Source organism: Zalophus californianus, chromosome 3 (assembly GCF_009762305.2).
Source record: "Zalophus californianus isolate mZalCal1 chromosome 3, mZalCal1.pri.v2, whole genome shotgun sequence".
In the NCBI taxonomy this organism is placed as follows: domain Eukaryota; kingdom Metazoa; phylum Chordata; class Mammalia; order Carnivora; family Otariidae; genus Zalophus; species Zalophus californianus.
Genome location: NC_045597.1, coordinates 44,622,886 through 44,694,974, shown reverse-complemented (window position 1 = coordinate 44,694,974; position 72,089 = coordinate 44,622,886). Strand labels below are relative to the sequence as shown.

The window sequence follows — 72,089 nt, the reverse complement described above, 5'->3', positions numbered from 1 at the left end:
GAACCAGTAAAGGACTAATTGCTATCAGGACTACTGTGGCTTCTCCATTCAGGTGAATTAATAAATGACATGCTATAATATTTGTTAAATATTACAAATATCAGTCAGTCAGTTGTATAGCAAAAGCTATGACGAAAAAGCCTGATAGTTTCAATCATAGTATAGGGATAAATGGAATTGATGGTAAAGAGCATGTTAGTGAGACTATAGTTTTGTGGCAGAAGCCAGTAATTATTGTTCTTGCTTATAATGGAATTGCTTTTCCTAATTTTATTGAAAGTTCCTTTGCTTTAACCAATGATATTGGTTCATATTGAGGGTCCTTCAGTATTTTTGAGTGCCTGCTATGGGCCAGGCACTAGGTCGGTCATACTGTGGATGCAATGATGGGTAAGCTGACATGGTATTTATCTTAAGCTGAAAGCTTCTAAAACAGATAACCTTCTCTCTCTCTTTAAGTAGGCTCCGTTCCCAACATGGGGCTTGAACTCATGACCTTAAGTTCAAGAGTCACATGCTCCAACTGAGCCATTCAGGTACCCTGAAAACAAACAACCTCTTTTATTTTATTTTTTTTTAAGATTTTATTTATAAGAGAGAGCATGAGTGGGGTGGAGTGGCAGGCAGAGGGTGAAGCAGACTCCCTGCTGCGCAGGGAGCCCAACGTTGGGCTCGATCTCAGGACCCTGGGATCATGACCTGAGCCAAACAAAGTCAGGCATGTAACTTACTGAGCTACCCAGGCACCCTAACAAACAACCTTCTATTTTTTTAAAATTTTTTTTAAAATTTTATTTATTTTTGAGAGAGAGAGAATGACAGAGAGAGAGAGAATGAGAGGGGTGAGGGTCAGAGGGAGAAGCAGACTCCCTGCTAAGCAGGGAGCACAATGTGGGACTCGATCCCAGGACTCCAGGATCATGACCTGAGCCGAAGGCAGTCGCTTAACCAACTGAGCCACCCAGGTGCCCAACAAACAACCTTCTAAAAAGCAACAACAACATACATGATCCTGCCTCACGTAATGCGGCTGTTCTTCATATATATGAAGTCCTTTCCCCAAAAGGTAAGACTTCAAGTCCCATTAGTCACTATACCATGTCAGTGACCTTTATTCCTCTTCTAGTTTAGTCACAATCCTATATTGATATATTTAACCTGAGGATTAGATTGTAAGTTCAACATCAGCAAAAATTTATATAAAATGTTATATAGGGGAAAAAGAGAGAAGGAAGAGAGAACATAGTTAAAAATATAATACAAATAATACATATGAGATATTGTATATATAAAGAGCAAAGAAGAAAAATATATAGCTTTTATAGTCTTTTTCTGCAATTGGCCACGAGGATATAATTGATATTTATATCTTATAATTTAATTTTATTATTTATATTTATTTGTATTTATTTATATTTATATATTATATTATACTATATATAATATTATATTTATATAAAATATATTAAATATATCTGTATTAAATATATATAAATATATTTATATTTATATTTATATATATTATTTATTATTATATATTTAATAATATATCTTATAACATATATTTCATCTTTTCTTTTTTCCAAAGCCAGCACCTAAGTTTTTGTTTTGTTTTGTTTTGTTTTGTTTTGTTGAGACAGAAGAGTGGGAGAGAGAATCTTAAGCAGGCTCTACACCCAGTGCAGAGCCCAACACGGGGCTCAATCTCATGACCCTGAGATCATGACCCAAGCCAAAATCAACAGTCGGACACTTAACTGGCTGGGCCACCCAGGTGCCCCACTAAGTTTGGTTTTAATTTTTATTCTGTTTTATTTTTTAAACCTTGGTTAGTTGAGATGACTCCAAACCTAAGTCCTGAGGCACTGGAGACCTCGGTAGCCCTCTTTGTACTGGATTGTTCTATCTTCCGTGAACTTTTATCGGTAGACAGGGCATTACCAGAAAAGGGATGTACTTCCCCACTTACTTTGTGTAGAATAAAATATTCCTCCTTAATAATCAAGAGCAATTACTTCAAACACCACAAAAACCTTCCTCTTCTTTTTTCTGTTTGTCTCATGACTTAAGCTGCTTAAAATGCTTATAAGGGCCATATGACTGCCTGAACTTCAAGTTCGGTGGAACCAGTAATTTGGTCCCCACTGGAAGCATTCTTTCCGTGTGTACTAAGATAAACCAGTAAAACCTAAACTTATGTGTTGTGAAGCAAAACTTTTGTTTTGCAATTACATCTAACAAGTGCCGCCCCCACCAGACACATGAATGCTATCTCTAGAAGAAACTACCATATAATGATTGCTGATTCAAAGCATATACCATATTCAATTCTCCAGTAGGAGAACACCCCTACTTTGCAAGGTGTTGCCTAGAAGCTGATGCTATAATTGAGTCTTCAAGAAGCAAGTATGTTCTGTGAAGTCACCTGTTGTTGTATGATGATACATGAAAATATCATAGGTGTCAGCTGATTACCTCACTGTTATTGGTCATAAAATGCAGTGTTTGGTCAAGAAGCAGAGCTGCTTGGGATACCATCAACAGTAGAGTAACAATAATGGCATTGCAATAAAGGTTTCGTAAGCCCATGGATATTGTTGCTGACAGAACAGTGGTCTTTGTTGCAAGGTAGACAAGGGCTCTCTATGATGACAGTTGACTAATTATCATGCAGGCAGATGGCTGGATAGTTGTTATGGAATCTGTGGTTGCAAATAGGGCACACAGCAGTTAAGAGTACCAGATGAACAATGGTGATAAGAAAACTATGTTGTTGATTCCATCTATTGCATCCACTCATATGACCAAGGCCAGTTTTACATGGTCCCACTGATTAAATACTGGGGTGGCACTGAAAATGTGCTAACTGGCATCTGCAGAATGGCTCACCCTGTTTACTTGCTTTGTTTTTGACCTCTGGTGAATATCTGCATACACCCAAATACAACATAAGAATTTTCACACTTTGTGTCCTTTCTGTGAAGTCCATTCCATCCCTCTTCCCCAGGCCTTTTTGTCAGTAATCTTCTATTCTTATTTTTTCTAAGATCCTTGTCACTCAGCCAGCTTCTGCTCATCAGCCACTGTGGATCCATACTTTATCTCTCAATCCACAAGAACTGGAAAATTGGCCATAACCCTCAAAAGTTCTTTCCATTCTGATGGTTGCCCTTCACACTGTCTTTCAAAGCCACCAAGAGTGTTGGATTTACATCTACATGGCTTTTATTCACATTGCCATTGTTTCTGCAGCCTGTTAGTTTGGTAACTATTGTAATTTGTTGTTTGTTTTAGATTTTCCTGTTGTTACTATGGTGGTTGAATAAGGAGGAGTAGATGTTTTCACTTTGCTGTATTCCTACAAATTGTTATGTGTATATGCAACATTAAGCATTTTTTTTTTGGTATTCATTGTAGTGTAAAAGAAAGGTGAAATACATTTATTTCATTTCAGAATCCATTGCACTCTCCTTACTTAAAGAAGAATTTCAGGAAAATTAAATTTTCTATTTTGAAAGGCTTACAAAATGGGATTCCATTTTAGAATATCTCATAAAATGTCAACAGAATAAGCCCAGCAAAATGCCCTCCATTTTCTTCAATATAAGTCATATGTCAGGTAAAATGTCTGAGCATATGACAATGTGTTGCAGGAAGATTTTGACCTCCAGTGTGTGTAGTATCCCTTGTAGTCACAGGGATACATTCTAGTGGTATGATTTTTTTATTTGTCAACTATATGACAGCTCCAATTGTAAAACACATCAGTTAGACTCCATTTTTAGTATGTGGTATTACATGGAAGATACTGGGCTCATAAATTGCGTTAAAATGGTGTCTTTTATTCTGTAATACAGATAATCTTATTCTGATAGTTTTTGTTTTATGTTTATTGAGTTGTGTGTATGGCCTTCAGAAAACAACCACTGAACTTTTATTTTTTATTTATTTTTTTTAGAATCAAAAAACAACTTATTATATATTTGTAGAAAATCTCCGTTCCCAGAGTAACCAAAAAACAAGCTATTTAAAAGTATCAAACTTTTAAACAGAAGTTCTCTTTCCATTCTGATAAAAAAAAAAGTTACAAAATCACCACACTCCATTCATGTACCTTAGATGCCTTTTAGGACAAAGCCTCAAAAATAGTTAACCCAAGTAAGTCTCCAAACCCCTCTCAAGTCCAATAAACACACTTTAAAAAACCCATTTAAAAGATTTGACAATAGAACAAGTATACATAATCAGAACACATAATTTATATATTTAGTTATGTATTGGCTTTTCTATTTGTAATTTAGAATTTATTGGCAGAAATAAAACATACATGCAAGCACGCATACACACATACAATTGAAAAACGTAAAATTTAGGAAACAGAAATGCAAACCTACAGGGTAAACTGATTTATTTTAAAAATCAATTTACCAAATTTCATCTTATCTGCCATTTTTGGATTTTCGTTATTTAGAAAATTGAAATTGCTGAAAGTTCATTTCCTGCTTCTTGAGTAGGTTTAATTTTTACAGAGTTTCCAGTTGTGCCAGTAACTTCCTTGAGGTCATTTTCCACTTTATCTTCTGTCACCAGATCTCTTGCATAAGATATTTATCTTTGAGTTTTAAAAGCCTAAATAAAAAGCTTCATTTTTGACCTTTTTTTTTTTTTTAAAGATTTTATTTATTTATTTGAGAGAGAGAGAATGAGAGACAGAGAGCACGAGAGGGAAGAGGGTCAGAGGGAGAAGCAGACTCCCCGCCGAGCAGGGAGCCCGATGCGGGCCTCGATCCCGGGACTCCAGGATCATGACCTGAGCCGAAGGCAGTCGCTTAACCAACTGAGCCACCCAGGCGCCCATTTTTGACCTTTTAATTTATAAACTCCGCTAAGAAAAGAAATCCATCTAATATTTAGGCAAGTCCGCAAAAATATTTTCTTTCTTAATCAAACACTTTTATTGAAATAAAGATCCTTCAGAGTTTTTAACTCTTCTATTAGAGTTTTGTTTTGATTTTCCAAGACTGCAACTCGATTTTCCAGGCATTTCACATACTCTTTCTTCTTTCTGCGACATTGAGCAGCTTCTCTTATTCTTGTCTGGAATATTTTGGCTGTTCTTGCCCCTCTACTCTTCTATAAATTTTTGTATCACTTGTTAAGTTCTTCAAACAACCTGTTTGGGTTTTGCTTGGAACTGCATTGAATCTGTTTTTCATCAGCCTTATTTCTCTTTTCAGCTGGGGGTCACCTGTCGTAGCTGTTTGAGACATGAGAGTCACAGGGGTCGCCATTACCACAGTCTGGGGCAGCGAAGGAGCTGATGGTGTGGTACAGATCTGGTATGTCTGCATATCTCCTGATGCAGTTTGTACAACCACCTGGTTGCTGGGCACAAGTATTTGCTGTCCATCAGAGGTCTGGGCATACTGGAGAATTGTTGTACCTTGCTGAGTACTGCCTGAATTTGTCATGGTTAATGTCTGAAGTCCCTGTACTCCATCTGTGCCTGGACTGGCCAGTTGTAAGGCTCCATCTGGGGCAATGGCAATGTACTGTCCACTGCTAGTTTGATAGATGGGAGTTGGAACAGACATAGAAGTGACAGCAGAAACTCCAGGGTTTTCTCTGTCTCCTTTTCTGCCCCGTGTATCTTCAGAAGATCTTTCAAATTTTTTTTGTAAGATGGGTGCCGTGCTAGAATCCTGTGGGCTTTCTGTGAGGAGCCTGTACTGTCTGACGTGTCCTGAGACTCCTCACTTTCTGATAAAGATGATACCTGTTGAGCAATATGAGAAATACGAGCTCCCTGAACTGTTGAACCAGGCTGCAGCTCTGCCTCTAAAGTGTGACTCTTGTGGGAATCTTCCATGAGGAAATGTGGCTGCCGCCTCACGGCTTTCTGGGGCGGGAACTTCCACTTCCCCCTCCCAGGTGGATCCGAATTCTCTACCCACTTCCCCACCCCCTCACGCGGTGGGGGACGTGCCTCTGTCTCCGGTCAGGAGGAGTGGGGAGAATCTGTGTCACTTAACAGCCAACTGTCCTAGGCTACGGTTTCCTCGGCAGTCAGGGCCGCCACTGGCGGCATGATCTACATCAGGCCAACCACTGAACTTTAAAGGGGAAAAAAAACGTCTTAATGATGTCTTCTCTTTTGATAAAGAATTTCTACTTGGCTATCAATTATGAAACATCTTAATAAGCAAGATGGGTTTACAATTGTTTGAATATCCATTTTTTTGATTGTACAAATAATAATAAGATGAGATACACTTTCAATAGTGAAATAAAATTTCAGTGATGAAATAAGCTTGACAATTCCATTCAACTCAGAAATACAGTAAATGAACAGAAAACATTTTTTTTTTTCTGCTGAAATGCATGTTTCTCTAATCTGGATTAGCTCATATACATTTGGTAAATAGGGTGGTGATGTCAGCATAACATGGAATGTACACTATGTTATGTCCCAGCCTGTCAGTTTTATAGCTGTCAGATGTGAACTTTTTCACAGTTGAGAAGAAAGTCTTAACAATTAGGAAGCTTTAAAAAAAAAAAGCTGAAAAATACTGCAGAAGTGACTTCCTTTCCTGCAAGAAAGTGCCTTTCTGGTTTAGTAGCTTCAGGAAATGGGATGATCTCCACTGTAAAGCTGTCTGGGGAAGCTGCAAATGCAGAAGCAGTGGATGAGAATACATTTCTCCAATGTTGAAAAAATTAATGAAGAAGAATGTACCTGGAACGAACTTTTAATTTTCACATAGTTGGCCTCTATTAGAAATGAATTCTGCAAGGGTCTACACCTCAAAGTAGAAGCACATGACGAGGGGTATAAGATTCAAAGAATGTATGGAGGATGATTTTAGGTGAAAATGCCAGTGGAGGCTTACCTGTGCTAGTGGATTTGTCAGGATTGGGATTGGTTTTGTTTGTTTTTTGGCTACAGAGTCCTGTGGGTTTTGACTGGTCTATCACAATCCTGTTTCTCTTATAAGAATGTGAGGTTTTTCAGAAAGGCATAGTTGGCCATAGAGCAGAAATGCCTCTCCTTTGCCTGGGAAGATTGGAATAAAACTCTCTTAGTGCAAGGGACAGCGATTTCTAAAATGGCAAAGCACTATAACCAGTTCATCTTATAAGCTATTATGTAGATAAAATGAGATTACATATATGATTTATAACTTTTAAATCATTTTATTTTCTTGTTAGGAAATCTCTCAAGAGTAAGAGTCTCTATTAACCCTGCTTTGTCATTTTTTCTATTCAACAAATCTCTAGAAAGTACTACCTCTGTGTAAAGCACCGTGCTAGGTACTATGGATAAAGGTAGCAAAATTGCCATGGTCCTGCCCTTGCGGAGCTTACCTGGGTTGGGGGGAGATGGAGTTAAATAGGATAATCACAGAAATGATTGTTTAGTCAAAAGCTATGAAGGAAATGAACATAGAATATACTGAGTATGTAGTAAAGCATCTTGATCTTGACTAGGGCATTGAGGTGGGCTCCTCTGAGGAAGAACTAATCATGAATTGGATTAGCCTGAAAAGGAGTTAATTAGGTGAGTGTGGGTGCACACATGTGCAAGCCCATTTCAGACAAGAGCCCAGGTTTATTGGAGACAGGGAAGCAGTGTGTACAGAGGACCTATGGTAGAGAAGAGGATAGACACTGGAGAGAAGGCTCATGTTCCTTCGGTCCCTGAAAAAGAAGGGTATGACAGGTAGGGTCCAGACCTGGCAAAGCCTTGTGGTTTATGGTAATGATTTTGAGCTTAAAACCAAAGAACAGTGGAACTCACTGAAGAATTTTAAGCCATAAAATCAGATTTGTATTCTGAAAAGGTATTTCTTGCTGTTGAGAAGGACAGATGATGAAGATGCAAGAAAGATCTTGTGGAGTCTAGTTAGAGGCTATTGTAGTAGTCCAGAAACTTTTCTTCAAGAGCGCCATGCTATCCCTGTCATTTTGGAACAGGATGGTGGCAGTAGAAGTGCAGAGATGTAGGAATTTAAGATCTGAAATCAACTGGAAAAGCTATATTGGATATAAGGGGGTAAGGGGAAGACAATAAAGATTACATCTACGTTTCTACCTTGAGAAATTGAATTATAGTGATGTAGTTCATGGAATTGAACACTGGATTTCTGGGAAAAAATAGTGAATTTGGTCTTGGACATGTGTCTGAGGTACCTTGGACATTTCCAAGTGAAGATGTTGAGCAGCAAGTTGGATATATAGATCTGAAGTTCAAGGAAGGGTTTTACCTGGGTTGGAGTATGAATTTATGAACACTTGAGTTGATTGCTCAGTGAATCCATGTGCCCTAATGAGATTGCTGATGGAGAGAGTACAGACTGAAAAAAATAAGAAGGCTCATCTTCAAGATACCACCAAGAACTAGGTAGAGGAAGATGAACCAGCAGAGAATTTGAATGAATAGAGAAATAGGAGGAATGTACGGCATGACTAGAGGCAAGCAAAGTGAGGATTTCAGGAGCCTTGTTCTCTTTTCATGCTGATGGGAATAAATGTTTCAAGTAAGAGGGACAGAGAAAAGAATTTATAGTGTAGGTTTCCTGTGTATTAGTCTCTGTGGATAGAAATTGGCAATGATTTAAGTTGTATGACCTGGTTTCTGACATACATAGGAAGTCTACATTTTAACACTTCTGTGAGAATTACTTTCAATAGGATGGCTTTCTGATAAATAAGATAACTCTTTCAGGAGTTTTATATATAGCAGGGCTGCATTCTAGCTGTATGCCTCTCTAGCTGATGCTTATTGCTATCTTGGTTAGTTATAATTCCCATTTGATATTTTGTAACTTAAAAATGGAATTATAAGGCTAACCACTATGAACACACATAATATTAGACACAGAAAGAGGAAAACCAGTTAATAAATATAGATATATTCAGAAATCAAGGAAGAAAATATGTATAGCCACTTTGTCTGTGTCTAGTGCTGGTCATGTGGCTGTACTTGGTATTTATGAATTCTTTCTTCCAATAGCCATTCCATGTTCTTTTTTTTTTATATATTGGTATCTCAGCTGATTAGATTTCTGTACTTGGTTGAGTGACTCAAAACCTTAATTCCTGAAGGGTCAGGGAATTAGTAGTCCTTCGTGCTTTGGGTTACTAGTGTGTCCTATTAACTTTTACTCATTGGACTTGCACTTTCTGATTCCATATATACTTCCCCTTTTCTCCATTGTAAGAAGCAACACAATTTCCCTCTTAATACTAGGGGTCAATTACCCTAGAAACATCAGAAACCTCATTTTTGTCAGTTAAGTGGCATGAAGAATCAAATGTGGCTGGGTAGCCATCCCACCCTCTAGTTAAAAGGAAGTCTTGTTTCCTGGTGGAAGTATTCCTTTTTTGGGAACTAAGACATCAAAAATAGCAGAGCACAAAGATTTTGGGACATGGGAAGCAAACCCTTAGCAAGAATCACTGCCACTTCCACCATCTAATTCTCAGAAACCACGTGTTGTTTGCTGGTTAAGAGCATGCATTGTATTTTTAGGACAGCGCTTATGGTGGATGTTGTAAGGCATTACCCAGACTCTCCCTTGAAGAACAAAATGCCCATTTCCTCAGCTGCTGGGGGCGTTATTGGCAGAGAGCCCTTAGCTTTTAGCCCCTTTTGGAATTACCTCAACTAAAGAGGGCTACTTCTCCCAAGGTCTCATCCCTTCGTAGGGCCTAGTGCACTGAATGACTGGTTAACATGGGAGTATAAAGGCTTAGTCCTCTTGCTCCAGCTCTGGACAGTTTCATCTTCAGTACTCTACACAGAGTTAGCTGAGGCTTCTGTTGGGCCTATATTGCAACTCAACTTCTGTCTCTGTTCAATCCTACTTCCTTCCATGTCTTCCATAGGCACTGATTCCAAGACTTCCTATGTGCTGATCAGATTGTCAGAGTCAGCTTAAGTCCTCAGGCTAAGGAACCCGACCTGCAAGAGACTGTAGCCCACAAGATAACACAGTTAACCATGTAACCCGAGTTTTCAATGGGCCAGTCCACTATTCCATCAGGCCACCTGTTTGGATATTCAGGGTAAGACCAGTGAATCCTGCGGATGTGAGTTTATTTCCTTTCTCCTTTTGCTGAAGAATGTGTTCCCTTGTCAGAAGGAATGGCATGTAGAGTAACATGAGGGGAATGAAATACTCCTTTAGTTTATATTTGTTGTTGCTGACAAAAGCATTATAGGCAAAGTAGGTACAGTCATACACTGAATAGGCATACCTTTCACTAAGGGTAAATCAGTGCTCCCTCCATAATGGAAGAGGTCCAATGTAAGCAACCTGCTACCAAGGGGCTGACTGGTTTCCCTAGGGAATAGTAGTGCCCATTGAGGGCTCTGTATCTCATGGGAAAGATATACAGTGTATTCCAGTTAAACCCATGTTGTTCAAAATATGTTCAAAATGTTTATTTGGAATTATCAGAACTCTTAGGCTCTTACGGGCAAATATATATATATATATATTTATGTGTATTTATATATATGGGTATTCTATATATATATATATGTATTCTACATATATATATAGAACCTACATATAGATATTACATATAGTACCTTCTGTATCTTTGATATAAATATTCTTCTTGGTTTTATATTATTTTGTCACTTAGCTACAATAATCTCCAGTGATTACCATCCACTTTTGGACATTCCTTAATTTTGATTGATGTCCATGTGATTAGAATGATCTTAAAAAAAACCAAACTATGCACTGCCAAAATAAGGAAATACATAAAAATTGAGTTTGAATAGTAGATCTGTGAGATTTCCCCCTTCTTTTTACTTTCCTGAATTTTTGAATCTCTCTTAGGAGAACGTAGCTCCTTTATAGTGGGAACCAGAGGATTGATTCTTTCCCCCAAACAAAACTGTTCTTCTCCCCACCCCCATATAGGAGTATATGATGTTCTAAAACATTTAAATGATACTTTAAGAAGATGGTTTTCCTTTTTCTTTTTTTCAACCCATGCTCCTGGTGGCAATTTACCATCTGTGTATGCAGGTGTGGTTGAGAATTGCACAGGAACAACACTTCTTTCCATATTCTGCTGTAGTGACATTTGAATTTTTTTGCAAGTTTTTATTATGTTGCTGGCTATTCCTGTCGGTTGCTAGAAAGTGAAATGCTTTCATTGTATTATTAATTACCTAGGCAATGATTTAAGAATATATTTATACCTTTTTCATTCTTTCATGAAATTTTATAAAAATTTTATCTTGCTCTAGCACAAAGCAATTATCTTGTTACTTTGTTACCACAATTACTGAAATTAATATTCATCTCCTTTATAATTTAATAAATAAAAAGGACTACATACAGCATCTACGATACATACCTTGGAAGGGATATGTAATTTCAATATGACATCTCTCCTTTTACTCATATGGTTTTGTATCAGTCAGTCATTAACAAATGTTCATCAGGAAGCATTCCTAGGGAAGTGGCAGGTTGAACTTTTCATAAATCTCAGTTTTATGTGACTAAAGCATAAGTTAAATGAATCTGCTGCAGTCTGAAGCTTGGAGCATGGGCAAAGTATCCATTGCTTGTGGCTTAAGACTGAATAGGCAAGGGGCTCCCTACAAAATATCACTGGATTCTGAATAGTTTCACCAGTTAATGAAGGCAGATTTCTTTGCTTGATCTTTTAGAGTGGTTTAAATAACATAGGTAGTTCATTAAGAGTATCCTATCTTTTTTTTTAACTCCATTAGTTTTATGTTCACTGACCTCAAGTAATTGAGAAGATTTAGGGAGATTTCTTCCATCTTCCAAATGTCATAATTTAGGAACTTTTGGTTGCCAACACAGTCTTGCTATGAAATCAAAGATTACCCTATGGTTACAAAGGATAAGATCTTTTTGATCTATTCAATGCAGGGTACTTGATCTCTTTAAATGTTTGGTGTGGAATGTAGCTACCCGGTTATGTGTTTAAAAGACACATTGGCTAAATCCTTGTTGTAGCAATTGTATTTTCCATTTGAAAGTACTGAATCAAAAAAAAAAAAAAAGTACTGAATCTTCTGGAACTCGATAAACTTCTGTAACTAAAAATTAAATGACTCCCCCAGCCTGAGATTCCCCTTATAAAAAGTGGAAGTTCATGAATTCCCCCTTTTCTGTTGAGGTCCACTTGGCACAAAGGCACCTGAATCCCATTATCCAGCTGAAATAAGCATTTTTGTCCTTGCCTGGGGTAATGGGGTTGATGAACTGTTTGGCTTCCAGAAAGGAGGAGAACTCCTTTGGTAAGCTGGTGCATAGGAACACACAGTGCCCTGAAACATTTCTGTGGGTGGGAAGGATTTATGCCCAGTTCTTTTTTATTTCTTTAAAGATTTTATTTTTATTTATTTGACAGAGAGAGACAACCAGAGAGGGAACACAAGCAGGGGGAGTGGGAGAGGGAGAAGCAGGCCTCCCGCAGAGCAGGGAGCCCGACGCGGGGCTCGATCCCAGGACCCTGGGATCATGAGCCGAGCCGAAGGCAGACTCTCAACGACTGAGCCACTTTGGCGTCCCTATGCCCAGTTCTAAAAGAGACTCGAATCTGTTATTAACCTACCTTCTTCCTGAGGCCTTTAATCAAACTATACCAAGTCTGAAGCAGGAATTTTAAGCACTTTGCTTTTGAATGGATGTAAAAGCTTTTAAATGCTGGATCAAGTAAGAATTAGACTCAGGATAGGCTGTTCCCGATTTTTACCCAAATAGAACTCTTGGCATCAGCTTCACTGGCTTAAATTGTGCTTCTGTTGGAAATGAAAAGCAAATCAGAAGACATCAAATGGGAGTCCCATTTTTGGATATACCAACCCTCTGTTGCTCTGCTATAGCAACCTGAGAGTCTGAAGAAAGTAAAAGTTAAAGGAGAGAAAATGTAATTATGTCTCTGTGGGCTCGTGAGCCTGTTAATGAAATTTTGCTTTTCTAAAGTAAGCCTTCCTATGAGGCAGCTTTTAGAAATCCTCACTCTAGAATATTGCCAGCACAGTTCTGTTCTTGTGAAAAATTATATCACTGCATTCTTCTCTCCCTCTTTAAAGGAAAGATTTTTCTTCAATTGGCTATGCAGACACAGGAATTTCAGCTAGCATCAGACTTCATGTCTTTAAAATACTGAACAATATCTCTTATCGCAAGGTTATGAATGGTGGGAAAGCATTTATATTGAGTAATTCACTGACAATGTGCTAATAAATGTTGGTATTCCAAAAATGTAAAATAATAAGGAGGCTTATTTTAGGGCATACACGTTTGAGAAGGTAGTATGCTGCATAGTATGTGCTAATTACAGGGGTCAATCCAACTAGACAACCACTGAGTTGCAAACATTTCTGCAAAGAATTTAACTCTGACTGTTGCTCCCAAACATGAACCACCACAGTGATGTGGGTGCGGGGACACTGGGAGGTTTCTTTGAGGAGTGTGCGAAGTCATAAAGAAACCCAACAAGAGCTATTAACTTTCAAAATGGCTTTAAACATGCCATATAGTTCAACCTTGCTTCATACTGATAGATATCACACAAAGAATACCTTAAAACAATTTGCATAGGTAAACAAAAAAAGGCGGAGGGGGGGGAGTAAGATGCAAAGAAAATGAGAAGTAGTGTGAAAGTGTCCAAATGAGATTAGAAAAAAAAAGAATGAAGAAGCTGGCAGAAGGAGCCTATCCACTGCAAAGCTTTGAGCTGACTTTTCACTATGGCTACAGAAAGGTTTTGAATCTTGCACTGAAGAGGTTAACAAGGGGAAGCCACCCAGAAAGGCATGATGGCACCATTGGCCACATCACCCTGACTGATTGACATTTGTGGAAATCTTAGCAGGTTTCATAAAGGCAGCCCCAAATCAATCTGAATGTTATGTGAGGATTTCAAAAGGCTGTCCTGAGGAAATGAAAATAGTTGAATAGATGGAATTGAAGATTATTTCCAAAGTCATTTACAATGTCATTTATGCAAACACAGGAAAGATATAAGAAAAGAAATATCGCCAAGCAAATCAGATAACACACCCACATACACACATACATATTTTTAAACTCACATTCCTTTTAATAATTTCACTATGGTTTTGGTTCTGGTAATCACTGTATTAATTTAAGTTTTGGAATAGAATTAGGCAAGCCTGTCCTTGGGTAAGAATGAAACTTAGTGGAGATTTTTGCTCTCTAGGTTCCTTTTCTGGTCACTTATTTTTTACTCTGACTCTTGATTTTAAGCGCGCAGTATCCTCATGGTATCTAGGCTAGGTCTACTTCTCACTTGTAGAGCTTATGTGTCTTCCCACCCAACTTATATTCAGGCCTGTCTTTCTCTTTCATTCATTCATTCAGTACTTTCACACATAACGTGACTGCTTCCTTTTATTTTGCTCATGTTCAGGTGTGCCAGTGTTGTTTTTTTTTCTTTTCCTTTTGCTTCACGGCAATTGGATGGTCTAATTTACCAAAAGGCATTATTGCATGTTGATGGATTAATGTTTTATACCTTCCAGGGAATTCTTGAAGATATGACCTTATTCTCCAATGCCAACATGTTAATCCCCACTTTAATAAAGGAGCAGGGACACACATAATAATCACTTCAAATCACCTGTGTGACAGCCAGTCCTACCCAAATGTGAAATAGTCTTAAGTTAGAGAAGATTGTTATGGGAGTCTGGATCTTGGAACTTTTTCACTGATTTTTTTTTCTCTCTTTCTGTTGGATGTAGCCGAGGTGGTCCCAAAGGTTCTTTTATGGTTGTAGGATATACCATGGTCCTCTTCACTGGAAGTTACGTGGTTACAGTTTGAGCCATGCTTTTTATTTTTTATTTTTATTTTATTTATTTGTTTATTTTAGAGAAAGAGAGAGTGTGAGCAGAGGGGGGAGGGGCAGGGGAGAGGGAGAGAATCTTAAGCAGCCTCCACACCCAGCACAGAGCCCAATGCAGGGTTCCATTTCATGATCCTGATATCATGACCTGAGCCAAAAATCAAGAGTTGGACGCTTAACCCACTGAGCTACCTAGGCACCCCATGCTTTTAAGCATGAGAATTTCAGAAATCTGAATAAAGAGCTCTGAGAAACATTACATGGAAAAAACAATCATATAGGACATGATAAGTGGGATGGCATGGTGGGTGGAATGTCAGATGTCAAGAAACGTGAGTTGTGGCTCTGGCTCATGTATGGCAAATCTAGTCTATCCCTTAATCTCTCTGAGTGAGATTCCTCAATTGTAAAATGAGGTGGTCATTGATGCTTCTCTCTTGGTCCCCTGAAGCTCCATCAAATAACTTAAACCCACTGGATTAGATGACCTCCTAGACTTTTTCCAGCTGTTCCAAACCTCATAAGTTTTGATATTTTCCTATTAGAAATGAAAACTGAGGTTCAATGGGATAATTTTGCCTTATCAGTAAGAGATACTTGTGGATCACAGGAACCCTTGTTTACTCTGACACATCCTTTACTCAGAATCCTATGGTTGAGCTCCTGCCAGGGTTTCTGGAATTTAAAATCCTTCAAGCTATTAATAAATACTTGGTATTTTGTCTCTCCAGGGCACAAACTCCTTTCTCCCTGAATGGACATGAACAAGAGAAACTAATATTCCTATTTGCCTGAGGAGTGATCTGTAGAAAGTGAGATTGGGGCTTTCAGGAATCAAGGCCTTCCTTAGCTGAAAGCCTTGTCTCACACCTTTCTCAGACAGTACTGGCTGGGCCAAGTGGGCGTTTCTTGACTGTAACAAGAGACAAAGAAGGACACTATATCTTTGCAGTTTGTCTTTATTTGGGTACAGCTTCTGATATTTTGGGTTTGCCATTTCTTCAAACTGCCTCACTTTTTCAGGTTCTTCCTCTGTTTCTTGTGAGTCTCCCAGCTCTTGAAACCCTCTCTCATTCCTTGTAACTTTTCCAGAGGTCAGTTTGTAGCAAGGCCACATCCTCTAAGATAACCTGCTTTTCTTTCTTTCTTTTTTTTCCCCGTAGCTCTTTCAGGCTCTGGTTCTTCTAAGTATCAGCTCTTTTAAGGACACTGTTCAGTTCTCTAGATTAGCTTTGGGGAAGCAAATCTGTATAAATACTCGCCATAATTTTAACTGCCCCCTCAGCAACTTTCTATTTTTCTCTGAGGTGGAGAAATGGTCTGTTGATTTCTCCTTTGGCTCAGAGTATATTCTCAGATACCCAAAGGATTCTAGAATGCTACAATTCTCTCTTTGTGGTGGATAATTCAGGAACCTAGGGAGCTTGGCATAACTCTCCAATTTATATTTACTTCCTTGGGCAAAGCAACACATAACGAATCAAGACTCAGAAACAGCTCTGGGCTTATCATAGTTCCCTGAGGTAGTTATACAAAGTAAACTCTAATAAAGATCATGGGTTATACACCTAAGAGCAGCTTAAATTCATGCTTCATTTAAGCTCATTGTGATGAGTGGATATTGGTTGTTGTTGCCTTTTCCCTGTGGACCAAAAGATTAGCATTCATTTCAGAGTAGTGTAAATTGTTCTTCAAGACATTTAAAAGATGAAGAAAATCACATCCTTAGGGATGACAGGTGACTTGGACCTTGGACTTTCTGAGTGAGTGTGTTTATAGTTTTTGTTGTCTAATCATTCAAAGCTGAGAGGTGGGAGGGATTCTAATTAGGGACATTTCTTTGGATATGGAGCATGTATCGTAGGGATAGATGTCTCCTCCGTGTCTGGTGCATTGCTGGGACTTTTTCTGAGGTCATTAGACCACTACCTAATTTTCCTTGAAAGAAAGAATAATTCAGTCATAGCCCTGGTGAAAAGATTAGGAAATTATCTTGGTCAATTTGGGCTACTACAACAAAGTACCATGGACTGGGTGGCTTGTATAACAACAGAAATTTATTCCTCACAGTTCTGGGGGCTGAAGTCTAAGATCAAAACATGAGCAGATCTGATGTCTTGTGAGCACCCATTTCCTGGTTGATGGATGGAGGTCTTTTACTGCAACCACAAATGGTGAAAAGGGCAAAGGAGCTCTGTGGGTTCCCTTTTATAAGGGCACTGATCCCATTTATGATGACTTTGCCCTCATGGCCAAAACAACTCCCAAAGGCCATACTTCTACACCATTACTTTGCAGGTTAGGATTTCAACATATGAATTTTGGGAGACATACACATTCATTTAGTGCACTGCAGAAATACAGTTTGATGTAGTTTTGCTGATTTTGTGGGCAGATTAACTGCATTATTAAAGGACTTCAAATTCTTGTCTTTGAAGGCCCATTAATGTCAGGCGTTGTCTTCCTAATTCTATTCATTTTCAGGCCTTCCTGTCTGTGTGGTACAGGTCAGTTCTATCCAGGCCCCATGTTAATCATCAGTAAGACAGGAATTGAGTATTAGAAGCCTTATCCACTAGCAGGTGGAGTCTGGAACCCTTCCATATATACGTGGCAGTGTGGAAAAGACTTAGCTTCTGACATGCTGCAAAACAGCTCTGAACTGTGACATCTGATTGGCACCCACCCCCTAATCTCTTCCAGGTGTCAGGCAATATCAATTAAAGATCTGGGTTTTTTTATTCTAATACTTCAGAGATTTGAAACTCATTATCATTTCTGATAGCCAACCTTATGGTTTAAAAAAAAAACAGCGATATTGATGATGGCTCAGTTTTATTTAGCACATTCACTTAGCACTATGTGGAATGAAATTTTTCAATCATTTTGTGTGGATTATCTCATTGCATTCTCACAATAATCCAGTGAAATATTCTATCCTTACTTTACAGTTCAGAAAATGTAAGCTTTGAAAGGTTAGTTAACTTGCCTGATTTTACGTAGCCAGTAAGTTGCAGAGCCAGTATTTGGAAACAGATTTCCTGACTCTTGAGCATACAGTAAATTTAATTAATTAATTAATTATACAAAACATCTTTTAACAGGTGTTCTTAAATCTTTTTGTTATTGAAGTATAATTGACATACAATGTTATATTAGCTTTAAGTGTACAGCATATTGATTTGACAATCCTATACATTATTCAGTGCTCGCTATGGTAAGTGATGCCACCATCTATCACCATAGAAGTTACTACAGTATTATTGACTGTATTCCCTGTGCTATACTTTTAATCTCCATGACTTATTTTATAACTAGAAGTTTATACCTCTTATCTCCTTTATCTCTTTTACCCATCCCCCTACCTACCCTCCTCTATGGCAACAACCAGTTTATTTATTTATTTTTTATTTTTATTTTTTATTTTTTAAAGATTTTGTTTATTGAGACAGAGAGAGAGAGAGAGAGAACATGAGTGGGGTGAGGGGCAGAGGGAGAAGTAGACTCCCCACTCAGCAGGGGGGAGCTCAGTGTGGGGCTCAGTCCTGGGATTCTGGAATCATGACCTGAGCTGAAGGCAGATGCTTAACTGACTGAGCCACCCAGGCATCCCCAACAACCAGTTTATATTTGGGAGAGTTTGGCTGGCTGGCTGGTTGGTTGGTTGATTTGATTGTTGTTTAGATTCCACATATAACTGAAATGATACGGTATTGGTCTTTCTCTATCTGACTTATTTCACTTAGCCTAATACTCTCTAGGTCCATATGTTGTTGCAAATGGCAAGATTTTATTCATTTTTATGACTGAGTAGTAGTCCATATCTATCTATCTATCTGTCGTCTCATATATTCATCAGTTCATCTGTCAATGGACACTGAGGTTGCTCCCATATCTTGACTGTTACAAATAATGCTGCAGTAAGCATAGGGGTGCATATATCTTTTCAAATTAGTGTTTTTGTTTTCTTTGGGTAAATACCCATTTATATACTGGATCATATGGTATTTCTATTTTTAGTTTTTTGAGGAACTTCCATACTATTGTCCACGATGGCTGTACCAATTTATATCCCCAATAGTGCACGAGGATTCCCTTTTTTCCACATCCTCAACAATGTTTGTTATTTCTTGTGTTTTCAATAGTAGCCATTCTGACAGGTGTGAGATGATATCTCATTGTGATTTTGATTTGCATTTCCCTGATGATGGTTATGTTGAGCATCTTTTCATGTGCCTGTTGGACATCTGTATTTCTTCTTTGGAAAAATTTTTATTCAGGTTCTCTGCCCATTTTAAAGTCAGATTGTCTGGGGATTCTTTTTGGTTTTGAATTGTTTTGGATAATAACCTCTTACTAGATATATCATTTGCAAATATCTTCTCCCATTCAGTAGGTTGCCTTTTTGTTTTGTTGATGGTTTCCTTTGCTGTGCAAAATCTCTTTGTTTTGGTGTAGTCCCAATAGTTTATTTTTGCTTTTAATTTTCTTGCCTGAGGAGACATTTCTATAAATATGTTGTTAAGGGTGATGTCCAAGAGATTAGTGCCTAGTTGTTTTTTTAGGAGTTTTATGTTTCAGATCTCACATTTAGGTCTTTAATCCATTTTGAAATTATTTTTGGATTTGGTTTAAAAGAATGGTCCAGTTTTATTCTTCTGCATGTAGCTGTCCATTTTCCCCAGCACCATTTATTGAAAAGACTGTCTTTTCCCCATGGTATATTCTTGCCTCCTTTGTTGTAGATTAATTGACCATATAGGTGTGGGTTTATTTCTGGGCTGTCTGTCCTGTTCCATTGATCTGTATGTCCGTTTTTGTGCCAGTACCATACTATTTTGATTCCTATAGCTTTGTAGTACATCTTGAAATCTGGAATTGTAATACCTTCAGCTTTATAGAACATGCATTTTAACCAATCCTCCAATTGTCCATTACATCATAGGCTTCCCTTTATAAGGACCCAGGTGAGAAACTCTTAAAACCAGATAAATCTTATTCCTGTATCTGGTTTGTTTATATCTGATGAAAACATTACCAACCTTAGGTGCATATTTTTGTGTGCTAACATTAAATTTTGGCTTTATACGTTTTCTCTTTGCCCCATTTTTTTTCATTTACTAATATTCATTGTGTGTTATGTATTTCAGTGTTTTGATTAGAGTAGTACTTGCAGCTGCTAAATCTTTCACTGGTTTTACACAGTAGAAGTTCATATTTTGTTCACATAATTCTCATTGCTGGTGTTACTGACTGGTGGGCTTCCTTCCTCATGGTGATTTAGGGACCTATGCTTCCTTATCATGTGACTCAGCTGCATAGTCCTCTGTCAAATGGAGAATGAGAGGATGGAATAGGCACATTTGCTTCCTAAGCAGCATGGCTGGAAGTGACATGTATCAGTCTGCTTGGCAAGAACCATTCACATGACACCATTTGAGGCAAGAGGACTAAGGAATGTGATCCTTGGCTTGGCATCTACTTCTTGGCGATAACTATATGCTGTGAATGGGTGATAGCATGCAGATGTCTGTAAAATGGTTGGGTATAAGTAAATGGTAAAGTTTTTGGAACTAGCTTGGCAGCTGCAAACCTGAAACCAGTATGACTGCATGAATCCTAGAAAGCTTTGTGCTTATTAGGCCAAAGTCTCCGGCTGCATTTGTACAGTTTATGTAACTGGGCTTTTGTTTTGATATGTGATTAAGTTCATCCTTTGAGGTCCTACAAGACAATCTGTCACTTGATGCCTCATATCTAGGGTGCCAGATGACCATGTCTGTCCTTACATCTGCTGGCTAGGCTCCTCCTCCAAAGCTGATAGAGCACCCAGAACTATAAAGTTGACACTCACCTGACTTTGAGCATAGCCAATTCCTAGAGACTTGATGCCAGAAATTTCTTCTGTTGATTCCTGGGATGGGGTTTCTTTTGGTAGTCCTTAGTTTCCATTAAGTTCTTACTAGTTGGTTTTCTAAGGCCCTGGCTCCAACTCACAGCAGAGAGATGACCTTCCTCATATCTCAAACTGATTAGGAGGTTGCTGTGTGCATCTGGTTTAGCAACTTTATTTCCTATACTCTTCTTCCTCTCCTCAGACTAATCTGATCTAGATCAGCCTCACTGAGTGTTTGATCCCAAACAGAATTTATATAAACCTGATTTGGTCATTTCCATTTCATGTGCTGTTTCCCCCTCTTAATACTTGGTTAGATTCCCTATACGCCCAGCTGATTATAAACTTAAATTTGTCACCTCAGTAACTCCAGGGCTGTTCCATTCCTTGTGAGTGTTGATATTTACCAGCCTTTTATTCCCATCTTACTCAAATCCTGGAATATACTGATAGATCCCGGAATGTGCTGATACATAGGGACACACACATCTTAAGTCAGACCACCTAATACAGGGAGGTGGTGCAGGTCCATTTGAGGAATGTGGCTTAAATTTTCACTTCTGATTACAACTCAGTATTCCCAACAATCACAGATAGTAGATGAATCAAGTTCACTTAACTTTTTCACATATCTAAACTCCCCAGTTAGGTGGCATTAACAGTCATGTATGGCTGGACATATGAGTTCTATTTCTCTCACCTTGCAAGTAAGGAGACAAAAATGAATGAGAGTACCTAAACCATCTCATACAAATTTCTTTTAGACAGAATGTTTGAATCAACAAACAAAAAGTTTGTGCTTTAATTAAAGAGCATAAAGGAAATATTCACTAAAGAGAACTTCACCTTTGAATTCTCATCCTGAAGTGCGGGGCACAGCTTGGGAGATACTCTTGCCTCTGGGTAGGGGACAAGTTGGTAAAGGCTTATCCTTTGTTACTGATTGTGCTTCATTTTTTTACTATTTTGCCCTTTTTACTTTACATGCAGTGCAGTGTCACAAAAGGAAATGGTTATTACTCAAAGAAGTAGGACTTTGCTTTAGGGTTCAATGTATTATACATTTGTGTGGACCCTGAATACCTTTCTTTACCATCTGGGCTTGAGTTTCTTCAACAATTAAAAATAGTGGTAACAGGGGCACCTGGGTGTCTCAGTCGTTAAACGTCTGCCTTCGGCTCAGGTCATGACCCCAGGGTCCTGGGATTGAGCCCCTCATCGGGCTCCCTGCCCAGCGGGAAGCCTGCTTCTCCCTCTCCCACTCCCCCTGCTTATGTCCCTTCTTCACTCTGTCTCTCTTTGTCAAATAAATAAATAAAATCTTTAAAAAAAATAGTGGTAACAATGATGACACCAGTAGACCAGCATGGGTTATGCTACCTGTTTAGGAACCTTTAGGATTTGTCTGTACTAAAGAAGAGCTTCTGTGGAGAAGAAATTTATTTTCCATAAGCACTTCATCAATTTTAGCAGGATTGCCATGCAGACTGAATGTTACCTTTACAGTGATTTATTTGACCAATACAGTAGTCTTTAATGTTTGGAATGTGTATGGTGTTAGGGTTATGTTTTCTGGTTTATCACAGTCCTCACCATTTCATAGAGCCATTCCACATTTTTCTAGGACTTAGAGACATTTTATTTTGTAATCTTTCATGTAAGGGGTTTGAGTAAAATTTCCTTGAACACTATGCTTTATAATAACTTGAGGTGTCATTTAAAGAGGGGAGGAGATAATAGAATTAACATTTATTAGGCAGCTGCTTTCTGCCAGACACTTTATTTGTATATTATTTTAATTAATACTCACAGAAACTTTTTGAGGAAGGCAGTACCTTCCATTTTACAAATGAATAGGCTAATAATGTATAAATAACCCCTGTACACTTAGTAGAACAGTGTATGGAGGACAGGCTCTGAATTCCATTTCTAGAACTTTTCTTCCTTTCATTCTTAGGCTCCTGAGGATTATAAAGACTACAGGCAGGAACATGCCTTTGCTTGTTAAACAAAATCCAGCAATAAATATTAGTAATGTGAGGAACAAAAAATTCATTTGCAAACTATGGCACAATTATGTGCCTTTTATTTTTTCTTTGAACAAAACACCCACTGATTCCAAGGGCACTTTTGTGTCAAATAAAAAATCTTGAAGTAATCTACTAGTCCTTGATTACTAGTTAGGTATATATATGAAATCATATTTTCTATTTTTCATATGCCCGCAGTGTAGTAGAGGTAGGTGGTAATTTTGCTGTTTTAATATGATCATGTTTATGCAATACATAGGAATACATGCGGAGTTTTGCAGTTGAAAACAAGTAAGGCTGACATAAACACTAGAAATACGGATATTTACCTGTTATTGCACTACCCACACTGCCATTTCCATCTTGCACAAAAAAGATGTGTATATATATATATACTTTTATACCTGAAATATATTCCACCCATCACTTCTACTTTTAAGAATCTGTGGAAGCAGTAATACCACACAATAGAACCACTGTCACTGTAAGATATAAAAAAGCAGCAGGAGATAAATGGCCTTATTATTGACTGAAGTAAGGTAGATTGACCCTATGATTCAAATCTGATTGACTTAATGACTTCATTGTATATGGGCAGTGTCAGAAGGCCATCATGAAGCAATCATTTGCCTTAAGAATGTTGCTGCTTTTTGAAAACATGACTCCAAGCTTATCAGAATGTCAGAGGAGCAGTCCTGGCAACTGCCTTTGTTAACTGGCAGGAAACCCATCTGTAAGCCAGTGATAGGGGGATCTGGCATCTGTGGAATGTGATTTTGTTTTCCTGAGAATAAAGAAGCTATATCCTTGGAAATGATGAGTGCTGAATTTGTCTGTTAGAAGATTGTGACTGTTGTGCCTTTTCTCTTAATCAGTTTCTATCAGAACTAAGAAAGGGCCTAACCTGTTCCCTGTAATTCAGATGAAGAGAGTTGGGAGCGAGGATCTGACAAAAACATTCAAAACAGGATTCTCAACCTTTTTGATACCAGAGACCCCTTTGAAGGAAATTGAAGCTTGTGGATGTCTTCTCATATGTTTTAAAGGCATAACATAAAACATTTACGTTTATAAGGGAAATCAATTACACTGAAATACAATTGTGAAAATATATAAAAAATAAATTTGTGCTGAACAAATATACATGCTTTTTGATTAGTGAAGCGGTGATAAGTATAAACCACTGTTTTAAAATCTGTAAGAACAGTAAAATGGAAATACAAGTGATTTCTCTTAGTGACAAACTCAAAAGTAATGCTAATATTACTGTGGTTTGTCACCTAAGTTCATAATTGAGAGGAATTCTAAATTTCAGTTAAATGTTTTGAAAAATCTGCTTTTTTCTTACATATTCACAAACTCCTGATTTCTATTTTTTCTTTTTAAAGATTTTATTTATTTATTTATTAGTCAGAGAGAGCACGATAAGGGAGAATGGCAGGCAGAGGGAGAAGCAGGCTCCCTGCCAAGCAAGGAACCTGATGTGGGATTTGATCCTAGGATCCTGAGATCATGACCTGAGCCAAAAGTAGAGGATTAACCGACTGAGCCACCCAGGCATCCCTCCTGATTTCCATTCTTTTGAGGGAGTCTTTGGACACCAGCTTAAGGAAATCTGCTTTAGAATGGTCAAGGAGGGAGTAAAGGGATGAGGCTGTCATAATTAAGTCCATTGGGGAATTTTTGAAGATAAGAGAGAGATGTATTTGGCAGCATTTATAAAATAAGCACAGAGGCTTCATTGTACTTGATGATCTTGAGAGGCATCTTTTAGGGTCTAATATTGATTGTTATCTGATAAGTAAATATTTAACTTAAGTTGAACAATTCTTACTGTTTCACTTCAGTTTCTTGAGACTGAAATCAAGAAAAAGTAATTTTGATCATTTTTGCTAAATACCATATCAGACACTATTCTGACTAAAAATGCTCTTGCTATTTATAGACCCATTTATATATCCATTTATCTATATACATATATAGAGAAATATCTGGAATAATGTTCATCAGTAGCCAATAATGAGTATTGCTAAGTGGGAATTTGGACTTTGTTTGTTTTCTAAAGTAAGTGAAATCAGTTCATTATTTAAACAACTTCTCTCAATGGGCAACTTACTATATAGTAAGGGTAGAAAATCAAAACATAGGTACCCCTGACTCAGTAAATAATCACTCTGTATAAAAATTACATCCCACTAGCAGGATCATAAATGACTAAACACTGCTTAGCAGTACAGAAATATAGTCACTATTTATTGTTTTATTTAAAAAAAAATTTGGCGCAAACCATCTTTCAGCATCTTGCTTTATATAGTTTTTCTCTCTTCTCTTTCTGGATTGGCAGAGAAGCAATTTAAAGAAAATCCTCCTACACATTTTCCACTACTAGCTTAATGACTAACACTCATCTCAAAATCTGCCTAAGTGCTTAGGGTGTAGTGCACTACTTGTTCGCTTGTAAAAAGGCAAGCTTATAACTGGCCTGTTTTCCTTTGACATTAATTACTCACATTCCAAACACAAGTACCAGAGAAGCCAGAGGCCACAAAATTCCCTGGTGGAATTCCTGCTATCATTTGACTTGGGTGGCTTGTCTCCACTTGTTTTGTCATGGTATCATGATGATGATGTTTCTGAGTTAATGTAGTTCACTGATTTCTTAGGTGAGTGTGTTACCAGATATGATTAAACTGAAGAGTGACAGGAAAGACTTTTTTTATTTTTTTAGATTTTTTTTATTTATTTATTTGACAGAGAGAGACACAGTGAGAGAGGGAACACAAGCAGGGGGAGTGGGAGAGGGAGAAGCAGGCTTCCCGCGGAGCAGGGAGCCTGACTCAGGGCTTGATCCCAGGACCCCGGGATCACAACCTGAGCCAAAGGCAGATGCTTAACCGACTGAGCCACCCAGGCGCCCCAGGAAAGACTTTTTTAACTTAAGATTTTAAAGTGTTGTAGAAAGACACTGGGCTTTGATACTTATGTGATCTCAGTGTGTTAATGTCCTCATTTGTAAAATGGGAAAATATCTATGCCATAGTTTGTTTTTTTTTTTGGTGTATTTAAATTCCAATATTGTTAGCGTACAGTGTTACATTAGTTTAAGGTGTATATAATATAGTGATTCAGCAATTCTATACATTACTCAGTGCTCATCATAAATGTGTCTTAATCCCCCCCACATATTTCCCCATACCCCCTGCATAACCATCAGTTTGTTCTCTATAGTTAAGGGCGTGTTTCTTAGTTTGTCTTTTTTTCTCTCTCTCTCTCTTTTTTTTTTGCCCTTTGCTTGTTTGTTTTGTTTCTTAAATTCCACTTATGAGTGGAATTTGGTATTTGTCTTTCTCTGACTTATTTCACCTAGCATTATACTCTGTAGATCATCCAGATGGCAAGATTTCATTCTTTTTTATGGCTGAATAATACTCCATCATATGTATGTATACCACATCTTCTTTATTCCTTCATCTATTGATGGACACTTGGGCTGCTTCCATAATTTGACTATCTTAAATAATGCTGCTATAAACATAGGGGTGCATGCCTTTGGATTAGTGTTTTTATATTATTTTTTAGGTAAATATTGAGTAGCTTGATTGCTGGATCCTAGAGTAGTCCTATTTTTTAACTTCTTGAGGAACCTCCGTACTGTATTTCACAGTGGCTGCACCAGTTTGCATTCCCACCACCAGTGCATGAGAGTTCCTTTTTCTCCACATCCTTGCCAATACTTGTTGTTTCTTGTGTTTTTGATTTTCGCCATTCTGGCAGGTGTGAGGTGGTATTTCATTGTCGTTTTCATTCATATTTCCCTGATGATGAGTGATATCGAGCATCTTTGCATGTGTTTGTTGTCCATCTGTTTGTCTTCTTTGGAGAACTATCTGGTCATGTCTTCTGCCCATTTTTTAAATTGGATTATTTGGTTTTTGGGTGTTGAGTTGTGTAAGTTCTTTATATATTTTGGGTACTAACCCTTTATTGGATATGTCATTTGCAAATATCTTCTTCCATTTCATAAGGTGCCTTTTAATTTTGTTGATTGTTTCCTTTGATGTGCAGAAACTTTTAATTTTGATGTGGTCCCCAAAAGTTTGCTTTTATTTCCCTTGCCCGAGGAGACGTATCTAGAAAAATGTTGCTATGGCCAATGTCAGAGAAATTACTGCCTGTGTGTGTGTTCTCTTCAAAGATTTTTATGGTTTCAGGTCTCACATTTAGGTCTTTAATCCATTTTGTGTTTATTTTGTGTATGGTGTAAGAAAGTGGTCCAGTTTCACTCTTCTGCATATAGCAGCCCAGTTTTCCCAATACCATTTGTTGAAGAGACTTTTTCTCATTGCATATTCTTTCCTCTGTTGTCAAAGATTAATTGACCATATAATTGTGGGTTTATTTCTGGGTTTTCTTTTCTGTTCCATTGATCAATGTTGATCTATTTTTGTTGCAGTACCATTCTGTTTTTATTACTACAGCTTTGTAATATAACTCGAAATCTGGAATTGTGATACCTCCAGTTTTGTTTTTCTTTTTTAAGATTGCTTTGGCTATTTCATACAGACTTTAGGGTTGTTTGTTCTAGTTCTGTGAAAAATGCTTTTGGTATTTTGATAGGGATTGCCTTAAATGTGTAGATTGCTTTGGGCAGTATGGACATTTTAACAATATTTGTTGTTTCAATCTTTGAGCATGGAGTGTCTTTCCATTTCTTTGTATCTTCTTCAGTTTCTTTCATCAGTGTTTTATAGTTTTCAGAGTACAGGTTTTTCACCTTCTTGGTTAAGTTTATTCCTAGATGTTTTATTATTTTTAATGCAATTGTAAATGGGATTATTCTCTTAATTTCTCTTTCTGTTGGTTCATTATTAGTGTATAAAAATGCAACAGGTTTCTGCACACTGATTTTGTGTCCTGTGACTTTACTCTGAATTCATTTATCTAGTTCTGGTAGTTTTTTGGTGGAGTCTTTATAGGTTTTTCTCTATGTAGTATAATGTCATCTATAAATAGTGAAAGTTCTTCTTCCTTACCAATTTGGATGCCTTTTATTTCTCTTTGTTGTCTGATTGCTGTGGCTAGGACTTCCAGTACATGTTGAATAAAAGTGGTGAGAGTGGACATCCTTGTCTTATTCCTGACCTTAGGGGAAAAATCGAATGTGATGTTTGCCGTGGATTTTTCATATAAGGCCTTTATTATGTTGAGATATGGAACATACCTCTAAATGTACTTTGTTGAGACATAGAGTTTTTTAGAGAATAAAATAATTGATGTATTTAAAGCACCTAGTTTGTTGCTTCACTGATATTGGTTGATAAATTATATATGTTACAATTCACACACTATTATTGAGCCAACAGATTTTATTTTGTTTATTTGAGAGAGAGAGAGAGCAAGAGTGAATGGGGGGAGAGGCAGAGGGAGAGAATCTTCAAGCAGACTCCCCACTGAGTGCAGAGCCTGAGGTGGGGCTTGATCCCATGACCCATGACATGACTGGATCCAAAACCAAGAGTCAGTCACTTTTTTAAAAAAAATTTAATTTAATTTTGTTATGTTATGTTAGTCACCATACAGTACATCATTAGTTTTTGATGTAGTGATTCATTGTTTTCCTATAACACCCAGTGCTCCATGCAATATGTGCCCTCCTTAATACCCATCACCGGGCTAACCCATCCCCCCCACCCCCTCCCCTCTAGAACCCTCAGTTTGTTTCTCGGAGTCTATAGTCTCTCATGGTTCATCTCCCCCTCCGATTCCCCCCCTTCATTTTCCCCTTCCTTCTCCTAATGTCCTCCATGCTATTCTTTATGTTCCACAAATAAGTGAAACCATATGATAATTGACTTTCTCTGCTTGACTTATTTCACTCAGCATAATCTCCTCCAGTTCCATCCATGTTGATGTAAAAGTTGGGTATTCATCCTTTCTGATGGCTGAGTAATATTCCATTGTATATATGGACCACGTCTTCTTTATCCATTCATCTGTTGAAGGGCGTCTCGGCTCCTTCCACAGTTTGGCTATTGTGGACGTTGTTGCTATGAACATTGGGGTGCATGTGGCCCTTCTTTTCACTACATCTGTGTCTTTAGGGTAAATACCCAGTTGTGCAATTGCTGGGTCATAGAGTAGCTCTATTTTTAATTTTTTGAGGCACCTCCACACTGTTTTCCAAAGTGGTTGTACCAACTTGTATTCCCACGAACAGTGTAAGAGGGTTCCCCTTTCTCCACAACCTCTCCAACATTTGTTGTTTCTTGCCCTGTCAATTTTTGCCATTCTAACTGGCATAAGGTGGTATTTCAATGTGGTTTTGAATTGAATTTCCCTGATGGCTAATGATGATGAACATTTTTTCATGTGTCTGTTAGCCATTTGTATGTCTTCTTTGGAGAAGTGTCTGTTCATGTCTTCTGCCCATTTTTTGACTTGATTATTTGTTTTTTGGGTGTTGAGTTTGAGAAGTTCTTTATAGATCTTGGATATCAGCTCTTTGTCTGCAATGTCATTTGCAAATATCTTCTCCCATTCTGTGGGTTGCCTCTTTGTTTTGTTGACTGTTTTCTTTGCTGTGCAGAATGTTTTTATCTTGATAAAGTCCCAAAAGTTCATTTTTGCTTTTGTTTCCCTTGCCTTTGGTGATGTGTCTTGAAAGAAGTTGCTGTGGCCGATGTCAAAAAGGTTACTGCCTATGTTCTTCTCTAGGATTTAGATGGATTCCTGTCTTATATTGAGGTCTTTCATCCATTTTGAGTTTGTCTTTGAGTATGGTGTTAGAGAATGGTTGAGTTTCATTCTTCTGTATATAGCTGTCCAATTTTCCGAGCACCACTTATTGAAGAGACTGTCTTTTTTCCATTGTATATTTTTTACTGCTTTATTGAAGATTATTTGACCGTAGAGTTGAGGGTCCATATCTGGGCTCTCTATTCTGTTCCATCGGTCTATATGACTGTTTTTGTGCCAGTACCATGCTGTCTTGGTGATCACTGCTTTGTAATATAGCTTGAAATTTGGCAACATGATGCCCCCAGCTTTGTTTTTCTTTTTCAACATTTCCTTGGCAATTTGGGGTCTTTTCTGATTCCATACAAATTTTAGGATTGTTTGTTCCAGCACTTTGAAAAATGTCATTGGAATTTTGATTGGGGTGGCATTGAAGGTATAGATTGCTCTGGACAGCATAGACATTTTAACAATGTTTATTTTTCTGTTCCATGAGCATGGAATGTTTTTGCATCTTTTTGTGTCTTCTTCAGTTTCTTTCATGAGTGTTCTGTAGTTCCTAGAGTATAGATCCTTTATGTCTTTGGTTAGGTTTATTCCGAGGTATCTTAGGTTTTTGGTGCTATTGTAAATGGAATCAATTCTCTAATTTCTCTTTCCACAGTTGTATTGTTAATGTATAAGAAAGCAACCGATTTCTGTGCACTGATTTTTGTATCCGACCACATTACTGACTTGCTGTATGAGTTCTAGTAATTTGGGGGTGGAGTCTTTCGGATTTTCCACATAAAGTATCATGTCATCTGCGAAGAGAGAGAGTTTGACGTCTTCTTTGCCAATTTGACTACCTTTTATTTCTTTTTGTTGTCTGATTGCTGTTGCTAGGACTTCTAGTACTATGTTGAACAATAGTGGTGAGAGTGGGCATCCTTGACATGTTCCTGATCTTAAGGAAAAGGTTCTCAGCTTTTCCCCATTGAGGATGATATTCGCTGTGGGTTTTTCATAGATGGATTTTATGAACTTGAGGAATGTTCCCTCTGTCCCTATACTCTGAAGAGTTTTAATCAGGAAAGGATGCTGTATTTTGTCAAATGCTTTTTCTGCATCAACTGAGAGGACCATATGGTTCTTCTCTCTCCTCTTATTAATGTGTTCTATCACATTTATTGATTTGCGAATGTTGAACCACCCCTGCATCCCAGGGATAAATCCCACTTGGTTGTGGTGGATGATCCTTTTAAAGTATTGTTGGATCCTACTAGCTAAGATATTGTTGAGAATTTTGGAATCCATATTCATCAGGAATATTGGTCTGAAATTCTCCTTTTTGATGGGATCTTTGCCTTGTTTGGGGAATAAGGTAATGCTGGTCTCATAGAATGAGTCTGGAAGCTTTCCTTCTGTTCCTATTTTTGGAAACAGCTTCAGGAGGATAGGTATTATTTCTTCTTTGAATGTTTGGTAGAATTCCCCAGGGAATCCGTCAGGCCATGGACTCTTGTTTTTTGGGAGGTTTTTGATCACTGCTTCAATCTCATTACTGGTTATTGGCCTACTCAGGTTATAAATTTCTTCCTGTTTCAGTCTTGGTAGTTCATAGGTTTCCAGGAAGGCATCCATTTCTTCCAGGTTGCTTAATTTATTGGCATGTAGTTGTTGATAATAATTTCTAATAATTGTTTCTATTTCCTCGGTGTTAGTCATGATCTCTCACCTTTCATTCATAATTTTATTAATTTAGGTCCTTTCTCTTTTCTTTTGGATAAGTCTGGCCAGTGGTTTATTGATCTTATTAATTCTTTCAAAGAACCAGCTTCTAGTTTCGTTGATCTGATCTTTTGTGTGTCTGGTTTCTAATTCATTGATCTCTGCTCTAATGTTAATTATTTCTCTTCTAATGCATGGTTTGGCCATTGTTTGTTGCTTTTTCTCTAGTTCTTTAAGGTGTAAAGTTAGTTGGTGAATTTGGGATTTTTCTGTTTTTTTTGAGTGAGGCTCGGATGGCTATATGTTTCCCCCTTAGGACCGTCTTTGCAGTGTCCCATAGGTTTTGGACCAATGCGTTTTTGTTCTCATTGGTTTCCATGAATTGTTTAAGTTATTCTTTGATTTCCTGGTTGACCCAAACATTTTTTAAAAATTTTATTTATTTATTTGACAGAGAGAGACACAGCGAGAGAGGGAACACAAGCAGGGGGAATGGGAGAGGGAGAAGCAGGCCCTTCGCTGAGCAGGGAGCCCAATGCGGGGCTTGATCCCAGGACCCTGGGATCATGACCTGAGCTGAAGGCAGACACTTAACAATTGAGCCACCCAGATGCCCCTGACCCAAAGATTCTTGAGCAGAGTGGTCTTTAGCTTCCAAGTGTTTGAATTTCTTCCAAATTTTTTCTTGTGATTGAGTTCCAGTTTGAAAGCACTGTGGTCTGAGAATATGCAGGGAATAATCTCAGTCTTTTGGTATCGGTTGAAATCTGGTTTGTGACCCAGTATGTGCTCTATTCTGGAGAAAGTTCCGTGTGTGCTTGAGAAGAATGAGTTGTTTTAGGGTGGAATGTTCTGTGTGTATCTATGAGGTCCATCTGGTCCAGTGTGTCATTCAAAGCTCTTGTGTCTGTTGATTTTCTCCTTAGATGATCTGTCTATTGCTGAGAGTAGAGTATTGAGGTCTCCTACAATTAACGTATTATTATCAATATGACTCTATTTTGGTTAACAGTTGGCTTATGTAGATGGCTGCTCCCATGTTGGGGGCATACATATTTACAATTGTTAGATCTTCTTGTTGGATAGACCCTTTAAGAATGATATAGTGTCCTTCTGTCTCAAACTACAGTCTTTAGCTTAAAATCTAATTTTTCTGATATAAGAATTGCTACCCCAGCTTTCTTTTGAGGTCTGTTGTCATGGAAGATGGATCTCCATCCCTTCACTTTCAGTCTGGATGTATCTTTAGGTTCAAAATGAGTCTCTTGCAGACAGCATAAGGATGGGTCCTGTCTTTTTATCCAGTGGGCGACCCTATGCCATTTTATCAGAGCATTTAGGCCATCATATACTAGTTGTGTGAATTTGGACAAGTTATTTAGCCTCTTTGAATCTCCATTTCTTTGATGGCAAAATAAGCATGAAAATACCTATCATTTAGATTTGTTATATAGTTTAAATGGCCTAAAATATCTTTGATAGGATATGGAGAGTCAAGACTATTTTATTTTTTTAAAAAATATTTATTTATTTATTACTAAGTGCTTTACAAATATTGTCATTTATTTTATTTATTTTTTAATTTAAATTTGAGGTAGTTCACATACAGTGCAATATTGGTTTCTGGAGTAGAATTCAGTGATTCGTCACTTACACACAACACCCAGTGCTCATTATCACAAGTGTCCTTCTTAATACCCATGTAGCCCATCCCCCACCCACTTCCTTCCATCAACCCTAAGTTTGTTCTCTATGGTTAAGAGTCTCTTATGGCTTGTTTCCCTCTCTCCATTTTTTCTTTTCCCCTTCCGTATGTTCTTCTGTTTTCTTTCTTAAATTCCACATGTGAGTGAGATCATAGGGTATTTGTCTTTCTCTGATACTTATTTCACTTAGCATAATGCAGTATAGCTCTATACATGTTGTTGCGAAAGGCAAGATTCCATTCTTTTTTGATGGCTGAGTAATATTCCATTGGGTATATATACTGCATCTTCTTTAGCCATTCATCAGTCGATGGGCATTTGGGTTCTCTCCGTAGTTTGGCTATTGTTGATAATGCTGCTATAAGTATCAGGGTACATGTATCTGTATTTTTGTATCCTTTGGGTAAATACCTCGTAGTGCAGTTGCTGGATCATAGGGTAGTTCTATTTTTAACATTTTGAGGAACCTCCATACTATTCTCCAGAGTGGCTGTACCAGTTTGCATTCCTACCAGTAGTGCCAGAGGGTTCCCCTTTCTCCACATCCTTGCCAACACCTGTTGTTTCTTGTTAATTTTAGCCATCCTGACAGTTGTGAGATTGTATCTCATCATGGTTTTCAATTGTATTTTCCTGATGATTGAGTATCTTTTCACGTGTCTGTTAGCCATCTTGATGTCTTTTTTGGGCAAGTGTCTATTTTTGTCTTCTGCCCTTTTCTTAACTGGGTTATTTTTTGGGTGTTGAGTTTGATAAGTTCTTTGTGGGTTTTGGATACTAACTCTTTATCAGATACGTTGTTTGCAAATTTCTTCTCCCATTCTGTAGGCTGTCTTTTAGTTTTGTTGATTATTTCCTTTGCTTTGCAGAAGCATTTTATCTTGATGAAGTCCCGATAGTTCATTTTTGCTTTTGTTTCCCTTGCGTGTGGTGGTATGTCTAGTAAAAAGTTGCTATGGCTGAGGCCAAAGAGGTTTCTCCCTGTGTTCTCCTCTAGGATTTTGATGGTTTCCTGTCTCACACAAAGGTCTTTTCATCCATTTTGAATTTATTTTTGTGTATGGTGTAAGAAAGTGGTCCAGTTTCATTCTTTTGCATGTTGCTGTCCAGTTTTCCCAACACCATTTGTTGAAGAGACTGTCTTTTTTCCATTGAATATTCTTTCCTGCTTTATCAAAGATTAGTTGACTTTATAGTTGTGGGTCCATTTCTGGGTTCTCTCTTCTGTTCCATTGATCTGTATGTCTGTTTTTGTGCCAGTACCATACTGTCTTGATAATTACAGCTTTGTAATATAGTTTGAAATCCAGAATCATGATGCCTCCAGTTTTGTTTTTCTTTTTTGGAATTGCTTTGGCTATTTGGGGTCTTTTGTGGTTCCATACAAGTTTTAGGATTGTTTGTTCTAGCTCTGTGAAAAATGCTGGTGGTATTTTCATGGTGATTGCTTTAAATGTGTAGATTCCTTTGGGTAGGATAGACATTTTAACAATGTTTGTTCTTCCAGTCCATGAGCATAGAATGCTTTCTCATTTCTTTGTGACCTCTTCCATTTTTTTCATAAGTGTTCTATAGTTTTTAGAGTATAGATCTTTTACTTCTCTAGATTTATTCCTAGGTATCTTACTGTTTTTGATACAATTGCAAGTGGGATTGATTCCTTGATTTCTTTTTCTGCTGCTTTGTTATTGGTGTACAGAAATGCATCAGATTTCTGCACATTGATTTTATATCCTGTGACTGCTGAATTCATGTATGAGTTCTAGAAATTTTTTGGTGTAGTCTTTTGGCTTTTCTACATGAGTCAGATTATTTTACTCTAGGCCTTAAATTTTGTAGTTTTTCTCTTTGTATGCAGTACTGAAAGGATTATTCTTGGCTTCATTCCTATGCTGGATCTAATGGACTGTTGGAGTTTATTGTAAAAAAAAGAAAAAAATTATAAGGGCAGTGGCTTTTAAAAATAAACTAGAAAAAGGAGTATTTTTGGAGAATGTGCAGATTTCCTTGAGACAAAAAAAAGGTCAGAGAAAGTGGAGAGTGAGGACAAATATAGGTTGCTAGACTCCAGAAGAGTCTGGGAGTTGTTGCTTGGAAAGTGGTCTAAGTAGGTGGACACTCATGATCTGCAGAGTTACGTGATATGCATCAGCCTGCCAAGACTTGGTTTGATTGTCATTGATAACCTATTGGGAAAGCTCATATGCATTGTCTCAGGAAAGGAGACATGGATTCTGGGTTCCTGTCCTTGAAAGGCCTGGTACATGATGGAGATAGAAGATTTCTTCTTTTTGTTTTGTTTTGTTTTGTTTTGTTTTCTAGCCCCAAGAGGTTGTGATCAATCTATGCTCTAGCCACTTCAAGTTGCCTTGACATTCAATACTATTTACTACCATTGAATTTATTGTAGAGAATTTCTCATTGATTACTGAATTGTCTAAAATGATTAAATTGGCCATTTTAGAGGTGTCAACTTGGTAACTTACTAGATTTTCTTGAGATGAAAAAATGGTTAGTAACTTATTAGAGGTAAGGGATACTTTCTATCCTTCTGACTCCACTTTAACCATCACAATTATTATAGAAATAATTAAAATATATTTTCTATAGTAAATGGTAATATTTTACATCAATAAATTTTCCTGGAGAAATCAGGAAAGGTTGACTAGTTTTAAAAATATAGTTTAGTTCTCAGTAAAAGGTTTTATAACAGGCTAGAGTCTAGCGTTTCCAGCCAACATTTATTTGTAGCCTTTTTTTCTTCTTTTGGATTTCTTTTACATTTTAACCTATTTATCCTTGAGAAAAATATGTAAAATAAAAAGATGTAAACAATTTAATGAACTATTTGGGCTCTTGGGTAGTTTAGTTAGATAACATGAAGATTATTTCTATTTCATTCAGTTGCTCTTGTGGACATATATACCTTTTGAGCTTAGGTATCCTACTGTGCTTTATCAGTACTGTTAATTTGAACTCTGGAATATCTTTTATATTAGCTATTGCAGCAGTGAAGCTGTATAACAAATAACTTTTAAAAAGCTTAAAAGCTGTTAGCAGTTTACAGCAATAGACATTTACTTTTTTTTGGATCATGAATCTGTGGGTTGACTAGGCTCCTGCTGGGTTTGGCTCTGTGTTATAGGTTGACTTTGGCTCTGCTCTGCATGACTCATTCTGGGGTAAGTAACTACTAGGTGTATGCTTTTCCCATCATGATGGCAGATATGCTAGAAGCCAAACCAAGTTATCCAAGCAAGTGTAAAGCTTCTCCTCACATTACATGTACTGTTTCGTTGGCTAAAGCAAATCGCATGGCCAAGTCACATTGGCCTACTCTAGTGGAAGTCATGTGGCAAAGAGAGTATTATTCTCTTGCAAAGGAGTGAAGAATTAGAAACAATAATCCTTTCTACTATTTTTTTGAAAGAGGAGTGTGGCTGCTAGTGCTCCATAAGGAGCTGTCAGCTAAACCTAGTCATTGTGGACTCAACTAGGTATTGCCTGGGGTGGACTGAGAAAGAACTTGATGTTCTTTTCCCCAGAAATGAGGCAGATCCTGTTTCTTTTTTTTTAAAGATTTTATTTATTTATTTGACAGAGAGGGAACACAAGCAGGGGGACAGGAGAGGGAGAAGCAGGCTTCCCACCTAGCAAGAGAGCCCGATGCGGGGCTGGATCCCAGGACCCTGGGATCATGACCTGAACCGAAGGCAGAGGCTTAACGACTGAGCCACCCAGGCGCCCCGCAGATCCTGTTTCTTTCTTTCTTTTCTTTTCTTGTTTTAAAGATTTTATTTATTTATTTGACAGAGACAGATACAGTGACAGGAGGAACACAGGCAGGGGGAGTGGGAGAGGGAGAAGCAGGCTTCCCGTCAAGCAGGGAACCCAATGTGGGGCTCGATCCCGGGACCCTGGGACCATGACCTGAGCTGAAGGGAGACGCTTAATGACTGAGCCACCTAGGCGCCCCCGCAGATCCTGTTTCTAATGCTAGTGTGTGCATGTGTGCATATGCATTCCCACACACATATTAGCATGGGCCATTTTAAATGCCTAGGCTAATCCTCTGATTTAATAATTAGGAAAATGGCTCTCATTCTCAATCCAGAGAGATCCCAGGGAAATATATCCACAAAATACATAGAACAGAGATGCGCTGTTTTCCCAAGGCACTTCTACTTTTAGGTTCTTAATTTCTTAGCTTCCTTTATCCCATGCCTAATTGTGATTCTGTACAAAATTACAATGGCAACAGCCTGTCCCAGACTGAATCCCAGCCAGTAGCAGCCTCTATCAATGTCTCCCATTTGAGCTTGGTTGGAGGAGCAATTATATCATATGCTTAGACTAACCAATGAATAAATAGCCTGGAGTCATTTTGAGGGTCACCATTTTCTTTCTATAAAAACTATAAAACTGATCAAGTGAACTCTTGGATCTGTTGGGGTCAGGGATTATAGATGCTTTTGTTATTTTACCATTACAGCACCAGTCTCTGAAATCCTTTATCTTGGCTGTATCCTGGGAATTAAATGCTGAACCAGTGATGACTATGAATAAATGATTTGTTTTTTGGACTAAAAATTAACCAATATTTACAATCCCAAACCACCACAAGCTGGGACCTACCTCTGCTGATGCATTTAGTATTTCTGTTATAATAAATAGTGCTTTGGTTGAAGATAATAGGTCTCTTCCTGTGTATATGACAGGTGTTGGGGATTATTTTAGATTTTGACATCCTCCTAAGTGGAAACTCAAACCTACATGGTCTGTAGAGGAGGGAATAAGTGAAATCCTTAGATTTGGACCTATTCCCTTGACATCCAGGCCTAAAGGAGGCTTGCTTGCTGCAGTGATGAACAGGAATTGGGAACTCAGTTATAGAGGTGGGTGTTTGTGAATCCCAAGCCTCAAGTCTAATGCAGTTCTAGAATGTATTAAACTTGTTTATGTCACTTTGTCACCGTCATGCTGATACTGTTCTGGGCATGTTACGCTAGTTTTACAACAGACCCTGGCTGCTAGAGTTACTGCCCATTTCCAGTAAGACTTCAGAGAGTCAGGCTTTGCAATGGAAAAGGCACTGGGGTGGTTGTCATTGCTTTAGGCTTCTAGGCCTCGTCTCTGAATGTGTTTTCTGGAACTCTGGGCCATTTAATTTCCTTGCTGTCCATTTCTTAAGCATAGATTCTATTAGACAACTTGATTATTCTGAATAAAAATTTCCTTCCAAAGTGAATCTGGGTTAATTGAGCTCATTTGCCAAGCTCAGGCTTGACCCCAAATATTTTTTATTCAACTGGAAGATAAGCCAAGGCTTGCTTTCAGAGGCTCCAGGGGGCAGAGCTTTATTATTTCCTCCCTATTTGTTTGTAAGTTACATTTGAGGCAACTGGGAAAAAATCAGACCAATGAGGAGAAATTATAGGCAGGAAGATTTCAGTTTAATATGATTTTTTTCCCTCTGAGCACTGGGACAACCTAACATTGTTGAGAGCAATTGGCTACTCATTACAATTTTCCATAAGTGTACTATTAGACTGTTTTCCATGCTGAACTGAACTACGTTATTCACTGAGTTTGAATCTTAACTAATTTTAGTTGCAAATTTCCTTGTGAGTGGAAGAAAACTACATTCTAAGACTCAGTGCGCAAACCTTCAGAGCAACGTCTTTTCAGCTGACAGAAGCACAGCCTCTGGCCTAGGCTGCTGGGACATGGGGTCTGGAACTCTTCAGGACAATCTGCTCAGGGTTCTAGAACTCTCAGCTTCTTAGTGACTGCGGTGGCCCTGCCTTCATTCTAAGGGATTTAACTTCAGGATGGTGCAGGGAAGGGCACTAGGCTGGCAGATTAGATCTGAGATTTAGTTCTGACTCTGCCATTAATAGAACATGAGCAAGACACATAGCCTTTCTCTACATTCCAAAGGTTGGTTTCCTTAAGGTCACTTCTCACTAACAATCTGTGATTGATATGAAAAGGGTTGCAGATGACTTAAGGAGAGCAAGAATAGTTTTTAGGCTCTGTTTATTTTCCTTGTTTTATCTTTACTCTTTTCTTATAGTGATGTCATTCAAAAGAACAGAAGACCTAGTTTTCTCTCATGGATACACCAGTCTCTTAAATGGTATCCCTGACTCTTATCTTGCCCTCTCTAGGCTTTTCTCCCACAGGTTTTAGAAGGATCCTCCAACAGGGGAATCTTCTATCTTCTTCTTAAAAGCTTTGATAGTTTTCATTGTCTTTAAGATTAAGTCCAGGTTTCTTACCATAGTTTATATATAAGACTCCCAAGTATCTCATCCTATCTACTGCTTCTGTGCACCGTGTCTTTCTGCATTCTCTGCTAAAACATACTAAATTTATATCAGTTCCTTGAACAAGTTTTATTATTTCTCAACTCTGGGGCCTCTTACATAGCTCATCCTTGCCCTTAAGTATTCTAACCTCATCCCTTTTTCTGTCTAAATTCCACTCTTCATTTAGATTTTGGCTTCAAGTCACTTTGAAAGCCTTGCGTGGCTGCTAGGAATATTTCTCCTATCATAATACACTGCTGTCTTTCCAGGTATGTTTCCTGGCATATTGTAAGCTCTGTGAGGTAGATGTGTATTTGCCTAGCATACTGCTTTATTTCCAAATGTAGCCCAGCACCTGGCACATTGAATGAGTAAGTGATGACTTGAGTTTGAACCCTGGTCTTGAGATTTATTAGCTGTAGGGCCATGGAAAAATTATTTGACCTTTCTAAATACCATTCTTCTTATCTTTAAAAGTAAGTTTGGAACTAATGATCTGTAATTCCATTTCTCCCCTAAAATTCTATATTAATATATCTGTATAGCGTTTACATATTTAACATGGCACAAACTTGATGTGGCAAAAGCTTACTGTTTAAAATTAATTTCTATTTTTAGCACCCATTCTATTTGATGAGAATAATAATATATAATATGTATTATATATAGTTGCTTATCATAGGTACTTTTCTATGCATGCTATATATGTCAAATCATTTTATAAGAGTATAAGTAAATAGTATAACAAAATCACCATTATTTTTCCCAATTTATATATGAAGAAACAGAGACACAGAGAGATAATGCTACTTGACTAATGTCACAAATCCTAGGCAAAGCTAAGATTTGAACCCAGTGGATCTGGTTCCAGAATTGGTGTTCTTAACAATATGTGGCAGCACATTCACTACAGTTAGGAAAACTTCATTTAGTCACTTTCAGGTAAACTTAGTGGAATAATTGCATCAATCATTTAAATTTAAACTTAGCCAAAGTGGAGAGGGAGAAAATATGCAAATTTATCATTTTGAAGAGAAGAAAGTATTTCCTTTTTTTTTTTTAAGATTTATTTATTTGAGAGAGAGAGAGAGTGAGAGTGAGCTTGGGAGAAGGGCAAAGGGAGAGAGAGAGAGAATTTCCAGCAGACAACCCCCCTGAAGGAGGAGCCTGATTCAGGGCTCAATCCCATGACCCTGAGATCATGACCTTAGCCGAAATCAAAAGTTGGTTGCTCAGCGAAGCCACCCACATGCCCCAAAAGTGTCTTCTTTTAGATCTTGATCTAAGTCCTGTGGTAGGATGCTGTTCATTCTGTGTGGTCCTCTTCCACAGTGTCATTACATATGGTGTCTTCCTTCATTCTGTATTATCCACTGCTTACTCTGTGAAATCTCTTGACCTGTGGGTTCTATCTTAGAGCAAGCTCTCATACCCCTTTGGGGAGTCTTAGGACACTTTTAAATGCTCTCTTATTCCACTCTGGCCCCATAGGTATCTCAGGTGGTTGTCTCTTTCTCTCAAATTCTTATACCACCAGTCATGCTACCATCTCTGCTCTACTTCTCTGCTGTACTATGCAGGCTTGAGTGGCTTCCACAGGAAACACGTAACATCCCTGGGTTTGACGATGGAAGCAAGGGAACTAGGAAGTAGGTCCACACTACTTTCAGATTCTAAACGTTAAAGAAAGCTCAGTGGTTCTACCTCATGTGCGAGTTGGCCTGAGATTGTGAATTCTCTGGGCATAGCCTCTCAAACTGAACTTAATTCTTTTCTAATCTCTCTTCCTTCCTTCCTACACCAATACTTTAGTTTGGAGGAGATGGTCCTGGAAATTGGTTTGGTCAAATTACAAGTTCTCCCCAATATTTTTGTCTAGCACTTGTACTGTGGTTTTATTGACCTGAAGCCAAGACTGTAATATTTTAAAAATCAAGATTGAATCCCTCCACCTGCTTAGGATAATGCTGGCATTTTGTTTATTACATTTACAATTGAGATTCAGAATTGGAAAATAAAAGAATGGATTTTTAGGCCACCTCTGGGACAAATTATCTCTGGACTCTTGTATTTTCAGTCATCTTGTGAAGATATCTATTTTCTGTATCACCCAGAAGCCATTCTGTCTGTATCAGTCAAAGAGCATTTTTGAGCACTTGCTGTGGGTACTGGTGGGATAATAGAGCAAGAGTGGATCCTATAGCCTTAACCCTTGACCCCCTTCTAGTGCTTCTTAGATGTCAAAGCTTACACTAATACTGTAAAATCATGCTGTTTTATAGGAGTACATTGCCAATTCCATGCAGTATATGTAAAATAAGGTCTAAAATATATTTTAAGCACAAAAGTAAATAGATTATACACAGCAGAGTAGTTCATGTACAGAGAGGCCTGAGGCTGAAAAGAACTAAGTATCTGATCTCTGAAATGATATAATCTGATGTGTTTGGGAATGACTCCAATCTATGAAAGATGGAATTGTGAAGACAAATGAGAGAGTCAGTTACAAATCAATATGTAAGATAGCAAGTGCATCAGTCAGAAGCCCTGGAAACTTAGTGCTCTAGAAAAAAAAATCACACACTGAAGATAAGCAATGCAAATGAAAAATAAAGCCATGCTTATTTTCCTAATATGCTGATCTTAAGGCAAGAGAATTGAAGCCCAAGGTTTTATATAGGCAGTCAGGCTTTAGAATATACAATCAACCTAAAAAGGAAAAAAAATATGTATATGGTATGTTTGTGTGTATCTGTGTACAAAAGGCCAAACATTTTTCAAGCCAAAAAGAATGCCAAACAGTAATAACTTTGTTTTTGAAACATTAAGGCCAAGTGATTTGCATTCATCCATTGTGAAATAAAAATAGAATTTGTCAACTATTCATGAATAGGACATAAATCTTTATGCCACCTACGTGGCAATGATATACAATGCCATGTCAAGTAATAACATCTGGTGGTGGGCAGATGTAAATAGAAAACTAGACAAGGCAAAAAAGAAATCCTTATGGATTTCTAGGTATAAACCTTGGAAAATGGAATATGGGCTATGAGCTTTATTGTTATATGACCAATATTCTATTCAGTATACTGTAAAACATAATTTAGAGTAATGATGTTGTAACCAGGCATAGAGTCAAAAATACGGAATTGTTTCTTAAGAAGAAAAGCAACATTTTTCTGAAGAGATCAGAAGAGAAAAACAAACTATACTCAAACTTGTTTTTAAAAAACCCACACCGGGTGCCTGGGTGGCTCAGTTGGTTAAGCGACTGCCTTCGGCTCAGGTCATGATCCTGGAGTCCCGGGATCGAGTCCCACATCGGGCTCCCTGCTCAGCGGGGAGTCTACTTCTCCCTCTGACCCTCTTCCCTCTCGTGCTCTCTATCTCTCATTCTCTCTCTCTCAAATAAATAAATAAAATCTTAAAAAAAAAACCCACACCAACCAGTAAAAGCATTTGAGTAATAATATGTTTCATTTCTGATGAATATTTTAGAAATAAATACTAAGATTATATAACTGCCAAAACACTTGTGGTGGAAATATTATCTATATTTCTGTGGGAGAAAAGCTGTGATTCCCAAATGTCAAAACATCCTGTGTATTTCACTGAAGTACACAGATTTCTTGAAATATTCTCTGTTTATGGCAGAGGAAAATAAAGTCTCTATATCCCAGAATAAGTTATTGCTGCTCACCTGGTTCGCAATATGTGTGAATAGCAGGCAGACCACACCATCATTCAGTTTCCACAGCCAGAGAACACCTGCTGGCAAGGAGGACACCGATTTGCGCAGATTAAAATGGACAAAGAATATTAAGGTCAGTCCTGCCTTATCCTCACATTTATTTTGCTTTCTCCATGGGAACTAAATGTGGACAAATGGTCTTAATGGTGAGAATGGCACCCTGTTCTCTGATTTTAGGTCACAGACATCGGGGATTCTCACAACCACTCTGCCATTTGAAGCACACTGCTTCATGCTACTGAGCTGGTTTTCTTTTCCATTAGCCACTCCGACTGGAGGCTAGTCCAACTGTGTCATATTACTGAAATAGTTGGAGCTTAAAAACTGTGGTCTAAAGCCATGCACATGAGACATAGTAATGTCACTAATTACTTCACATCTCAGAGTTGCATTTTCCTCAAATTAAAATTATATTTACATGATTAGGTTTCATGTGATTCAGGTGTTCTATTAAGTGTGTTAAAAGGTTACTTGCTGCTGCTGCTTTGAAAGCTCTCATATGACCTTGATTCTTAGCTAGCTTTCTATTATTTCCACATTATGATCCTTTGGACTCCAGTGATCTTCTTTCAAGTTGATCTTCAGTACGGAGTTTCCTGCTATCTGAATTCAATGAAGTACTATTAAGGCTATTCTTTTCCTAGCCCCTGTTAAGTGGCAGTAGGTTAGGATCTTTGCAGTTCTACTGAACTTAAACCCTGTGGTCTTTACTATATTTTATGGCACTGCTAAAGATCATATTCATGGCCTCTGATAAGCTGGACTTTAAAGAACTTTTATAGACATATCAAAGTCTGACATTTATTACATTTTTTTGCTCCCTCAGTTTTCTATGAAATATTTTAGGAACCGATTCATGAAACACAAATCCATTATATTATACTCACTGGCAGAAAAGGGGAAATCAAAAAGATATGTTTAAATCTGCATATCTCTGTGGAAAAAGTATCTTGTGCAATCTGGTGCCGTGGGACGAGCTCACCAGACTAGAACCTGTGGGCAATAGTGCATTGTTTTCCAGAGCTTGGTTGCCTATTTCTGTTTCTTTTTTGTCCCTCTGATTCTCTCTGCTTTTTCCTAAGTCTCTTTCTTAAACAAGTACAATGTCAAACTCTACAAACAGAAAAATATAAAAAGTGTGAAGTAATGTTCTCCTTGAATTTATCCCTGGTCAGAACTTTTTTAATGGTAAATCTTCTTTAACTAAGGACCACAGGAGAGACTTCATGGAATGTAGTCATTGTATGCAAAGTTGTATTTGATGTGTTGTGTGAGTGTATCAGTGCAGGTTTCTTGTAGGGAGTTTATGTATTCTATGGTTCCAAAATATTTATTGTGTTGTTTTTTATTTTTTTAAATATTTTTATGGTGGCTTATTTATATACACAGAATTTACCCAATGATAATGTAAATTCAGTGATTTTAGTAAATTTGTGGTTATGTGATTATCACTATAATCCAGTTTTAGAATATTTCTTTCACCTCAAAAATTTCCCTTGTGCCCATTTGCAATTAATATTGACTCCCACCTGAATCCTAGGAAACTACTTATCATTCTCTGTCTCTATTAATTTACCTTTTCTAGATATTTTATATAAATGCAATCATACAATATGTAGTCTTTTATATTGGACTTTTACTCAGCATATGTTTTTGAGGGTCATCCATGTGGAAATATGTATTGATGTTTTGTTTCTTTTAATTGCAGAATTAGTATTCAAATGTGTGGATGTACTACTTTTTTAAATCCATTTGTCAGTTGATAAACATTTGGATATTTCCAGCTTGGGATTATTATAAATAATGCTGTTATGAATATTTGAATACATGTTTCTGTGTCGACATGCATTTTAATTTTTCTTGGGCATTTCCAGATCATATGGTAAATTTATGTTTAAGTTTTTAAGAAACTGACAAATTGTTTCCTGAAGTGACTGCACCAGTTTTCATTAACACCGGGAATGCATGAAGGTCCAGTTTTTCCACATTTTGCCAACACTTGGTATTCAGGGAAAACTTCTGTAGGAGAATATATGCTTGAGTGATGAATAACAAATAATGAGTAGAAACTTCACTGGAGAAAAGGTTTGGGTAACATTCAAGAGACATGCAAGAGTGAGGCATTTTAGGAAGATATATGGAACTTACTGGCTGAGTTATTAGGAATAAGGCTGGATATGTAGATGGAGGACAGACCGTTGAGAGTCAAACTTGACATACTAAGGATTTTGTAATCATTTGAGAATGAAGCCATGCTATAATCATATATATCCTGTGAGAACCTTAGGATTTTCTGGAGTGGGAGAAATTGGAGGCAGAGGGAACGGTTAGGAGACTGTTGAAGTAGTTGAGGGGAGAGATGATGGGAACTAGACCTTGCCAGTGGCAGTAAGATGGGCAGATTTTGGAGGACAGGTATATTAATTTCCCATGGAAGCTGTAACACATTGCCATAAGTCTAGTGTCTTATGACACAAATTTATTATTTTTCATTTCTGGAGGTCAGAAGTCTAACAGGCATCAGCAGGGCTGCTTTCCTTCTGGCGATGCTTGAGAAAGTCTGTTTCCTTGCCTTTTCCAAATTTGAGAGACGCCCTGCTTCTCTTGGCTTATGGTACCTTCTTCCATCCTCAGAGTACAAAGTACAGCACCCTCAATCTCTCTCTAGCCCTCCTACTCCCTCTTTTAAGGACCCTGATGATTACATTGAGCCAACCCAGATAATTCAGGGTACATTTCCCATCTCAAGATCCTTAATTACACTTGCAAAATGGCTTTTGCCATCTAAAGTAACACATTCACAGATTCTGGAGATTAGTACATGGATGTCTTTGGGAGGCTGTTACTCAGTTTACCGCAGGAGATGTGTGTGAGTTAGAATTTGCCAACAACTGGTTGATAAGCAAAATATTTATTGAATATCTGTTATATGCCAAATACTGCCCCAGCCACTGAAAATAGAGCATTGATCAAGATACTGGTCCTTCCATGATGGAGTTTGCATTCCAATGGAGGATATGGTTTCCCTCAGATAATCAAAGGGGTTTGTGACTCCCTTAAACCCCCACGTAAATACTATGGTTTTATAGCATTATACCCATTCCAAGTTTAAAAAGTTAAGAGTGGTTAGCAGAAAATTCTTTGAAATTTTTGCTTTTCATGTATGATATTTTTAGACTGAAAAAAGTGCACTCAGTAATCTGAGACATGTTTTCAATATGTAAAATATCTCAAAGAGATCACAAATTCAGCAATGCCTGAAATTGAATTCATCCTGCTCAACCTACTGTATTGGAGTTCTCCAGAGAAACAGAACCAAGGGGATATATTGATCTATCTGTATCTATAGATATAGAAAATACATGTAATAGATATAAGGAATTGGCTCTTGTGATATGGAGGCTGGCAAGCTCAAAATTTGCAGAGCTGATGTCACAGTTTGAGTCTGAAGGCCAGTAACCTGCTGTAGTTCTAAGAAGAGCTGATGTCCCACCTCAAAACCTGAAAAGCAAGAGAATTCTCTCTTAATTGGGGCGGCGGTCAAGCTATTGTTCTATTCAGGCCTTCACCTGATTGGATGAGGCCTGCCCACATTCTGAAGGGCAACCTGTTTTACTCAGTCTATCAATTTAAATGTTAATCTTATCCAAAAACATCTTCACAGAAACATGCAGTGTAATGTTTGGCCAAATATCTGGGAATACCATGGGCTAGTTAAGTTGATACATAAAATTTACCAACATACTTATAAATCTGGTCTTTAAGATTAGATCCAGGTTTTGTGAGGCTGAAGTTTATACAATTGCTGGGAACCCTCTTTAAGAAAAATAATGCAGCATTAGATATGAAGTTGAATATTTATTTTGAATGAGAAGGAAATCTCAACAAATTACAAATTAAAAAAATAATACCACAAACATCACAAAGTTCAGAAAAGGTCATTATTCTTATTAATTGCCTGACAGATCCCTGTAATACATTTTCCCCATCATTTTTTAGCTTCATACTCATTGGTATTTCTTATATGACAGTGATTTTGTTACATCATTTACGATAGATTAGAAAGATAATTCAATCTTTCATTTTTCATTGGTGAATACTGTTTTAGTATTAGGCACTTTAAAAGTTTTGGTTGGTTTTAATTGGTACTGGGAATGTCAGGTGAATTTTAAAGACTGTTGACAAATTTTGAAAACCTCTCTCAAATTTACTCTTAAGTGAATTGTAAGATTTCAGAACATTTCAAGTTTTCTTATGTGGTGATTAATTTTATACACTCTTGAACTGGTGATATGCATTAGTTGGTTTGTTGTCAATATCTGCATTTTGGAATATCTATAATATTGAATCATGAGTTTTGTGGAAAATTTTAATGTTGAATCATGAGTTTTATATTATTTTGTCAATAGCAGTATGTCATGTCAAATCAGCCAGAAATTTAAATCCTTTTCTGATGTGTCAGTGATTCACTTCTTTTCATTAATTTATCAACTAAGGCCTATTTATAACTCCTCTTTGTATTTATGTTTTCCTCTTAATGAATTAATGCTGTGGGTATGCTCTTTTATTTTTTGTTAGAAGTTACTTTTCAGTGTCACAATAATATACATTATTGATTTCACTAATAGCTTTCACTTTCATTCCATTACTTTTTACCTAAATTTAAAAAAATTAAAGATAAAAAAAATAAAGATGAAAGAGTAGATACTCTTTATATAAGCCCAAATCAGGAGTTTTGTTTATCTTTACTTATTAAAATGTTCCAAAATTTATTTCCAAGTTGCAAATACTGACATATTCCCACTTGAGCATTCTCTTAAACAGGATCTCACAAATGCTCTTATCTATAAAATCACACAAGAAAAATGCTACATAAGGGAAGTTTTAGTGGAAAGAAACTGGAAGCTATTTTTACTGATTACAGTTAAAATATTTTTGCAAAGCTTAACAAAACATGATTATATGAACACTTTGCTAGGTCTCCAGGCCCTGGAAGGGACCAAAGAGTGAGAAAATTTGTTGACTTCATAGTTAATCTTCTTTTGTAGGATCCCTTCTGTTCTCCATGTCAGTGGGCAACAGTGATCTGAAGACACGTGGAATGATTTCAGATGCTTTCTTTTTCTTCCTCTCTTCATATCTAGTTATCAGGTTATGTTAATTCACTAGTTCTCATGTGGATTGCTACAAATGACCTCCTTAATCTTGTTCTTACTGTCAAAGAAAAATTACACCGGGCACATTAAACAAACAACGAGGACTTTATTCAAGACTATTGCAATGTGAGGAGAGATTGAACTCAATTCTGACTAAACAAAAGACAGGAGAGTTTATAAGCAGTGAGGTAAGCTAGTGGGAAGTTACTGGAGGACATGAGCAGGAGGTGGTCAATGTAATTAGGCCATCTGTGTTTGCTAATTGGTGCCCATCAAGTTAAACTCCTGTCCTCCCACAGAGACTGGGGGATAGGAACACTATCTTGCTTTATGATTACATTTCAAAGAGATGGCTCCTAGGCCCTTGAGAAAGACTTCTTGGTTTGAAACTGACCAGAGGCTGGGAGATATTTACATCTCAAAGGAGCAAAGAAATAATTTATAATTGCAAGTTTTCTAAAATAAATGCTCTAAGAAAAGGGAGGTCAGGGGCCTAAAGTCAAGAAGAAATCTCTCTAAAGTTTAGCTACGCTGAGGGGAATGTTAAGACTCTTTTGGTCATTAGCTCCTCAATCCTGCCTATAAAATTAAGTCTACATTCCTTGGAATACCATACAAGCTATTTTATGACAAACTTCTGCCTATGTCCTTAAATTATCCTTTGTCATCATGTTGATCCAGAAATACTCTCACTTTGTTCCTACTATCCCTCTGCTTAGAATTGTCATTCCTCCCTTTCCTTCTGGCTAAATTTGACTTGTTCTATAAAATTAAAGTTAGTTATTTCATCAGTCACAATATATTATGTATATGTCACTCACAAACAACCCTGAATTTCAGGAGCTTAGAGCAACAAAGGTACGTTTCTAGTTCATGCTACATGTTCGTTGAGTGGATATGTTTGCAGGATGGGACTCTAATCAAATCCTTTACTGGCTCTTAAAGTCTTCTAACACCTTTATATCACTTCTGTTTACATTTTCCTGGCCCAAGCAAATCACGTGGTTATGTTTTGCCTCAAAAGAGGTGGAAAGTGCAATCCTACTATGTACTTGAAAGAAGGAGAACTAGAATATTATGTGAACAGTGTTAAGGACTATGACAGGAAATCATCAGTGATCTTCCATGGATTAGGATAGTGGTCTACTGGTCCTTATGCATTGTCACCTCTAAGAATGGTTCTTTTTTCTGAAGCTAATCTTTACATTCTGTGTACCAGAATGACCATGCTAGTTGTAAAATACAAAAATATTTTTGTATTTTGTATCAGTAGTAAAATAGCCAATGCCTTGGCCTGCCGACTCACTCCCTCTGTCCCCAGGCCATCATCGCCTTTTTCCTACATTTCTTGCATGTCTCCACAATGCTATGATTGTAGAGTTGTGAGAGGGTCCTCCAGAACACTCCTCTGTTTGTAGGTCTCATTTTGATGGATTGGTGCCCATGTTCTAACAGTATTTTGAATATTACCCAATATCTATTGTAAAAAGCATTACTGTAATGTCTACATGTCTGTCCTTCTTACTAGATTTCAAATTTCTTGAGGACTGGGATTATATCCTTTATTTCTGTATCTTTGGTGTTTAGTAAGAGTTGCTCAATAAATGATTACTGAATTGAATTAAAAGTGAATATCCATCCATCTGAGGGGCACCTGGGTGGCTTCAGTCAGTTAAGTTTCAGACTCTTGATTTCGGCTCAGGTCACGATCTCAGGGTCGTGAGATTGAGCCTGGAGTCGGGCTCTACAGTGGGCATGGAGCCTGCTTAGGTTCTCTCTCTCTCTCTCTCCCTCTGCCCCTCCCCCACTCATTCCCACACGCATGGCACATGCACGCACTCTCTCTCTAAAAAAGAAAGGGGAGATATCCATCCGAAACATCTCTTCAGAATTGAGGAATAAACAGAACAGGTTTAACTAGAACATGAGACTCTACAGATGAGAATGCATTTGTCAACACTAAGGATTGTCAACATTTGGGGTAACTGAAGGAGATTGTGGTGTCTCCAGTTTTGTGGACCTTTATAAGAAGATGAAACTTTTATTTCTCTGGAATGGTTTCACTATGGTTTCACTTGTGGCCAGAAAATTGTCTGGTAGGGACCTTAAAAATTTTTTTCCAGGCCTATACAGAAGTATAGAAGCAATTTTGTAACATTGAAATAATTTTGATTTCTTTTAAAAGCATATTTTGTGAAGCAATTGGAAACCTAGAAACAAAAATGGATTCATTATAATCCATTCTGAATTGCTGTTGAGGTGAAGAAAAAAACCCAGAAAATAACATTAAATCAGGATTGCTTGCAAGGACTGCAGAGCTCTAAAACCCTTACAGGTTTAGTGATGAAAGTACGATTTCTCATACAAAAGCAAAAACTTTAGAGAAACCAGAGGATTTGAGGCTTTACCTGAAATGTAGTAATGGAAATAAATGTTCTCTTTCTTTCAGTCCATTTGAACTGAGTAAGAAAGAGAGAAATGTATTTTAATGCTTTTCAAATTGTCTCAGTGTTTTTGCTGCTCTAACTTGAGGGAGCTTCAGGAAACAAGGAAACTCCCCATCTTGTCATTGTTACTTTGGCAGCAGTTAAGGGTGAACAGTTTGTCTTAAAATGGTCTTGAGATAAGGAGCCTCCTATTGGTATGGGTACACCAATCCTGTAAGGAATCAGGTACCACTATCTGGGAAACACCACAAGGAAGAAAAACACATGAGACTAATATTCAGTATTTAGGATCTCTGAGCCTGTCAGGTCTGCGATAGGAAGAGCAGTCTGAGCAGAGGTGTGCTGTGGACCAAGGCATTCAGTGGTAGATAGAGGCAGGTTCTAAAAACCACTTCAAGATGAGCAGAAGTTCAAAGAAAAAGCTAGGTGGGAAATTTTTGGGAGGGAAATTGAGTGTGAGGGTTGGAAAGACAAAAATCAGTGATGAAAAAAAAATCAGGCTCAAAAAATTTTTGGTGTGTTTCACCTAAATGTGTACTTACAGCTTTACCATAGACTGTTCTTCGTCTTTTATAATGCCCTTACTTTGGGCACCCAGAAATACCCTATATTGTGTCACTGAGAAGAATTCTCCTGGCATTTGATGTACTTTTTTTTTTTGAAGCTTGCTCACCATGTATTATTTCCTGCTGAAATCTGTTCTTGTGCATGAGAAAACGCATGGTAATCTCCCATCCCCGAAATATGAGTACTTGAAAAAAAAAACAAAAAAATTGGCACCTGTTGAATAACACACGTAAAGGCCATTATTACTTTTTATCTCAACCATCTCTAAACATTGCATTTAATATTTATTTTGGTCTCCTTTCTCTCCCTCCCACTACTGCTTGTCTCTGGTTGTTCTGTGGAGGGTCTGCTGTGGGCTGGGTTCTCAGGCCGACCCGAGGCAGTTGTTAGATTGGGATGAACACGGTATCAGGTGATGGTGGCTATGGCACAAGTGAGAGTTGAAGCAGAGATGAAAAGTCAATAGAAATCAAACTGGACAGACTTTAGCCATCACAGCTGGCAGAACTCACAATTTTAAGGTAAATACTGTTGATGGTTGTGAAAAAGGCTTAATGTTCTTATACTGATCTGAAAACAGAGTTTGCTTTTTGTTCTGCCTGCCTGACTTGGATTATCTGGCTCAAGTCATTCCTCAAACAGAGCTACCTTGGTCTTAAAAAGCTGTGCTTGTTACATGTTTAGTTTTCTGAGACCATGCATCCAGGGTCCCAGCTGTGCAGGATATGCATTGCCCAAATCCAAGAGTTGCCATCTGTAATGATGACAATGTAAATGATACCTCTAGGGGTTATGAAATCTGAGTGCTCAGAGTGTGACTTTCCTACTCAGGATCCCCTACCATTCTTGTGTGTGGACTATGGGTATGGCATTTTTTCCCTTAGGGCCCTATTTCCTGGCAGCCGTTGTAACCAGGCCTTGATAAATATGGCATTACTCTGAATATTTATTACAATTTGTGTTTTATTTATAGAACACCACCTTCAAATATCTGCATTTCATTGGCACTGCAGCTGCTGTGGATTTCTTCGGCATTTGGTCAGGCAGGGTGGGTGGGCAGTAAGGCTGAGCTAAGTGCTACTCTGTGGTACACTGCTGCATGTCTTTCTGCTTATCTTTTTTCCTTTCCCTTCCTCCAAGAGTAAGTTTAAGAAGAGACTCTTTCTTTAAGGGTAATCTTTTTGGAAAGAGATTTGGCTTGTTAGGAATAAATATCTTTTGGTAAGATTTAGACAGAATATATAGAGCCCCATCTAACTTTTAATTTCAAAGCATATTTGGTTTCTAGAAACTTAAAATTGATATTCTGTGATGATAGTGAACATTTACTAAGCTCCTGTAATTCACTACTAAAACAAAGCATTATGAGTGGTGAACCTTTTAGTAGGATTGTTGTGTAAATATAGTTTCAAATTGAAAATGATACAAAGGCTGTATTCTCTAGTCTTTCTGTTGTGGGATACCTAAGCTTTTTTATATTAACAATTAACATTACGATTAATCTAAGTTCTGATGTGAGTTAAACTCCTTCCCTACAAAACCAGAATGCTTTGGCACCAACTGTTATTGTTATCTGGGTATTTCTAACAAATGCTTTAGAATAATTCCCTTTGGCACTATAGGGATTTGCTCTCTGATAGCTTTATTCAGAATTATTCACATTTCTACTGAAGCACTCCCTTTTGGTTATAGACTGAAAAGACAAAATATTGTCTTTGAGGACTATGATGAGTTATTGAGCTCATTTGGTCAGCCCCAGAGGATCTCATTTGGCTTTCAGTATGCTATACTGTTATGTCCAGACATGAGATATACAAAGAGAAAACGCATCCTGTAACAATTTCATACTAGTACTCACTTTCTAGTACTGCATTCTTCCTGCTATGCCCAGAGTGCTAGCAGGTGCTTTAATTGACAGAATTAAGACCCCAAACCTCAGAGGCCTTTGACAGGTTGGGGAATATCTCTCTGGCTGATGTTACATTGATCACTTTAGATCTCTGGGGTGGCATTAGAACAAACCTTAGGAATTTGTACTTATTTCTCCCTGTGGTTGGGTAATTGGATGATCCCTTAGCTTTGTGAAAACACATGACCTATGAATTATTGAAACTCAGACAAGCTTTTGTTCATCCAATTTGAAAACATGGGTTAGAGGTACACTAAGGATTAAAAAATACATTTTCAGAAAGGAAACACTAAATTTTTATATTTCAGCTCTGACTCTGAACTCTGGTTGACTCTCTATGAGTAGGCAGGTATGGAACAGAGATCAAGTAAGACTACAGAGTTTTGAATTCAAATAGGCGTAGGCTCCAACCATTTCCCTCCACTACTAACTTCTTGACCTTGGAAAATGTATTTGACTGACCATGAATTTCTTAATGTGTATAACCGGGAGTATAAATGCATACTTAGTAAAGGTGAAGATTAATTGTGATGATATAAATAAGATTCTTTTTTAAAATTTTAAAACATTTTTAAAAGGTTTTATTTATTAGAGAGAGCAAAAGTGAGGTGGGGGGCAAAAGGGGAGGGAAATGCAGACTCCCCACTGAGCAGGGAGCCCGATTTGGGGCTTGCTTGATCCTAGGACCCCGAGATCATGATCTGAGCCAAAGGCGGACACTTAAATGACTGAGCCACCCAGGTGTCCCTATAAATATGATTTTTAATCCAAGGCCCCTTATTAGACAAGCATTCATTAACCAATAGTTTTTGGTTTTTTTTTTACAGGTACTTTTAAATTTTTATTTATTTATTTTTAATTTTTAAAAAGTTTTTGTTTAAAATCCAGTTAGCATACAGTGTAAAATTAGTTTCAGGTGTACAATTTAGTGATTCGACACTTACATACAATACCCAGGGCTCATCATAAGTGCACTTCTTAATCCCCATCACCTATTTCACTCATCCCCCCCATTACCTCCCCTCTGGTAACCATCAGTTTGTTCTCTAGTTAAGAGCCTTTTTCTTGGTTTGTCTCTTTTTTTCTTTGTATATTTATTTTGTTTCCTAAATTCCACATATGAGTGAAATCATATGGTATTTGTCTTTCTCTGACTTATTTCACTTAGCATAATACTCTCTAGCTCCATCCACGTCATTGCAAATGGCAAGATTTCATTCATTTTATGGCTGAGTAATATTCCATATTATATATGTACCACATATTTATCCATTCATCTATTGATGGACATTTAGGCTCTTTCCATAATTTTGCTATTGTTGATAATGCTGCTATAAATATCAGGGTGCATGTATCCCTTCAAATTAGTATTTTTGTATTCTTTGGGTAAATATGGAGTAATGCAATTGCTGGATCATAGGGCAGTTCTATTTTTTAACTTTTTGAGGAACCTCCATACTGTTTCTCGCAGTGGCTGCAACAGTTTGCATTCCCACCAACAGTTTGTGAGATTCACCACTACTAGCTTTCAGATACTGTCCTTGACATATCCCTGAAATTCCACCAGAAAAATCCTCTTATTCCCAACAGTGCAAGAGGGTTTCCTAAATACCATATTTCTACTGTACCTACATCCTACATGAGGGTAAGGACAGTGGTGAGATGAGCAGTAGATAGAAGCTACAAAAAGCTGGTGGAACTTTAAGAAACGTATCTATACCAGGATACGTGTACATGTTCTCTATGCTTGGTTTCTTTATTCTCATACCCCTCCAGATAATATGTTTTTACTTTGAAGGTATCTTGCTAGAGGACTAGCTTGCCTACCCCTTGTCCTGGCTTGAATTTCTCTTTACTTCTTTCTTTCCTTAGCTGTAGGGTCTATAGTAAATATCTCCTCTTTTATTTCTGGTATATAGAAGTAAACTTGTTTTTTTTTTTTTTGCATACCTATCTTGTATCTGCCACTGTACTTAATCACTTATTAATTCTGGGAGGTTTTTGTAAATTCATCAGGATTTTCTGTGTAGACAATCATGTCATCTATAAGTAGGGACAGTTTCTTTCTTTCCAATCTGTATGCCTTTTATTTCTTTTACATGCCTTATTTTACTACCTAGAACTTCTAGCACTATATTGAAAAAGAATAGTGAGAACATTCTTCCTTGTCTTGTTCTTGATCTTAGGGGAAATTAATTTAGTCTTTCACCATTATGGATGTTTGCAAAAGTAGGTTTTTTCTAGATTCTCATTATCAAGTTGCGGAAGTTCCCTTTAATTACGTTTTTTTTCTCCAGAATTTTTATATTAAAATTCTAATTTTGTCAAATGTTTTTTATACATTAATTGATACAGTCATGTGATTTTTCTTCTTTAGCCTGATGGATTACATTTATTGATTTTTGTAGGTTGAACTTTCCTTGCATCCCTGAAATGAACTCCATTTGGTGGTCATGGTGTCTTTTTACATTTTGTTAGATTCTATTTGATAATACTATTGTTAAGAATTTTTGTGTTTGTAGTATTCATGAGGAATAACGGTCTGTAGTTTTCTTATTTTGTACTGACTTTCCTAGTTTTATATCAGAGTAATACTAGCTTCATGAACTGAATTGAGAAGTGTTTTTTTCCTCTTCTATTTTTTTGGAAGAACTTGTGTAGAATTGGTGTTAATTTTTCTTTAAATATTTGGTTGAATTAACCAGTGAAATAATCTGTGCTAGGAGAGTTATCTTTTGGGAGTTTTTAAATTGAGTTCAATTTCCTTAATAGTTACAGGTTTATTCAGATTATCTGTTTCATATTGTGTGAGTTGTGGTAGTTTTCTTTTTTGAGAAATTCATCCATTTCATCTAAGTTCTCATACTGATGTGTAGAGAATTCCTTTATTATCTTTCTGATGTCTGAAGTTCTGATGTTCTGAAGTGATAATCCCTGTTCCAATCCTAGTATTGATAATGTGTCTTTTCTTTTTTGTCAGACTTTCTAGAATTTTGTCAATGTTGATGTTTTCAAAGAGCAAATTCTTTGTTTCCTTGATCTTTTCCTATTTTCTTTCTGTTTTAATTTCAGTTTCTCTCCTTTTTCTTGCTTTAGGTTTATTTTCTTTCTTTTTTTTTTTAGCTTCTTGAGGTGGGAGCTTACATTGTTAATTTGAGACTTTTCCTCTTCTCTGTTGTAAGCGTTGAGCTCTCTAAATTTTCCTCTCAGCACTGGTTTAGCTGTGTCATATAGATTTTGGTATGTTTTATTTCCATTTTCATTAATTTAATGTAATTTTTAAAAGAAATTATCTTTTTTTCTTAAAGATTTTATTTATTCATTTGAGAGAGGGAGAGCGAGAGAGAAATCACAAGCAAGGGGGAGAGGGAGAAGCAGACTCCCCACTGAGCAGGGAGCCCAATGTGGGCCCTGATCCCAGAACTCTGGGATTATGGTCCGAGCCGAAGGCAGACGCTCAACCGACTGGGCCACCCAGGTGCCCCTAATGTAAATTTTTTATTTCCTTTGTGACTTCTTTGTTTTTCTTTAAAGATTTATTTTTATTTTAGTGGGGGGGAGGGACAGAGAGAGAAGGAGATAGAGAATCCCAAGCAGACTCCCTGCTGAGTGAGGACTTAATTATTTATCTTCCACTGACCCAACTTGCTCAAATAAAAGTTGTTCTCCTTTCTGATCATACTGCTATCTAGATTTCTTCCCCTCCAAAATCAGAGCCTATCAACTTTCCACCTGTTCTGCAAATTCCAGAGGAATACCAGTGGTCATCACTAGAAGTCATATGCTTATATTTTGAGTTCTTTTTTTTGTTTTGGGCGAGGGGCAGAAAGAGAGAGAGAGAGAGAATCTTAAGCAGGCTCCATCCACAGCTCGGAGCCCAATGTGGGGCTCCATCTCACAGCCCTGAGATCATGACCTGATCGGAAATCAAGAGCCGGACACTTAACTGACTGAGCCACCCAGGTGCCCTCGCTTTGTGACTTCTTTGAATGAAGTAATGAGTGTGCTTCATTAATGTTTCCTGATGATTTCCACTGACACCATGGGGAATAAGGCGTCTTTATTGCTGGAAAGTTGACTGTCCACTAGTGTTCTCTGACACCACCCCAGCAGGGAGCGGAGGGGATCCTTGTTACTGCCAGGTGGGAGTGGAAATCCATGCTCCCCATGTCGTTTCCACTGGTACTTCTGGTTGGAGGGGAAGCTTGTTACTGTCTGATGAGATAAATGTGTGGCTCCTATCCAGCCTTCTCTGTCACCATTCTGGAAGGGTCGGATGTAGTGCTTCTTTACAGCTAGGTAAGTGTGAAACTCGAGGCTCCCCACTCAGCCTTGGTTGGCACTAGTAGGGGTGGGGCCATAATTTTTTTCTTTTGTATTTAGGGTAGAAGTTCCTTTATTGTCTAAATGTTTTCTGTCTTATCAGGGTGCCTCTTTTCCACTCCTTTGGCTAGATAGAGTCGGCTTTTGTTCTGCCTTTTTTGTTTTCATCCATTTATGCTTCTGAGTTGCTGGCTCCTCCTTTCCAAATATGAAATATATGAAGCAAAAAGGATATGCAGTGGATTCACCTGTGTTGTTCCTTAGTTCACAAGGTCCCTAGCTGGACTGCCTTCTTCTCTTAAACTTTAAGTCCTATCATGCAGTTCTATCTATAATGTCTAAGTTTTTTAGTATTATTTAGTGGGAAGAATAGGTAAAAGTATGTCAACTTCATCTTTCTGAAAGCAGAAGTCTCCCTTTGATGATTTTTGATGCTTTATTTTATATCACTGTCTTATATATGATAAGGTATAGTAGTTCTGAGCTATGGCATTTTATACTAATATAATGAAACTACAACTTTTATTTTTTTAAAAATTTTAAAAAATTTTATTTATTTGAGAGAGTGGGCGAGAGAAAGAGAGCCTAAGCGGGGGTAGGGGTAGAGAAAGAGGGAGAAGAAGACTCCCCACTGAGCAGGGAACCTGATGTGGGGCTGGATCCCATGACCCTGGGATCATGACCTGAGCTGAAGGCAGACGCCTAACCAACTGAGCCACCCAGGAGCCCCGAAACTACAACTTTTAAATTCTGTGACAGTAGTTCTCTATTTAAATTGGTCTAGCTTTATAATATTTTTAAATATCTGATTAGATTAATCTCTTTCAACTTCCTGATGAACTTTAGACTTAAAATGTCAACACAACTTGGGACATCATCAAGAGCAATATTAGGAAACAAATCTTTCTATTACCTTTCTTTAAAACTGCAGTGCATCTCCAGTGAATATAGTATAGCTACAGCAGCACCTGTGGTATTGCCTCTGAAGGGTGTGTTGGAACTGGAAAAGTCCCAGAACGGGTAGCCAAGTAGTAGCTTAGATAATGGAGACACAGATCTAGACACTACTCAGTAAGTCCCAAAAGATTTGGATAAGGGATAGCCATTGACACTTTAGTGATTTTAGGACAATTAAGTAGGACTTTCTGCCTTTGGTGTAAAAATAGAGCTCTGTCTCATGCCTTAATACAACAGCTCACCTTCCATTTGGAAGAACTGGGACTACCACACATTAACAAAACCTCTCAGGACAGTGACACCTAATTATGTCTTTCCAGTTCTGGAAATTTCCATTCTTTAAAAATGCTGTCTAGTATTTCCATACCAGTGTAAGTACAGTAATTCAGATTTATTCATGTCCAGTAACTGTCTTCTGTTGTGGAATTTCTGGTTTAGAAATAATGTAAGCCACTTTTTCTTTTCCCAGTTTCTCCCAATCAACTGCTTTTCTTTTACTTATGTATTTCTGGGATCAAATTGACAAATCCCTTTCAAGTGCCTGTTTTGCCTTAGCATTTAATTTACCTCTGGCCCTTTGAACATTTTGCTGGTTATTCACTTGGCAAATCATCAGCAATTTCCCCATGTAACTGATCTGGCAACATGGTGGAGTTCAAAAGCATAACTAACTATAAGTGAGAATCTTTTTCTTTTTTTTTTAAGGATTTTTTTTTTTTTATTTATTTGAGAGAGAGAGCAGAGAGAGAGCGGGGATGGGGGTGGGGAGCAGAGGGAGAGGGAGAAGCAGATGCCACGCTGAGCAGGAAACCTGGTGCAAGGTGCAAGACTCAATCCCAGGGATTCTGGGATCATGACCCAAGCCAAAGGCAGACACTTAACCGACTGAGCCACCCTAGTGCCCCTAACAGTGAGAATCTAACTATACCAGAGACTATATGTCTCTTTCACTTAGTTGCTTTAAAAAACAGGTGTTGAGGGGCACCTAAGTGGCTCAGTCATTAAGTGTCTGCCTTTGACTTGGGTAATGATCCCAGGGTCCTGGGATCGAGCCCCACATCAGGCTCCCTGCATATTGAGGAGCCTGCTTCTCCCTCTCCCACTCCCCCTGCTTGTGCTCTCCCTCTCTGTGTCAAATAAATGGATAAAATCTTTAAAAAAAAAACAAATAGGAGAACTTTGCTCTGAAGTAAAATAATAAAATTATACATTTAGCATTTTTTTTTCCTTCTGGTAAAGATTTTAGTAATGTATGTTAGTATATACTGTTACAGTCATAGTTTTAAAATAAAAGTATTCAGGAAGCCAAGCAATTAACTTTTTAATATAGGAATGAATATCTTTATGCTTATGTGGGATGAGTTAGTTTTTCATAATTAATATTTAGAAGCTGAAAATTGACAGCAATATTTTTCCTTTAAACAATGGTAATATGGCTAAATAGTTTTCATGAAGATTGAGTTATGATAATTAAAATTTGGGGTTAAGTTTTTATTTTGGTTATATATGATTATCTTCCATTGTATTTGGAGAATTTAGGTCTAACAGTTGGAATTTATGTAAAATTGATTAGAGTGTTCATTTCCTTCTGTGAAATATGAAAATTTTGAATTTTAAGATATTGTGTAATTAAAGAGCACAGTTAATAGTTTGGAATTTTTATACTTTTAAGAAATATCTGCTCATATAAAAAACACATTTCAGAGATTTTACAGTGATTGACAATATTCTTATTTATTAATATCCTTTTCATTTACATCATTTGCAAGTTCATGTTTCAGTCATTTGTGACTGAGAAGGATAATTTTCCTAAACACGTAATATCTCTAAATTAAATGGCTTGCCTTCATTACCATTTGAATTATGATAGTAATTTCTAGTAACTATTAAGTGACTTGTGTTTATTTCTTACCATATTTATCCATGCAAATAATTAACCTGCTAGCCTCAATTATATTCTTTCCTTTAATTTAAAACTGATTGGAAAAAGTGAATTCTCTTTTGTTTTCCTTGCCACAACCCAATATGATTTCACTTATCTATAGAGACTAGTATGAACATGGGAATAATTATGGCATTCATTTAAGTTAATGTTTGTAGAAGTGGTTTGCAAAGTTGGAGGAAGAGGGGAGAGGAGATGATGGCAAACCCTCCAAACACATGACAGAAAGACAATACAGTTAAGATGAGAGAATGAAGTACCTCAAAGGTGAGAACATTGGAAGATGTGGACATTCACATAAAACTAGGGGGTCTAATGAATACAGAAACACTGAAATAATGTGCCCATCCCATTTCATTGTGTTGCTGATCCCAAGAAATGACATTATATCTAGATAAAATGACCAGATAAAATTTTAAAAAATATTAGTGTTATGACAGTCACAGACACTGTGACTCCCAAACCCATACCTAAATTGAGAATGGGACCAAGAAAGATGCCTTGTCTATGATTTTAATTTGGCCTTTGAAAGTGATTAAAGTGATTATTTCAGAATGTTGGTTAAACATTTGTGAATCAAGGAAATAGCCATTAAGAAGCACATTGTTTGGGGCTTGTTTTTATCCTCATCAAGCCAGAAAGGCACAATTTGAAAGTAGGTAAGAATAAAGGAAAATATACTGTCCTGCATGGTAAAAATAAAGTAAAAGACCTACAACGAGATCAGAAGCCATACAAATCATCAAAGACATGCTTATCTTTTTCCTTATGTATCTGGACTGTATTATCTCTGAAGAATAATCATCTTTATTTTGGGCATTTTTGTGTGTTGTATGTGTGTGTGCATGTGTGTATTTTGTGCTGGGTATGGTGATTAATGTAAGTTACCTGCGTTTTTACAACTGGAAAAACCTGTAGACTTGCCTGAGACCATACTGGTGAAGAGATGTCAAGTGGGCTGAACTGACATTCACATTCTGACCGTTCTGTAGAATCTGATCACCCAAGCCACCTTGGCCCAAGCTCTTGCTGACCCTGTAGCAGTTCTTTGAGGCCTTGGGTGTTGCAATGAAATCAACAACTGTGTTTTATGGGGAAGCTTCCTCAAAGAGGACAGAGATTAAAAGGAGGAAAGACTGTTCCATATGGTGTAGGTCGAGTGTTTGGGAGAATAGATTTGAGGATAGGGGAGCACATTTAGAAATGGGAATATTTACAGGGGATAAAAATTTCATAAAAGACTTTTACTTCGTAGATGCTGTTCTCTTAGTACAGGAACAGTAATGTTTGCCAGAGAACTTAAGGTTTTCTCTTTCAGTATTCCCTACATCTATGCCTAGTGCTTCACTAAAATCTGATACGCACTCAAGAACTTGTGTGTATGTTATAAAGAATAAAGTGACAGAAATAAAGGGAAATATGACCTACCTCATTCGTTCCTGTCTACACTTACTATACCAATAGAACCCCTCAAAAAGAATGGTGATCTAGTGAATCTTTGAATCACTAGAAAGTTTGTATTTCAATATAAATTTTGTATCCCAATCCCTCTCTGGGGAGAAAGTCTAACTGTAGATTTTATCAGTTCATTGAAAGGGCCCCATACCCAAAAAAGATTAAGAAGCGTTGCAACAGAATGTCATCTAGTTTTTGCAGTATTCAATGATCCATGTAAATAGGCATAGGCTAAACTGGTTGAACACAGAAATTCGTAAGTCAAGGACTCCCATTGTGATGGTGTGTGGGGGGGTGGCTGGTGGGGAAAAGACAAAAAAGATGGGAGGATAGGTCTGGTCTGACACTTTCTTTTGTGCAGTTTTTCTTGTAAGGGCAGTCACTCAATGTTCATTGACAGTGATACATGAAACACTTCCTTTTTTGCAATTTGAGATATAATTACAAAGATTTATTTCTAAGACAAGAATTGTTGATATTTCTGTGTAATTCCTGAACTTACAATGACTTCTATTTGCTTGATAATTTTTTTTAGCCTTCTGCATTTATGCGGTATCTTTGATAGTTGACAGAATTGGTGTGTCTCATTAAGTATAAATAAATTTAAGTGTACTTTTGATCAAAACCCTGAGTTTTCTTTTTTCAGTTTTAAGAGAAACTTGTAAGTAGTGTTTGATCATTCTATCTTAACTAACTGCCATCTTGACTCCCTAGGTATATTGTAAGTGTCCCTTGAATCTACTTTTCACCCTTCAAGTTCATCATTGCCATTGCCTTAGTTTAGGTTGGATTATTTAGTGGCTCCCCAACTAGTGTTCTTGTTTATGGTCTAAGCTCCATGAATTCACATATCATACATCTACAGAAATGATCCTTCTAAAATGTACATCTGATCTTCCAACTTCCCAGCTTAAAATTCTTCAATGGACTTTTACATGAAAGTTTTACAACTTTCATGATCACTTGCAAACTACCTGGTTTTAACACATAGGAAGCTCCACATGAAATAGATCCTATAACTCTGTCTTTTACTGCCCTACACATTAGTCATAGGATCTACATGTAGCATCTGGCAAATATCAATAATATTTTATTGTTTTGTAGAAAACAAACAAGCAATAAAACCACTAACCACTTCATCATAATCAATAAGAGTAGCACATACTCAGAACCTGCCATTGAGTTTTGCATTTACATATATTATCTCGTGTATTCACAAAACAGATCCGCATAGTAAAGGTGTTATTTTTAGACCCATTTTACTGAGGGATAAAAAACTTGATTATGGATATACTTAGAATAAGTGGAAGTAAGTCCAAACTCAGGAGTCTCTCACTCTTTTTTTAAATTTATTTATTATTTTTTATTTTTTTAAAGATTTTATTTATTTATTTGAGAGAGAGAGAGAATGAGAGATAGAAAGCATGAAGGGAAGAGGGTCAGAGGGAGAAGCAGACTCCCTGCCGAGCAGGAAGCCAGATGTTATCACTTAATGGACTGTGTTCTTACCCAGTTCAGGCATATTCATGGTTTACTGCTGCCAACTCAACTATCGATTGATTTGAAACTGGTCACAATTGTCCTAAATGTGATTCTGAGTGTTTTCTAGGGAACCACTCAGGAGGTTAGGAGGCTTGTTCTAAAAATAGGGTTACAGGAAAACAAGACTTGTTACTCCAAGGCTGTTTTCACTTTGAGAGAGATGTTCTGTAGGTTTTTAATAAGCTTATTATCCACTTAGTTTGAGACCCAGGTGCATGGCACATTATCCATTACAATATTCTGAATCTAGTTCTTTAGAATGAGCAAAGGTAGCATGGGGAAGGCAAAGAGATTTAGGGCCTTCCTTAGTATGGAATGTCTGATATGTAGGAAAACTTTGAGAGTCTTTTCCTGTACCAGTGAATTGAAGATAGTAACCAACTTAGAAGAAGATCATTAATAAGAAATAGCAAGTTTCTATAGATGAAAATTTCTATTGATGAGATACTGAATGTGGAGTAAAACAAATATGGAATAGGATTTGATGTTAAAAGAGAAATCTTTGTGGTCAGGGTACTTAATGACAAAATGTATATTTTTCCAGAAGAATGTTAGGAAAATCTTTTCCTTGGATAATAAACCTGTAGAGCTAGGAAGAAATCTAAGGTAGTATTTTTTCCAACATTCATGTTATATAAAAGTGGAATCTGAGACTCGCTCAGATCCCTGACCAATTGTAGAATGATGGAATTTGGGGGGCTCAAAAGGGAACATTATTTAATCTAACTGCCCAACTGAGGCCTGGATCAGTTCTTCACTGAGTACTAGAATGTGCCACTGGAAAGGGCACCGTGTGGCTTCTTTGCTGTCCTTTGATCTGATACGTGAAATCTTCCCTGACATTTTTCTTAAGAGGTAATAAAATTGCCATTTAACAGTTCTTATTATTTATGGTAGTTATGTTTTATAAAGTTACTTTGAACACTGCATGAACAAACATACTGAATCATTGCCCTGAGGGGCAATACAGGGTTAGGTTCCTGCCATCCTCTGGTCACATTTTTGTCAATCAATGCATGTGTGTTTCTGTTTAAAGGCACCTTATTGGGACCCCTGGGTGGCTCAGTTGGTTAAAGTGTCTGCCTTCAGCTCAGGTCATGATCCCAGGGTCCTGGGATCGAGTCCTGCATCGGACTTCTTGCTCAGTGGGGAGCCTGTTTCTCCCCTCTGCCTGTCCCTCCCCCTTCTTGTGCTCTCTCTCTGACAGATAAATAAAATCTTCTAAAAAAATAAAAAATAAATAAAAGCATCTTATTTAATATGTATTATTGATTCATTAACATTGAAGTCATAGTCAAAAGTACTCTAACTCATGTCTTAATGTAGCTTACTTGTGTATTTTCTCTGTAAGGCACATCACGGCCTCCTTGTGCATAAGAACACTAGACAGCACTTCAGTACTATGCTTAGGAGCCATTTTAAACAGCCAAATCACCAACAGAAAGCATGCAAATATGAAATATGTGGCACTAAATAGACTGAGAAAAGAATACTTGCTTACAGTAAGAGAGCTGAAACAAAAAAGCAGCAGGTTCCCATTGCACCACAGCTGGGAACATGTGTGGCCGATGACTCACATTCTTCACAGCTCAGTGCATGCGCATGCCTGTGAATGACCGTGACTGTGGAAGCATTGTGAGCGTTGATTTTGGGGTTACAGATTTTAGCAAGTAGGTGGATTCACAAATTTGGAATCTGTGCATAATAATGACCTGTACTTTCCATGGCAGGATATAAATGGAATTGAGGCTGACTACTCAAATCCACCTTTGGATGTCCCCACCTTCCTATGAAGTCTGTCACTGGCTTCTCTATCCCTCGGGACTACAGAAGTAGGCTTAAAATCTTCATCTCCTGTAAGCCATTCAGACATTTGCAGAGAGCTGCCTTCAGTCTTATTTTCTAAGGTATTTTCACCATTTACTCAACTGTATCCTAATCACGATGAGGTTTATAGTTTCCTCATGAGTTTGATAGGACCCTAGGAGACTTCTGACTCTGGATTGATCCCTTGTCCTGAATCCTGTGCCCTGCGCCCCCCCCCCCGCCCCTGCACGCCATGCAAGCTCACTCACTGAAACAAACCTCCAAGTAGCAGTTACCCAGTATAAACATAGATAAAACCTCAAATAAAAGAAAATTAGTCACTTGTGTCTTTCACTTTGTCTTGGAGAGTCAAACCCCACCTGTTTATTCTGGAGAGCAACATAGTGGAGCAAAGGCCAAGAATTTCTCTCCCTTAAATCCCAGTTACATGTACTTTCTACCACGTTGTGCTCCCAGCAAAAGAGTTCTGTAAAATAACATTGAGTTCCTAGTTGAAATTTAAGAATGACCTCAAGAGATTAACCCATTAGAAACATGTTGTTTGTAAAAGAGGAATCTTTTTGTCATCATGGTACTTGATGACAAAATATATGTTTTTCCTTTAATCTAAAATTTAGTTTCAGGTTAAAAAAAAACTTCCTCCTTTTCATTCCCAGACTGGAAACGTGGGTATTTGGACCAGTTTGTCCAGCAGATGTGTTTTGTTGGGCCCACAGATTGTTGCTACTCACAGGGTTTAAGTTATTACTACTTTTTTGAATTAGTGGGTAGCATTTAAAAATCAAGCAATTTCACATAATATTCTGAATTTCTGGCTTCTCTTGAAAAATCAGATGACCTCACTGGGCTTACTTTTTTTTTTTTTCTTAAAGATTTTATTTATTTGACAGAGACACAGCGAGAGAGGGGACACAAACGGAGCGGGAGGGGGAGACGCAGGCTTCCCAATGAGCAGGGAGCCCGATGCGGGGCTCATTCCCAGAACCCTGGGATCATGACCTGAGCGGAAGACAGATGTGTAACGACTGAGCCACCCAGGTGCCCCTGGCTGGCTTTTCTATAAGGGACTACTTGGTAGAGCTTTGTATTGTCTCCCCAACTCTGAGATTCTCTCTGTCTGATTCCTGCAGTTAAGTTTGTGACTCCTACTTTACCTCCTAAAATAATTGGAATTTTTCATATCACAATGCTATAAAATATTTTCTATCTGTGCAACATATCATAGGATTAAAATGTGTAAAATTGGGTATGGTGTTCGGGAATCTTGTTGCATATTATAGGTTGAACATAGTATTCTTACTAATATTAAGTGGGAAGGAAAGCTCTAATTAAGTTTATACGTCATGAATAAAAGCTGTTCCCTTTTGTGCTTCTTATTCTTGGCAGCTTTCAAATTCCTCATTGTCAGTTTTTTCCCTGTAGGTGAGCATTTGGAGGCAAGCTTCAACACCTACCACGCCCTCAGGTGTGTTACAGGAGCAATATTGAAGTCATTTTACATATTCAAAGGTATACCTCCTAGCCACTGTGCACAATGCTCAAGGCATGTTGTTGAGTTTGGGGAGCATAGGATGGAAGTCTAAAAGTCATTGCTACTTTGTTTCTTATTCACTCTCTTCAAAGAATAGCTCTTGTTTAAGCACAACAAAAAGCCTCCAGACAATGGGCAGCAACTCAGTGAAACAGTGGGTGGAGGAGTAAGATCCGGACCTAAAACAACAACAGCATAGTTGCAGCAGTGGCAGCAGCAGCACAGTCTCAGACTCCCATCAGCCCCTTCCCTCCCTGGGCAGGAACAAGGGGGGGCCGGGGGGGGGGGCGGGTCCTGCCTTCCTGGCTTCCTTGATTGTATTTTATGGGAACGTTAGGAAATATTTTCTTTTTAAGGCATACCTAATGTTCGTGTTGTCATAGTCTTACTTTTGCTCAAATGTTTCAGTGGGGCAACAAGCATTCCTCGTGGTAGAATCCATAGGCCCGCCCTCTCTGGGCCAGATATTCACTACCTTGGTTTTGACATGTACGTAGGTGGATCTTGCTATGACAAGTTCAAACTTCTGATCTGTGAATGCCTTGTAAGGCTTGGCTTTGTGGTTGTGCTTTAGAAATATGTGGTGATGCATATTCATTGGCTTTGTGATGGCGCCATTGCTAGCAAGTCATGTTGGCTCACGGATATTAGCCGTTTACACAATATGATCATTAAATACATGACTGTGATGTCAAAGCCTCATTTATTTTCTTCCCTGTGTCATATTGGAAATCTACCATTTGTTATGGAAGAATTGTGTGACTCTAACATTTCACCAGATAGGACCACAGATTATATCTCATCCTTTGTTATTAAAAACTTTGTTTTTTCCAAGTGAATGACTGCTTTCTCTTCTGAGCTCATCTAATACCACGTGGGATTCTTTTTCTTGCAGCTGTTCTTAAATATAAACCTCAGTGCCCATCACATACATTCTAAACCACACATGAACATGGAATAATTTTTGCATTATTCTTTGGTTAGAGCCTTCTATTGAACTGAAGTAATCAAATCTATCTAATAGTGCTGGGTCATTCTATTAGGAACAGTGGTCACCAGTCATTTTTCTTGACCCCTACTGCACCAGCTGAGGCTATTATACTGCAGTAACATCCAGGCTCACAATCACAATTACAGTAGTTTACACAGCAATAAAGCTTCATTGCTTGCTTATGTTATGTCTTAATCGTGGGTCATTCATCACCTGTGGCCCAGTTGTACAGTGTCTTTACTCTGGGAGTGAAGCTGACAGAGCAGCCCCTCTGTGCAGTGCTTGCTGCAAGGCTTGCGACAGAGAGAAAGATGAGAGTTGCTGGATTTACAGTGTCTCTTAAAACTTCTCAGAAGTGGCATATCTTACTTGGACTCATATTTTACTGTCCAAGCATGTCACATAAGCAAGCCTGACATCAACAGGGCAGTGCAGTACAATTATTTCATAAGGAGGGGCATAAAATATTTGGAAACTGTAATAAGCTCTGTCCTAGTCTACTACTTGGTCACAAAAACTCACTGATCTCCCTTCTGTACCTAAAATATACGAAATGTTAGAGTTCTTCTCTAATAGAGACAACCTTAAAGTTCCATCGTGTTAGGCTCAAAGTCTGGGATTATATGACAAGTCTCCATGTCAGCGCCTGGTGTGGTCTTTCTTGAGCTGGAGGTTTATTAGGAAACTTACAAACAAAAACAAATCACTTCTTCATCCCCCATATCCTCCTACATGTTCAATAGACTAGGAGCTGGGTAACTAGGATAAATATCCCTGTCTGAAGAAGAAAAGAATGGAGGGCACAAGAAGTCACTGACCGCATCGATTCTGAAGTCATACTGGGGTGTGTGGTGAGCACCCCTAACATGAAGGCGGGAATAGTTCTCATTTAGGCCCCAGTCCGTTGCTCTGCATGACTCTTGAGGCTCGCAGCTCCATTCTCTTGGAGGTGCCTCCATTTCCATTTATGTTCTTTCATCATAGTAGAGAAGTAATTGGAGAGTATGCTATGCTTGAGGACCGATGAGCTTTCTCAATCTGCTTTCTGCTCCCTGAAATCAAAGGGGCATTGCCATTCTCAAATGGTAATAGTCTTTCTTAGTCTAGATTCATGACTCTTTGGATGTTATAGTTCTCCCAAGAACTGAGTCAGCTTTTATTAATTTTATTGATAAAATCAATATCGATCAACAGCTGTACCAACAGTTTCTTTTTTTTTTTAAGATTTTATTTATTTATTTGAGAGAGAGAATGAGAGATAGAGAGCACGAGAGGGAAGAAGGTCAGAGGGAGAAGCAGACTCCCTGCTGAGCAGGGAGCCCGATGTGGGACTCGATCCCGGGACTCCAGGATCATGACCTGAGCCGAAGGCAGTCGCTTAACCAACTGAGCCACCCAGGCGCCCCCAACAGTTTCTTTTGAGATATGCCCCATCTTTCTTTCGTATTAGTTTTCTGTTGCTACTATAATGAATAAGTGTAACAGCTATATCTTTAACAATAGTTAACAATAGTTTTAATACAGATTTATTATTGTACAAGTCTAGAGGGCAAAAGTCCAAAATGGGTATCACTGGGCTAATATCAATGTGTTGGCAGGATTATAGGTCTTTTTTTTTTTTTTTTTTATAGAGTTTCTAGGGGAAAATCTGTTTTCTTGCATTTTCCAGCTTCTGGAGGCTCCTTACATTTTTTGGCTCATGGCCCCTTTCATCTTCAAGGCTGGTATGTGCATTTCTCTGCTTCCCTCATCACATTTCCTGCTCTGATTTATCTCGTCTCCTTTTACTTACAAAGACCTTTGTGATTGTATCAGTCCATTCAGATAATCTCATTTAAAAATTCTTAGCTTAATCACATTGCTCTGTAAGGTAACATAATATTCATTGGGGATTATTAGAGACATGGTCATATTTAGGAAACATTCTGCCTACAACAGGTATCTTGTAGTTGTCAGATGTTCATGGGAGAGCCATACCTTTAGTCTTTTTTTCCTGAACCATTTTGTAAAACAGAAGAAATCTGTTCACTGTCTTAATTAATACGTAGCTTTTTTTTTTCTTTTTTTGTTCAAAAGCTCTAATTTGGTCTTTAAAACAAAACAGTTTTAATCAGCCTTTGTTTTTAGTAACAAAGTAAAAGACAACTTGCATCTTTTACTTCTGCAAGGCCTGGAATTTCTAGACTTTCCTCTGGCTCCCCCTACCTCTTGCAAATTGGCCTTTTTTTTCCCCCCTGTGTTCATTTCCTCCTTATAGCACCTTGCCAAAAAACAGCCAACAGCAACCAGTTCATGCTAGCAATATTATTTTTCCCACTTCCTTGTTTGAAGTCGCAAGATGTCCCCTTCAACGTATTGGAGGGGACACTTTTACCAGATATTTGCTCCTGCATGACATAGATTATTTTCTTTCTCCAAAAATAAGTCTGTTTGCCCAGTATCTGGTACTACATATTTTAGGGTACTGTTCTGGCTGTGTTCTATTCCTATAACAATTTCTCTGTCTGGTTAGCTTATACTAAAATAAATTATAGTAACAAAGACTGTAGAAATTTCAGTGGCTTTAACAAATATTTATTTCTCATTTATGGTACCTGCATATCATGTTTTTTTGACTGCACCTTTTTCGGTATCTTTTTCACTAGGGTTAGTATTTGATGAAAAAGCCCCACGTGGGAAATCCTGCGCTTTTGGCAGAAGGAGGCATTCAAAGACACTTCTGCTGAGAGGTGCCTTGTGACACCTCTAATGACATGTCATTGATCAAAGAAGTTCATGTGGCCAAGCCTTATATTAAGCACCCATGGATCTGAATCATGGTCCTTTCCCTTACTAACTCTTGACTGTGGACAGTTTTCCTCACTTTTCTTGAGATTCTGGTTCCTTATATTTAAAATAGAGTTAAGAATGTCTGCCCTGAAATTGAGTTAACATGACATTGTATATTGTGTAATTAACTAGGCTAGTGTAAGACTCTGAAGTATATGGCCCAATAACCTGAGCAACATGAAAGATTTTACACAGGGTAGACCTCTCAAATTTTTAATGACAAAGAGGAATTGGAGTTGATTAAAAAGAGGAAAGAAGGCATTCAGATGGAGAGTAAACATTTGCGGTGACACAGAATGTGGGAACAAATTCTGTACAGTATGGCCTTTCAAGAAACATTTTAAAGGGCTAGAGAGTCAGCCAGGGAGGAACAGAGGAATGAGTTTGATTAGATGGACTTGGTATGTGATAAGTGTTCAGTATCCATATTTATCTGTATTATCCTAAGAGTGGATATGGTATTTCTGGGACAGAGTAAGATTATTTATTACTTAACTGGGCCTGTCCTCCATGCCTAAATTTCCCTTTTTGAGAGTAGTGAGATGAAGGCCAGGTGTCATCCTATACATTCTGGGAACTGCACTCTAGGTGAGGAAGCCTAAAATTAAGAATCTGGGGCTTATAAAGAAAAGGAACAGTTGTCCCCCATACTCTCTTGGGAGATGAGGAGAAATCTTTGCTCCCTAGTGTAAACAAATTCTCCTTAAGGGGGATCCTGAGTTTTTATCCTTTGGAATGTTAAATATAGGTCTCTAGTGAAAAGAAAACTATTATCTCTGACATTTCAACCTAGGGTTTTTTTAGGGTTTTATTCCTCCTTGAAAATGTAAACACTTAGCTCCTAGAAGGTAAATCTCTCAAGAGTTTCATGATCAATTCAGTTGTAATTTAGCTTTGTCTTTTAGCCCAGGCAAGTTTCAGTAAAATTTGCTCAGCAAGCACTAAAAATACTAACTGCAGAAACATTAAATTATGTTCTTCATTGCCCCACAGTATGATGTGAAATGGTGCTGGGGCTGAAAGGTAGTGGAGGGCGTATTTAATATGGCAATAGCAACAAAATGCAAATTCTTGTGTAAGAGAAATTTCGTGCTCAAATTAAGTTTGTTTTACATGATTTTAGTGGAAAAAGAGAAACTAGGGACACATAAATTTTAAAACTGTGTAGAGGTCTGGTATTGAGACATTAAACCTGAATGAATAGTACAAAGGGTATAGAAAAAAAGAAAGCAAGGAGCCAAATACATTTCTTTTACTCTTAGAAGAAAATGAGTATGTGGATGAACACAGATGGAAAATTTTTAGTGAGTGGTCAGGTCACTGGAATGGCAGAAGATAAAACAGGTTACAAGTAAGTCAAAACAGGTTACAAATATGTCAAAAAACATTTAAAAATTATATTTCTTATTTTTATTGAAGTATAATTAACATACAGTATTCTGTTAGTTTCAAATGTACAATGTAATGAATCAACAATTCTGTACTTAGTGCTCATGAAGATAAGTGTACTCTTGACCCCTCCTTTATCTATATCACCCCCCCCACCTGTCGTCTGGCAACCACCACTTTGTTCTCTGTATTTGAGGGTCTGTGTTTTTGT

The 72,089-nt window shown here is 37.7% G+C and overlaps 1 protein-coding gene and 1 long non-coding RNA gene across 2 annotated transcripts; one reads left to right on the top strand and one right to left on the bottom strand.

The window, feature by feature from the left end:
• Positions 1-4,944: 4,944 nt before the first annotated feature.
• Positions 4,945-5,869, bottom strand: LOC113920260 (cyclic AMP-dependent transcription factor ATF-1-like). Its single transcript, XM_035726823.1, is given in 3 exon segments — positions 4,945-5,081; positions 5,174-5,659; positions 5,662-5,869. Coding segments are annotated over 3 exon segments (831 nt in total).
• Positions 5,870-38,775: 32,906 nt separating this feature from the next.
• LOC113920264 lies at positions 38,776-66,591 on the top strand. The gene is made up of 3 exons (XR_003519271.1): positions 38,776-38,888; positions 65,042-65,218; positions 66,561-66,591. It is a non-coding gene; the product is annotated as an uncharacterized LOC113920264 (long non-coding RNA).
• The last annotated feature ends 5,498 nt before the right edge of the window (positions 66,592-72,089 follow it).